Source organism: Pyxicephalus adspersus, chromosome 7 (genome assembly GCF_032062135.1).
Source record: "Pyxicephalus adspersus chromosome 7, UCB_Pads_2.0, whole genome shotgun sequence".
Lineage (NCBI taxonomy): Eukaryota > Metazoa > Chordata > Amphibia > Anura > Pyxicephalidae > Pyxicephalus > Pyxicephalus adspersus.
Window position 1 is genome coordinate 55181148 of NC_092864.1, and position 71425 is coordinate 55252572.

The 71425-nt window shown below is 38.0% G+C and overlaps 1 protein-coding gene across 6 annotated transcripts; it reads right to left on the reverse strand.

The window, feature by feature from the left end:
- Positions 1 to 3621: 3621 nt before the first annotated feature.
- FN1 (fibronectin 1) lies at positions 3622 to 49966 on the reverse strand. Of its 6 annotated transcripts, none has more exons than XM_072418535.1 (46): positions 49651 to 49966; positions 43233 to 43361; positions 42382 to 42519; positions 41728 to 41859; positions 41229 to 41366; positions 39860 to 40006; positions 39498 to 39686; positions 39233 to 39412; positions 38776 to 38952; positions 38264 to 38416; positions 36367 to 36495; positions 34879 to 35019; positions 33837 to 33958; positions 32374 to 32548; positions 31425 to 31601; positions 31065 to 31193; positions 30462 to 30551; positions 30178 to 30372; positions 29186 to 29458; positions 26679 to 26945; positions 24792 to 24886; positions 24108 to 24276; positions 23065 to 23151; positions 22547 to 22738; positions 20527 to 20799; positions 19421 to 19603; positions 18711 to 18800; positions 17659 to 17928; positions 17074 to 17190; positions 16817 to 16981; positions 16541 to 16696; positions 15936 to 16049; positions 14594 to 14863; positions 12937 to 13124; positions 12126 to 12213; positions 11836 to 12012; positions 11646 to 11735; positions 11340 to 11519; positions 10666 to 10755; positions 8158 to 8348; positions 7270 to 7408; positions 6455 to 6622; positions 6155 to 6280; positions 5920 to 6026; positions 5267 to 5368; positions 3622 to 4378 (listed from the first exon to the last, which is right to left on the reverse strand). In XM_072418535.1, the coding sequence occupies exons 1-46, from the start codon at positions 49790 to 49792 to the stop codon at positions 4298 to 4300; spliced, it is 7131 nt and encodes a 2376-aa protein (XP_072274636.1). In that variant the 5' UTR covers positions 49793 to 49966; the 3' UTR covers positions 3622 to 4297. The 6 variants fall into 6 exon arrangements, with proteins under 6 accessions (XP_072274636.1, XP_072274635.1, XP_072274634.1 ...); XM_072418534.1 differs by having other exon boundaries at positions 8158 to 8477; XM_072418533.1 differs by having other exon boundaries at positions 8158 to 8612.
- Between the last annotated feature and the right edge of the window lie 21459 nt (positions 49967 to 71425).

Sequence of the window (71425 nt, forward strand, 5' to 3'; positions counted from 1 at the left end):
TGGCTTTGTGGATATATAGCAAGTGCTATCACAGTTAAATATCTGTATTTTTTGGAGAGAAAGACAGAGAGGTTTCTGGCTTTGTGGATATATAGCAAGTGCTATCACAGTTAAATATCTGTATTTTTTTTAGAGAAATACAGACATTTTTATGGATTTTTGGATAGCTTGCAAGAGGTTACGGACTGAAATATGTGTGTTTTTTGTACAGTAGGACAGAAATGTTTTTGTCTTTTTTGAAAAATAGCAAGAGGTAGCACCTTTACTTGCACAATCTGTATATTTCAAGATATACAGAAGGCTCCTAACCTGCCCTGTCACAATAGACAGATTTTTTTGTGATAAATATGTGATAGATTACAAGTGGTATCAGATTGAAATACCTCTTTTTGTAGAGTAGCACAGAAATGTTTCTGCCTTTTTTGAAAAATAGCAAGAGGTAGCAACTTTAACTGCACAATCCGTATATTTCAAGATATACAGAGGGCTTCTAACCTGTCCCTATCGCTTCTCTTCCTCACACAGAACACAAGATACCCTGCCCTGTCACAATGCACAATGGCTTTTGTGATAGATTGCAGGAGGTATCAGACTGAAATATCTCTTTTTGTAGAGTAGCTCAGAAATGTTTTTGGCTTTTTGGATAAATAGCAATAGGTAAAAAAGAAAAAAACTGCACAATCTGTATATTTCTACATATACAGAAGGCTTCTAACCTGTCCCTGTCACTATTCACTTCTCTCCCTGCTTCTCTCCCACACACAGAACACAAAAATGGAGTGACTAAGCCCTCCCCCCTTCTGTGTATATATACCTATTTTGAGATCTCTGCTAATTGGTGCTGCTGGGCCTTGCTGTGCATCCCGGGAGCAAATGATTCGCTCCCAGCCGTGCCATTCCTGCCGTATATAGTGGGTGTTCCCGCCCCTGCATTTCCCCTTGTTTGTTCAGCGAGAACACAACCTCATGGTAAATCACAAGGCCGTTCTCGCTTAAATGTCCGGTAAGCACAAACGGCCCGATTCGCTGCGAGATCGAACTTAATAATCTCACTCCATCATCCCCAGTATTTATAGCCTAGCTCAGCTATTCTCCTCTGACATCTGGCATCAACAAGGCATTTTCAGGCACAAAACTGTTGCACTGTGGATATTTTCCCTTTATGGAACCATTCTTTGTAAACCCCTAGAGATGGTTGTGCTGGCTGTCACACTTACCTCTTCCTCACAAAAGCACAGGCATCTCTCTTCTGCGCATGGGGGCAGTTCTGGTACTGGGCATGCCTCTGCTCCCAAGCTTTATCAGTTTCACCAAATCTGCTGGCCAATCAGAAAATAGCCTCTTGATCATCCCTGGCTATTTAGCTAGCTCAGACACAGCACTCAGTGTTCATGCAACGTGTCTCCACTAGTGCCGAGCCCCTAGCTTCTGAGCTAGTTCTTGTTCACCTGTTGCTTGATTCACCATTTCCTCTGTCCACCTCCTGTTTTGACCCCTTGTTGCCCGGTCTGTTGTTTCCAGACAAGTTTGTCTCTTGTGCTGTTTCAGTGTTCCTCTCTGTCTGTGGATATTCCCGTGTAACCTGTGCCTCCTGTTGCTTCCACTGTCTTCTGTGTTTCCTGTGTGTTCAGTGGCCTGTGTGTCTCTTGTGTCTATTTCCTGGTATTAGACCCCTGGCTTGTGACCTGACCTCTCTTGTTTGCTGCCTGCCTTGACCATGGCCTACCTTAACAATTCCTCTGTCTTCTGAATTGGTACCGTGTATCCTCCCACCCACCCTGTTGTGCCCATAGACCGCAACCAGGCGGTAACCAGCAGTGCAACATCCTTACCACTAGAGGGTCTGGAGAAGACCTGGTTGCTGCTTAGACTCTGCTCCTTGGCCCTTTTCAGGTCTCACACTCTTTCTGTGCAAGCCGTAGTGCCCCCTAGTTGGTCCTGAGGAAGGCAAAAAAAACTCACAGTTTGGTTACAATTTGATCGAACAGGGGGAAACATTTCCTTCCTGATTCAATGAGGCAATTGGATGTTCCGTGAATCAACAGTCTGTAATCTTTCCTCAAAATATTTTTTTTCCAGGTATGTTCTGTGCTTCTAGAAAAGCATCCAGCATTTTCTTAAAGCAATCTATAGTACTTGCTAAAACTACTTCCTGTGGGAGCCGATTCCAAATTTTCGCAGACCTTACAGTGAAAAATCCCTTTCTTATCCGGAGCTTAAAATTATTTTCCTTCAGGCTCTTGTCCTTTGTAATGATCTTGAGATGAATAATTGGGAAGAGAGTTCTCTATATTGACCATTTATATTTATACAAAGTGATCATATCCCCCCTTAAAAAAATCTTTTCCCAAGGGAGAATAAATTCAGTTTAGCTGATCTCGCCTCACAGCTGAGTTCCTCTATTCCTTTTATTAGTTTAGTTGCCTTTCTCTTTACTCTCTCTATTTCCACATTATCCTTTTTGTGAACTGGTGCTGAAAACTGAACTGCATATTCCGATGTGATCTGAGCTTTTTTTACAGGGGCAGGATTATGACTCGATCTCTGCAGTCTATTCCTCTTTTAGGCCATTGGGCCTTAGGAACTACCGGAGTCGGAGCTGCCGGAGCTGCCTCCTTGCTGTTGCCCCCCTCTGCTGTTGCCGGTACTTGATTCTTCCGCCGGCGTGGTAAATAGAGAAGGCTTCCTGAAGAGAAATCCCTCTCCTCTGCAAAGCAGAGACCATTTCCACCCCGGAAATGGCCTATTGACCATGAAATTTTGCTGACCCCTGTCCTAGACTGTATGAAGCACACATGTTGTTAGCCCCCAAGTGCCTAACTTTCTCACGATTAAATATCATTTGCCGCTTGCCCAATCAAACAGTACATCCAGGTGTGCTTAGATTATAGACATCCTGTATCGACTTAATTCTGTTGCATAGTTTGGTGTCATCTGCAATCACAAAAATGGTACTTTTATTCTCAAACTCTATATAATTTATTAAGATGTTTAAAAATAAAGGTTAATAAAGTAAACCCTGGGGTACACTGCTAATAACCCTAGACCAGGGGTCAGCAACCTTTACTATCAAAAGAGCCATTTTGCCTCCTCTTCCACTAAAGAAAAATAGTCTGGAGCCGCAAAACATAACACCAGAGATCTCCCCGCGGCAGCCGAAGGGAGCCACAACAAGGAGGCTGAAGAGCCGCATGTGGCTCCAGAGCCGCAGGTTGCAGACCCCTGCCCTAGACCATTCAGAGTATAAATTCTTTTGTTCTATTTTTTGTTAGCCAAGTACTCTGCATTTTTACAGCACCAGCATCAAAACAGATCATATAATAAATGAAATTAAGATATCCTTCCCACAATCCTCCTTCCCTAGAAGATGGCACTGGTGTGTAAAGAAAAGAAAGGAGTTTTAGAGACATGTAAGTACACAATGGCCTCAATTCTCAGCCCGATTCTAGGAGGAGAGAGAGTCTGATAAGTTCACATGGCTCCTGCTTTACATCTACAAATTGTATTTTCGTGTCATTTCTATTGGAACATGTCAGCAGTGATAAAACAACCACACCAAAAGTGTCCTTTTAAAATTCATCCAGTGTGTGCAACATTAAAAAAAAAAGCTCTGGCACAAAATTTCTAAGATCTTTTTATTAAAAGAAGAGTTATCTTTCCACAGTAGTAAAAGCTTTTGCATGTACAGTATAAAAAAAAATAAAATCAATCATAATCATAATACATCAGATTCAACAACCATCACTTGTTAAATTTCAAAATTTACTTTTGCATGGTAAAGTAGAAGGAATCTTTTGAAGATGCAGCAGACATTGATAAATAACACTGAAGGAAGGTCTGTATTAGTAAGGATTGTGCGGGAAAAAAAAATTAAAATTGTGCATACGGTAAAGACATTTGTGCCAGAAGCAGCAAGTTCAGTGCTGCATTGGTAATATAATATAGCTCAATTGGTCCCATTGCCATTCGGCTTCTATATTAATCCCAGTGATGGCAAAGCACCCCTGCAGTTCATTAACCAGTGTGGAGATACACTGCAGAGTTCCCAAGCAACACTTCCACACAATATTTATTCCTAAAAGGCTGCATTTTGTTAAAAACAAAAATAAAACCTTTCCCTTTTGTTTCCCAGATGAGTTGAAGCAAAATAAAAAAATACAATCATTGAATACTGAATGGCATGAAGTAGTACTTCAGATGAATATTGAAGCATTATCTTTCATCTGCCAGTCAGGAGGCCTCTACCCTCCTCCCACTTAAGTTAGCTCAAGAAGCTCTGCTCCCTTGACAAGATGAATTAGTTTTTAGTCTGTTCAGTATGATGTGAATCTGCTTGTAGGCCCAAGGGAAGGAAGCACTCAATTGGACATTTCACATTCTGCAAGGGAAAAACAAAACAAAAAAAACAAAAGAGGAAACATTAGGAGTTTTCACAACTTTATTACTTTTATAAATATTAATAATGTTTATTTAGGCTTATAAAGATATAGATTTTACAATGCGTCTTGTTTTGCAACATGCATGTTTTCAGAGTTCATACGCCAACTATTTTCAACTCTAGAAATGAATTGGATTTATTTAGACCATTTATGCCAATTTACTCAATCAAAAAAAAGTGTCTCAAGTTTTATTTTTGAAGTCCTTTGAGCGACACGTCAAGGCTATACTGTCACCACCAGGAGGACTGCACTCTAGAACAAGACACTGCCTGTATCTCAAAGGGTCTCCTGAACAACCTTTTGCCCATAAAGCATCTTAAAACCTAAGCCTAAATGTTTGCATTTAGATTTGAACTAAATGGTGGAAATCGAGCCTGATTTACAGTTATGGCTTTTTGAGAACCTTTTTGAGGTCTGTTTCTGACTTTTGCTGGAATGTTCACAACTAGGTTCACTCTTGTGTACCATTTACTCCTTATCTCTGCAATTGTCAGTCATTGCTTCATTTACTCATATGAACCTGGACCCTGCATGCTCCTGAGCTGGCCATCAGTCTGCCAACAGCTTGTGTCTGTCATTTGCACTTAAAATTTATCTGAGGATTTATATTGCCATGGCATCTGGAAGTCATGCCTCTTCTGAATATATTACATTTTCCCCACTTACATTGCTGCACTCTGTACCCAATATCAACACTGTTTATGTCCTTAAAAGGGACAAGCAGCGAAGATGATCCTGCTGTACTCTCTCACTTCATTCACCCTGCAACTAGTACACTAATGCTAAAATGACAGATACAAGTTTAAAAAAAACAAAAAAAAACTTACAAAGTTTGTGTTGAATCTCTGTGCGTACTGGGAGACTGTGTGTCCGGTGGCATCTGGAGTAACAGCAGATCCTGGCCTTCGGCAGTTATCACAACGCCAACCCTGCCAGAACAAACAAGAATCTAAATATCTGGAAATTCTTTTCACAAAGATTTGGTAAACGTTAAAAAACACTACATTCACATCATCACTGCTCATCAATTCAAATACTACTGTGTGGCTTTTTAACTGCATTAGGTAGTATTTAGGGTTGCCAACAAAGGCTTTAGCTTTTAGTAGACAAGTATGGCTACATTCCATACCACTACTATAGCTTTCAGCTAGTTTTGTGGTTCTGGTGACATTGCAGTGTTGTGGTACTTTTAACTATTTTTTGTGAAACCAAATTTTTGATATTATATTGAAGTAACAGGTGAGTGCAAATTCCATTTTTTCCATTCTGTTTTTTTTCCCTTGTGGTAAATTTATATATATATATATATATATATATATATATATATATATATATATATATACACACACATACATACACACACATACACACATTTGTGATATTAAATTGATTAACTAGCAACTAGTGTGAATGAACTGCTTTGGCTGTCAGCATATGCCCTGTGTGCACATTTTACAGGATTAGTGAGTTGTTATCTCACCTGTTGACCTCCATAGCATGTGCAAGAACAGATCGCTCCCAGGTACTCTTTCTGCCACTGCTCCCCAACATTGTACAGTTTGCCTTCATCATAACAGGTCGCCTCATCTGGAAAAGAAGACAGACATTGAATAAATGATACCTCACAGAACGCAGCATCTACTCTTCTTAATTGTTGACTTTCACAGCAGACCTAGAAGAGATACTTGGGAGATACTAAGAGATACTGTACTTACGTGGTTCACACTTGAATTCTCCCTTTCCATTTCCAAGACAAGTACAGCTCATCATCTGCCCATTTTCCCCCCGACGATCCCACTTCTCGCCAATTCTGTGGTTTACTCCATTGTCATGGCACCATTCTACAAACATCAACAAGTTAGATCACAACATATAGCCCATTATCAGGGGGATTTTATTACTTTTAAAAGTAGCTACTTTTACTTATTATTTACTGTGTGGATAACTCTGCAACATTTAACTGAAACCCAATATTGTTCTTTCTAGCATGTTGACAAGAAACCGTTCACACTCACTTGATGAGTCACATTTAAAGTGGCCACTGCCGTATCCAAGACATTTGCACCAAAGTTTGAATCCAGACTCCGACATCCGCTCCCACTCCTGTCCAACTGTGTAATGTGCGCCAGTAAAAGTGTCATAACAGGTGTCCTCAACTGGCTGCAGACCCCCATCAGGAACAACTATTTGAAAGAAAATCCAGTTAACAGGACAAACCCCTATGTAACATTTGTTTTATTCATTGACCTGTGTTTTTACTTTTTAATGTACCTATAGTAAGACCAATTGTAGTAAACTCAATTGTAGTTGTTGCCTGCACATGGACTGAGTAATATTTTAGTGCACCCAGAAGCAATGAAACTTCCAGTGTTATAATATGCAAGTATTGACTTCATCTAGACCATGCCCCAAAACAACCCCTATATTCGTCATTGAGGTTTCCCATGATACATAGACATATACTGAGGCATTGGCAATAGGCATGATAACTGAATACACAAGAGACATAACAGATTTTAAACCAAAAGTTGAATAAAACTGATCTGACACTTGTGTCTGCAAATATTTACCGATTTTACAGCTACACTGCAAATAACTCTTAATGCAATGGTGCCATTTATGAAGGCACATTCTTTTTTGTTTATTAGAAGGCATATAGCATTCCTCAGAAATACTAAAAACAGTAGATACTTATGCAGGCACATGGAGATGCCTTATGCCAGCATAATGTTACAGGTCAGTTTTAAAATAAAGTCTGGCCAGGCCGGGATGAAAAAAAATGCATGTGTATACTTTTGTCAGGTACTCTTTTGACAAGCTATACTCTTACCAGCATTGCTGACTGTCACAAGCTCCTCTAGGATTTTGTGCCTATTTACTCCTTTCAGGGCTTCCACAATGATATTATATGTGGCTCCACGGGTAAGGCCATTAAGAGTAGCACTGGTAGAAGTGCCAGGTACCCTGAACTGTTAAAAGAATAGGATAAAACACTAAAATTACATTTATAAATATAAAAATCTTACAAGATATTATTAAATATATACATTTATATAGTGGAAAGTTTACAATATAAATACACACACAAACTTCCATACTAAAACTGACTTGAATGGTGTGCCTATGGCCGAAAGGGCAAGGCTGGGGATAATATGTACATGTACATATGTGTGTGTGATAGTGGGCATTACGTGCAGGGAAAGTAATAATATTAAGGTATGACAGAGTACCCAATGTTTGGGTTGGTGGGGCTGTAGGAAGAGACAGACGGGACAGAGTACACCATGTACAGACAAGGTCTTTAAGTCAATGAAAAAAGTGGAATGTGAGGGGAGCAAGGGTTATGTGTACTAATTAACTTAGAATTTTGGATTTTAGAATTTCCTTTTTTCTATAGTGACAGGTACAGCTTATGAAGGCATCAGAAGTCATTTAGGCCTAGTCTCCACTGGCTTTAAGAAACCTTCAAGCTTGGTTAACAAGGAAAAGCAGTGTGCTTTAGCTTTGCACCATATACATTTTCAGAAACACATAGGACAATGTGGCTTTGACACGAAGCAAAGCATGTTGCATTAAAACTGAGGCAAAGCAACTCAAAAGCCAGAGTCTGCCCGAGTATGTCCAATGGAAAATATACTATTTTGGATTTTAACTACCACTGGCAAATAGTTCACTAGCTGATCAAGACAATTGAGTACAATAACAATTGCCAACTTACTTCAAGAGGGGCTTCTTCATGACCCACAGGGTGGCAAGAGATGACGTATTCGGTGGTCTCCAAAAGGGGTCTCCATGAAATGGTAGTTTGAGATGCCACTTCCTGTACACCAGTATCATTGAGTTGTGGCCCAAATCCATGAGGGTAAGGTCCTTCGAAATCTCCTTTGGGCTCATGAAAACTGGTATCCACTGTAACAACATGACCAGGAGTGAATTGCCCAGGTCTCACAGGTACAGCAGTGGTGGGCAAAACAGGACTTCTGAAGTATTCCTCAACAAACTGTCCTTCATGGCCAGTACTAGGGTGTCCCGCAGAGCCTGGAAGTTTGATACCATTACCATTGTCAAATGTGGTCTCAGAGATGAAGGGTGTTTTCTCTACATCCGAAGGGACGTCAAGGATTTCAGGGCCAGGGATGGGGTGAGGGAATGTTACCAGTTGGGGAACCTCGTCTGGCCAAAGAAATGATTAGAAGCAATAAAAGCAAAGCATTAGTTAAAGCAGGCAGAAGCAATGGTCCTTGGCACCAGATCATGGTTCATGGTCATGGTACACAAACAGTAGGTACTCTGTATAAATTTACCCTTTAAAGCCACATGCAAAGTTGATTTTTTTTTTCAATAGAATTTCTACTAAGGCAGAGGTGTGCAACCTATAATCCAAGGCATCAAAAATTATTCAAAGTCCTATTTTAACAGTAAAAACTGTTTTTTTATTAAATGCAAACAAAGTAATAGGTTGAGCACGCCTGCAGTGGATTACAGTAAATAAAAATTTGTAACATATTGTGTTTCCTAGACCGACACACAAACAAGGTTTATACATACAAAAAAATTTCAACATTAATCCTGTAGCTTCTTTCAGACATGCCATCAGAATCTGTGTGGTTTGAGATGCCTGTGCACATTGTAAACTGATACTTAGTACTCAGGAGCAGCAAACCATAGCACAGGTCAACGAGCTGCAGTGATTTCCTTCCTCAAGAAGAGAAAAGGCAACTGTGCATCCAGAAGCTACATGTCGTGGCCAGCAACCCTACCACAACTTTAGGTGACTTGGCAACAAAATACAAATGCAATTTTACATGTGGCCATAAAAAGAGTAATACACTGATTTAAAATTAAAATCACATTATTATTGGGTTGGTACATCAAAAGGCTATTTTTAATAGGTAACATTTTTTGGTTTCCTAAATGTCATAGTTCTTGGCTCTGCTTCCCACACAGACTTTGGCATCAGGATATCCATGATGGGGATATTCCCCATTCTGTGAAGTAAAAGAGCACACTGATTCCCTTATAAATTGTAAGGCAGATGTGTACACCTGGGAACTCAAATACAGAATTGTATAATAAAATCCCATTTGGATGGGCCGATACCTGTAAATGTTATTTGGTTATCTCAGGTTAATGCATCTCTGTCTGATCTAACCACATCCCCCAGCTTTCGTCTTTTTTTTAAATCAGTGTTTATTTCTCACTGCTGTCTGTGAGGGTATTGAAGGATTCTGATCAAATCATGACTAAAAATTTCAGGCGACATTACCAGTGAGTGCAAGGCAACAGGAGGACATCATAGGAAAGTATAATTATAGATGGCCTACTCATCTGTAGTGAAAACAGTGGTGGGGAACTACTTTTGTTTTTTGTGTTAACAAGTATTTAACCTATTCCTTAAACTGGGAAAAAGGCATCAAATGAATAAGGCTATATTGATATAGATACCTTAAATATCGTACCCACTGTTAAGACCTTTTAAAATGCATCAATGCTTCAAGCCAATATTGTCTATCGTATTGTATTTATTTGATTGTTGTGATTTTCAATGTAGAAATGCAATATGCTTCAATATGAGAGACATTTAACATCGCAAATATTAATTTTTTTAAAACACTTAAATCAGAAAAGACCAAAAAAGAACCAAGCGCTCTTTTGCTTGAAGAACACTTCCAAGCATGCAGAATTAAAAGGAAAATGGTCTTCAAAAGGGTCAGACTAATAGCTCCAAATTTTATATTGTTGGAGTCATATTGAGTTTTCCAATAATATTTTTAATGTATACATCTCATGTGGAAGAAATGCATTTATTAGAACGTTCCTTGAAAATTAATTATTTGAAATTAAGCAACGGAACACCATATCTAGATTTGCTAGTCGATCTATAAAAACGGAGAAAGTTATTGGTTTTTATTTTCAATCCATTTTTTTTATATTAAATCAAGGAATATTGGTGTCTGCATCCAGAGATGTGCAGTACATCAGACAAAAAATTAAATCACTATATGCTACAGCAAAGGGTATGCAACTGCAGCACTGCACAGACAGACAATGAAAAGCAACATTACTTTTTGTTTTTGCAAAGTGTCACAAGCCAGTAAATGTAAACATGTAAAAACAATGCATTAAATATTCAATTTCTACACAGATAAACCATGTTTGGCACATTCCTGCAATATAAAAGTTGTTTAGGTTAAAATATTTAGCTTCAATAAATTGCTGGTAATACCTGTCTTTTTGCGACCAATCAAAGGCTCACTCTTTTGGTTATTCTTCACAGCAATTACATATACTATGTATTCTACACCAGGCTCTAGATCTGCAGAAGAAAGAAAATACAACTCATTGTCAGTATAATATTATATATATATCTATATATATATATATATCTCTCTCTCTCTCTCAAGTAAAATCTTGAGCAGCCTCTTGCTACAGGGTAATTTATTTGGATCTTCTCTACTGGATCCACACTTGGCACATAGATACTGTTCTACGCTGTACATTAAGAAAATGCACAATCTCTGTGTTTTAATGCAGATTACGGCACACATGCAATGGTAGACAGAGAAGGAGGCTGTACAGTAGAAATGTCACTGAACCTAACACCTGCACACAAAATAGACTGACCAAGGGTAGCAGGCTTTCGACTATGCAACTCCACTAAATGTGCTTATACATTTTTTAAATAATTTGTTTAAAAAGAAAAAAAACATGCTAGTTATTTGTATATACACAATAGGAAAAAGTAATCCAAATAATTTACAAAACTAGCAAAGTTAAGGGATCTTTATTTTAGTCATATGAATGTAATTTCAGGAACTTTCAGACTTAACTTAAAAGAAATAAAATAAAAAAATAAAAGTTCCCTGTGAAAAAAGTGGCAGGATCAGTCAGGACACTCACTAGTTATGGTGGCCTCAGTGGTTCCTGCTGGAAGGCGGGGAAGATGTTCCTTAGGTACTCCTCCAACCCTCTCATATCTAATGATATAGCCTGTGATACGAGAGCGAGGAGGCTGCCAGGAGAAGAGCAGCGAGTTGGGTGTACTGGTCAGGAATCGCAAGTTGGATGGACTATCCACAGCTATAAAAAACAAAAAAAAAAAACAAAAAACACACAACATGAAATATACACTACATTACAATGAACATAGAATTAAGGCAAACCAACAATCTAACCAGGACACGCAGTCCATTTGCTTTATTTTACCTGTTGACACATCTAGTGTGACAGGAGAGCTGCGGGCATTGTCATTTAAAGTGTACAGAGAGATCTTGTAGTCTGTTCCAGGCTGAAGACCTAAAACAGGATATTTAATGGTTAATGAGACAACAAGGATACCAGGCCTCACGAATAATGAGCTCACTCTGAACACCCATAGATTAAATAAAACTCTAACCTGTGACAGTGAAGGTTCTCACATCTGGTTTGATCACTCTTTGAATGGGAGTCTGACCACCAACAGGAAGAGCTTCAATCAAGAAGCCAGTGATTGTCTCAGTCTTTGTGCGCCAGGTAACGGTGACTGTTGTTTCTGTAACATCTGTGACACGTGGGCGGCGAGGGGGGCTAACATCTGGAAAAAAGAAAAAAGATTTTTTATTATGCCAAGAACAAGAAAATGTCTATCATCCATAACAAAGCAGATTGGTACTAATTTCATAATATGCTTAAATGTATTTTACTTACTGTCCAGGGTAGAAATGATGCCTTGCAGTGGTGGACTCATTAGACCATCCTTAACAGCATATACATTAACTTCATACTTGGTAGCAACCTTAAAAAAACAAGAAAGAGTGTTTGGAGACCCACTTTACTAATTAAGAAATTGCTTTGGACAGATAAATTATACGTTACCTGATTAGACTTTACTATACATGAGGGGAAAAAAATTCCACAACCCAAAAGGCAAGAAGGTGGAGTGTAGAATACTGCAAACAAATGCAGATGCTTCAAAATGACCCACTGTACAAAAATGCCCCCCAAAAAATGGAATTTTCCAAATACGAGGACCAATACTTTGATGGATTAAGGTGTAACTTTTCCGGAAAAGTGTGGTGGCGTTTTTTTTGCTCCTGGCCATTAACAGAGAAACTATTGTTTCTTTTAACAGGACACATGACACCAGGTAGAAGTTGTGACATGTTTAGGTCTGAGCATCTTAAACAACCATTTTCACCGAAAACACCCCCAAGTACAAGAAGTCTTTATTGCAGTCATAACAGGTTCAGACACTCCCATCCTATGTGCCCATTAAGCAGATTGGGAAAATATTGGCAGCATAACACTTTCTGTGAAAATGAATAGCAATTTGGTGCACCGTGTACCAATATGAAATACAGCTAGACGTATCTTACTGAGTTGCCATCATTGCCATCTGTATTAGCATACATAGGGGGAATGCAAAAAAGTGTAGCTTTAGAAGACTGGGTATATCCTGGTTCAAGAAATTATGTACACAGTTCCAAATGTTATTACGTTATTTCTAGCCATTACTTACCATCAGACCCTTAATAGTAGTGGCAGTCATACCAGGTAACAGGTCTAGTTCTTGTGTTGGTCCAGTTGTCTCCTTGGGATTCACACGTACGCGGTATCCAGTGAGCTGTACATTAGGTGCGTGCCAGCTAAGTGTGAGGCCAGTTGGAGTAACTTGGGAGAACTGAAGGTTTGTTGGGGCAGGGATAGCTGAAATGATAGAATTTTATATTTAAATATTAAGAAAGGTTTACAACACAGGATATGCTGTACAGTATGATGGCATGCATAAAAAAAAAATATACAAAAACATGCCATGCAACGTCACTTGTCTTGTACAAGCATTATCATGAAATTCCCCCAGAAAAGAGTCAAGAATCAAAAGCAATGCAGCCTATTCTCCAAAGTATCTTTCTCATCAGATGGAGAGGATTATTTAATAAGACTTCAGAAAATTGTCAAGACAAACTACTGAAAAGTTAACACACTAACACCAACAGTCTAATCACTATTGACTGACATTCAGTTAAGACATGTTAAAGGACCGCTAAACAAGTCACATCCTTTTTAGAAGCCAATACAATAGTGTTTATCTATATGAAATACATTTTTCAAAATATAATAAACATGTCAGTAATGTAAAAGTAGTAGTCCATAGTAATACCTTAAAAACCTAAAAGCCAAAGCTGAACGAGGCCAACTCTCAAAGCAATTATGGTGATTAGGTTATTGCCCAAGCATTATTAATATACTAAACTTTTAGCTGCAGGACCTCTCATGCCTTTCACTTTCTCAGCACCTATTTCCTGTGACTACAAGTCTTGCTTCCTCATGAAGACACATGGTTTCTACTATAATGAAGGGATGCTGAAACAGTGCTACATCTATTATTCTTCCTACTTTAAAGCTAGGTACACACATCCAACAAATATTGTTAGTAAACGAACAATTACGACCAAGCAACGATTATGCACGATTATATTTGAACGATCGTCTTGTGTGCAATTCTGTACATGCTGTAATGATACGATCAAAAATAATCCACCAATAGTGTACACACGCTAGATACAATTGTTTGAACAATGCAGAGAGTGACATGTAAAGGAGAAAGTTTATTGCAGATACATGCACGATCACTGAACTACCGTACACACGATAGATAGCGAACGATCGTCGGCCAATCAGATCGTTCAGTCGTTCATTTCCAACGTCAATCCTTGCTCCTCGGCGTCGTTGGTCACCTTTTTTATGAACGATTTTCGGCTGATCCATCGTTCGTTTCCAACCATAATAATTGGAAGTGTGTAACCAGCTTAAATGTCACTTGATTACACATTATTGACCCTCCCACCAGCTAAATTCAGGGATACGATTTGGTGCAGTGTCCAAGCATATTTGGTACATATATATGACTGTATTTGCTGCTCAATCTAAGACTATCTCAGTCTATTGCTGTTAGAATTTGTTGTGTGCTATTGTGCTTAGGCTTTATGTCTTTCTTTGCTTTTCTTTAAGTTTAGCCATCCTTTAATATGTATCAGAGTGTATGTGAAGAATGGATAATGAAAAGGGTGAATGACCACATCAGACAAGTACAACAACGGCAATAAAGTGAAAACAGTTTGCTGGCAGATGCCACCTGCAGGGCAACAAAAGACGAACCAACACAATCCGGATACCTGTACGCTGGACTCCAATCACAGGCTTGCTTTCCATATCATCGTGCAAAGCCACGATGCTTACAGTGTACTCTGTGCCCGGCCTGAGACCGTGCAATTCAGCAGTGTCGTCATCTCCTTCTGGAGCTGGAAACAGCTCTCTGACTCCATCCTCAGGGCTTGAGTAGGTCACTCTGTAACCGGTAACCTGCCCTTCTGGGATTTCCCAGGATAGTCTAATTGAATCAACATTCACTTCTGGAAATGCCAGTCCCTTGGGTTGATCAATGTCTGTCAGGCAAATTAATTATGAAAGCAATTAACAGCAGAGACAAGCAGCAAAAGCAGCAACAGGAAAGAGAAAAAAGTTGCCCCGAGTATTTCTACTCTCCCGGCAGTGGAAAGTTATATCATGTGTTACAATTTGTTAGATATATAAGCAGCATTTGGAGAGGTCTATACATCCACAAAAGCATTACTATATAATCAAAATATGTTAATTTTGAGTAGACTGTTCATCTCAGCATATAAAATGTTTAACCATTTTAACCAAGATAATTATGCAAAATCATGCTAAAAATTCATGTTAAATTATTGCAGGCAAAATTTTTGGGAGCACAAAGCTCTGATTCAAATAAAATCTGAATTAATGCAAAGTATTCCAATGATTGGAGGTTACAGAAAGAAAAGCTGGAAAAATATTTGTACAAGTTTTCAAAAAGACTGCATGTTCCCACATGCAAGCCATTGATGAGCACCAACCTCATAAAAAATTATAAGTCAGCAAACATAAATGTACTAAACTATGCACAAATTATTGACCAATTTCAGCTCTGCAACCTTAATAGCTATTGCAATAGCTTAATATGCAAGATGCTTGATGCTGCAGTGGTACTATACGCAATAACTATCGTGTCAACCAAGCACACTAGCAATTAGTCTCTAAAAAGCAATAGAAAGCAATATTTAGAATTTTTCTCCAATTGGATGGGACCCACCAACAATGCATGTATTACACAATTCCATTTAGAAGTACATAGACTAGAAAAAGAAGAGGACATTTTACACAGACAATTCTTTTAAGAGAACTGAAAAATATTCACCAGTCAGAGCTAGTCAGAAAGCTGGGTATTCTGCCTCGACAGAAATACAACATTTTTAATTTTATACATGCAAGTGCATGCTTCCCCCTTACAGATGAAGTAAGGTTTTGAAACGGTCTTCAACTAATATTATTTGAGGACACTGTCAGTTATAATGGTATAATATGTGACAACTTTCAGGTAAGATTTCCTTTTAGGGAGAGAAAATAAAGGGAGTGTAAATTAAATAACTCGCAATCATTGCAATGTGTAATACGTACTTGTGACAGCTGTTTCAACCAGGGGTTCACTCTCTCCACTAACCCCAAGGGCATACACGCTCACCACATACTCAACAGTTGGTTGCAAACCTACAATAGTCATTTCTGTTTGATCTGCAAAATAAAACAAGTGCCAAAATTTAAAAAAGCACAAGTATAAATTAAAATATCATTTATTACAAAAAGGTATGACATGAGCAAAGCAATTTTATTTTCTAAAAATGTTAAATCATGGAGGTATTTTTCCACAATAGCAGTTTGCCCTAACTCTTGAGGGAAAGTCTGTTGTATGCGTTTTTTTAGCATCTCCATCCTAAATGGCAGTTTGCTTTCCAAGGTTGTAAATGGTCAGGCAGGCAATAGGGAAAATGTAAACAGTAGTGTATTTTTGTAGCAAAATAAAAGCTAATTTTTAGGAAAACAAAAACAAGGATTTTTGCAGAAAAAAAAGGTAGCCTTAAATTTATTTTTTCTTATTTCAAATATAGTGGTTGAAACACTAGCATTTCAATAGCTGCATTATTGGGTGTATGATAAACTCAAAAATGTTGTTTTATTAATCTCCTGTATACACGTCCAACACACATGAATCAAAAATAAATTACCAGATGGTACAACTTGGGAAACTGTCTCTCCATGACCACCTTTGGGTACACTAGTAACTCTATAACCAGTAACTGGGCCAGCAGATGGTGTCCATCTAACATGAATGCTTTCATCTTGAACATCAGTCACTTGCATCTCTGTTGGTTGCTCCACAGCTGTAAAATACCAGTTATACCATTAAACAGCATACTCCATACATAAAACATTCAAAGAAAGTATAATAGCTTTTAATATGTTGAATCTTTATAAGACAAGATGAGGTCTACTTGGTATACCTGTTGAATAAACAATAGAGATTGGCTTGCTTGTGGCTGGACTGTCCCCTCGGCCAGTGACGGCATACACTGTAATAGTGTAGCTTATGCCTGGTTTTAGGTCTCTGATAGTTGCAGTGTTGTGAGTGCCAGGCACTGTGAATTCCTGAGCTGGACCTTGGCCTCCTGTGTGCATATAAGTTATACGTTAAGTATTTACTTAAAATGGGCACAGTGAAACATTTTAATATTTTAGTCAAACAATGTGTTAAACATACCAGTCTCTGATGAAGTAATCCTATAGTATCGAACATTGACTGCAGGTGCATCCCAACCAATTGTAATAGTATTGGGAGTAGCAGAAGTAACTTGTAGATCAGTTGGAACATCAGACACTACAAATAAAAAATATGATACTAGGTTTAATACCCTAAAGTGCATATCTGTGTTTTGGAAGGAGGACATTGGGATTCATTATCCAGCAGATTCCTTCATCTAAAATTTCAAACTAATACAGGTTAATGCAAATACTGCTACATATTATGGCATAAAGCAATAAGGCTCCTTCTGACAGCAGGTAGGTAAATTAGGGAATCGAGATGCAGATTTTAACTGGTCTAACAAAGACAAACAGGGAAAGATTTAGGATACAGACATCTGTTCAAAACTTGAAATTTGGACTGACTCACTGAAGGCAAATCAAAACATTTTTGCCAACAGAAGGTTTTTGGCACAATCATTTGCTTCCAGTAAGTGGTAATATCGATTGGGAAAGAGAAGTTTGGCCGGAAAACTGATTGATCAAGTGTAAAAAATATACCAAAAGCTTTTTCTAGATTTTGGCGTTTTTAGCCACTACATACCTGTAGCTTGTTGTCCTACAAGTGGCAAGCTCTCCTGGGCACTGTTGACCGCAATAATGCTGACAACATACTCAGAACCTGGAACAAGGTTGGTAAGAGTGATGGAGTTTCGTGATGGAGGAATCCTCTCTTCCTTTGGACGCATATTTCCATTTTCCAGTTGATAGCGAACTTTATACCCAGTGATGGTAGCACGGGGGGCATTCCAGTGCACAGTAAAGGAGTTTGTGGTGATTTCAGAAAAGTCAATACCAGTTGGTGAATCAAGGGCTATGGTAAAAGTAAAAATAAATTATAAAAAAATAGCCAAGAAACCCATTACTATCTGAAGTTTAAAAACCTAAAAAGATGCATACAAGTGGTGTGTTTTGCAACAGACACGCAGACTGTGACTCTTTGCCCAGGCATTCTTTACACGTATTTTATTATGACAGTTATATTGTTCTGGAATTTACTTTGTATACAAAGTCAATCTTTAATGTAGACAGGGTTCTTTATCTCACAAGTCTGCTGGTTGAAATGCAGGAATCTACAGCTTGAGGGAATAAAACAAGCAGCAATGAGCCAACATTTGTCCATTCTACAACAAAATGCCTCACAATGAACCTGTTGGTATGGAACATGCTAGCCAAGCTAACGCTTACAGCAGGTTTCAAAGAAAACAGACTGTATCTAGATCAAAGCACATTCTTGGGAATTTGGCCTATATCTTGGTACAATTTAAAATTTGTATTTTCCATAAATGTTTTTAATATCTGCCTTTATTGCTATTTTTAGAGCATGTCACTGCAAATACACCAAACATTTTTAATGTTTTTAATCCTCTTTTTGTGAAGTTTCTCTATCAAAGAGCATACATTTTTGTTTTGTTTACCTAACTTTTAGCACATACCAACTACAGAATAACTGTTCCCATTTTGCCTGGAAGTGTCATCCTTTTAATAGCCATAGGTTAAGAATAAAACTTATTCAGACATAGATAACAAGCATTTTTTTATACAGTAATGTGATACTCTTTAGGCAACTGCCTAAAATACCACACAAATACTCACTTGTTCTATGTACTCCAGTAAGTTCAGTACTTTCCCTTTCTTCATAAACTGAATGAACATTTACCCGATATTCAGTAAATGGAAGAAGATCTACAAAATCAACAATAAACAGTGAGTATATATCCACCACTACACCTGACCATGTGTCATTGTGAGCAAGCTGAAATCTAATAACAAAATTAACACACAGCTTACTAAAGTACTAGAGCCCTAAAACAAACCATTTTTTTATCCAAACAGGTGCAACATAGAATAGAGCTGCAAATAAGACTAGGAAGGTATCTAAATCTTGTGAAATATTCCATTTAAGCAAGCAGCATAAATTTTCACTCATGGCGGTCAGAATCAATACAACATGATACTCACCATACATCACCAAAAAGAAACCTAAACAGAATTGCTTTGTTGTTGTACCTCTGGCTACCATTGTAAAACAAATTTAGTTAAAAGGATATGATCCTTGGTATCCCAGAACTATGAAAACTGGCTCCTTGCTTCTCACCTAGAAACCATGACATATTTTCTTAAAACAATATATATATATATATATATATATATATATATATATATATATATATATATATATATCACACTTTAACTGCCATCTAAGCCATATTTTCTGCCCTAATTAGGAGCAGATTCTTGAAGGCCTCCCCTCCCCAAGACTAAAAACTTTCTAAGCAGAGATAAAGAACAAGTTGTATTCTTACTTGTTAGCATAATCATGTTATCGGTTTGGGAAATAGATAACTCTGTAACATCCTCGGGTCTCTTGATCGGGAAATAGCGTACAAGGAAGTTTGACAACTCAATGGAAGTTGGAGGAGACCAAGTAACACGCATGGTGTCTGGACCAGTATTTGTAAAGCGCAAATGTGTTGGGGGTGGAACAGCTAAAAAAACAAGAAAAAAAAAACACATAAATAAATAAAAAGTCAGCCAATACATGGAGTAATCATATACAAAACAATATTCATGCACAAGACATGCAAATAAAACATAAAAATCTTTACCACAAATTTTAATAAAACACTATAATCTTGTTTGTCTAAATTATGCATTTCAAAAAATGTTTTTTTTTTTTACAATGGAAAATATGGTGCCAAACTATTAGGTTTATTTCAGTAGCAGATATAAACTCCTTTTATAATAAATAAGTGTGGAACAGCAACAATTTAAAAAAAAAAAACATTCAAGATGGGGAAGGCTTATTATAACCTCTGTTGAGCTTTTAATGCTACATTATTTCACATAAAACAACAATTTTCTGGTCATGTAAAATCCTAAACGTTTAGGAAGATATGCCCCTGCCCCCCAATATTGGAACATAAAGGACAAATATAAAATACTTTTTGAAGGACATGAACATGCATGCAGCAACAACCATCAAAGAGTTACATGCAATGCAGAAGGTAGACACTGTAGTATGTGATTCACTTGCATAACTGATTTCTGAAGCATAATGCAAACAATATGCACATCAGAGTTGTATTTTATGCCTAGCCTATGGTACATTTTTGTATCTTGTCTTGGGATATAGAGAACATCCCTCTAAATTTAGATTCATAAGGCCCATTTAAAAGCCAGTTCTATAATGGATGAAAATATTTAAGTTCACTGCATCAAGCAAAATTAATCTGCCATGCCTACATATTAAGTTATAAGGAACAAACTACTGGAGAAAGATAACCTCTAAGAAACCCTATCAAATCTATTCTTGAGGGCCCCCCCCCGAAAAAAAAAATCTTTCCTAATATGCAAGTGAACACACACAACAGAACCTTCCCCTGCAAAGTGGCCATGTTTGTACAATCACCCGTTTGTTGTACGATTGTGGTCGGGGCACTCTCTCCGCCGTTAATGAGTGTTATCACGCTGATCTCATAATCAATGCCGGGCTCCAGTCCTGAGACCTTGTAATACCCCTGTGAAGGGTGCACAAACTCCTCGTAGACAGGGACTGACTCTCCTGCAGCAACCACCGTGATTCGGTAGCCAATAATGGTGGAGGAGTTAAGGGGTGTCCATCTCAGGTCAATGCTTGTATCGGTTACATCGACAAACTTTAGGTCAGTGAGCTGGGGGATCTCTGGCAGGGTGACGCAGGGAGAAAGCAAAGGGAATGGAGGCAGGGGGAGGAAGCAAAGCATGTCAATCAAGAACTGCAAAATTACAAGTAATTATTAAAGCAATACAAAAATTAGAAAAAGCAACTGATACTCAAAGTGTGTCTGTTTAAAGAAAACAAAGATTGGGATTGATGCTTTACTGCATTGAAGTTTGCAAAGCTTGTTCAAGTAGTACTTTCAGGCAGATTGGTTTGCATATGTAAAGTACATGAGCAAAATATGCTTTGAAAATTCCAAGAGGTTAGGGTATAGCAGTTTCAGATTCTGGTTTAATACATAGAAGACTTCAAACCAGTAGGACAGTTGTGTAACTTTTTTTTTACACGTGCCTGTCCCCTACAAACACTGTAGGTAGCCATTATGTGGGAAACAGCAATGCTAATTCTTGCAAATGTGCCTAATAACAGGATTTTGTGCTTTGTGTCCCCATAGGGGAGATTCAACCCTCTGTTTGTCCCAACTATTATCATTGCATCAATAAAATAATGGAAAATGCAAAAAGTTATATCTGTCACCAGAACAAGAGATGGAAAACCATCCAATAGTGTCAAATACTACAGTGACAGCTTGGATAAGAAATCAGCACAAAACATTCCCTTTGATAATTTAGTTGTCTCTCTATGTCAGAAAGTGAAAACAATTAGAAGTTTCACTATACAAACTTTAACAGGGTCAGTTAAACTAGGTATGAAGAACAATGTCCAGACACACATTGGCACATTTCCAAAGGAACATTAGGCATAATCAGCATTGCATCAAGCAGATATTAGTCCACTACACATTTTACTGCAATAAAGATATAAAAGATAAAGTTACAAAGATAAAGCTGTTTTTGGGTGGTTACTGAAGCATTTTCTCACAATACAGGTGCTGCCACCCACCTACAATTTCTTCCCACCCGGCTTAAAAAAATTTCTGGGTTGAGCACTGCAAGGCCTACCATGTCAAAGATATCTTACATCTGGGGAGTAAACTTTATTCTCTGCACAGTGATATTGTTTCACATCAGCAAACTAAGCCCAACAGGGAATAGCAGACTTTCTTAACAAGATCTGCCTATCCCCAGAGCAACTGCTCATTTGCACCACTAGCCTGTATAAAGTGACTCCAGTCAATCAGGTCTGTATACAATGGAAATGAATATTCTTTCCCATGGAAAACAAAACTTCTATTCTGAGTATTCCAATGTTCTTGACTGGTCATGAGAGATCACATACAAAATAGCATGGTCATGATTATGGCTATGCTACAGCACAAATGTGTGGCTTATAATTAAAGAAACATTAAGCCACACTGAAATACAATTCATACAACTAAGAGAAAACATTGCTAGTGGTAGTATTTACCATTTTACCAAGTTTCTTCTACATGAACACAAATATGCATTAGAAAGCAATATGTATAATTTTATGTTTGAAGAAAGTGGTCATAATTCATTAAGGATGGTTCCATATACTTGTGTGATCTTAAAAGTGCTTACATGAATATGCAGAACTGCATTAGGTCAAAATATTTAAGCAAAGCATTGCATAAAAAGCATTGGAGGCATAAGTGAGTAGGTCATGTAAATAGGGGGCATGGTAACATTTATCACAACCTCTAAAATTCTAGTTAAAAGCTGCAGCAATACAGTAGACCCATCAATACCAGGGTTGTTTTCCAAGGAGGTAAACAAAGATGAATGGACACAGAATAATCTGTCCTTACCTTGTGTAATTATTTTAGATAGGGGTTCACTTTCCTCATCTCCTTTAACTGCATAGACACTAATATTATATTCCACTCCAGGACTAAGACCTTCAAATGTAAAGGAGGTCTGGCTTGCATCAACATCTTCCTCTGTTGGATAACCAAGCTGCCTGTCCGTGGGAGAGGAAGATATTCTGTACCCAGTAATTCCTGTTGGTAGAAATTTGAGCAAATTTATAGCACTACATAACCAACGGCAGTCTCCGTAAATCAGTTCTATTAAACCCATCCATAAAACTACAATAATTTATACAAATAGAAAATAAATAAAAACACTACAAATATTTTTATAATGCATGTTTTGATTTATTCAAACTAGATATTAAATAGGTACCTAGGAAAACTAGCCCACATGTCATTTTCTATGGTATTGGTCAAGCAACTGCTAACCTGAAAATAAAGGGGTTATCGCAAATCCCCAAATCATCACCTAGTTTTATATTAAGTAACTTTGCACGTGAAACTAAATCCGTTACCTGGGGAGGTACTTCTATCCCAGTAGATGATCAGAGTTACAGAATCTTGACTTGGCAGGAAGCGAAGGTTGGTTGGTGGTGAAATTGCTGCAAGTTCAATAAAAACATTCGTTTGTTGACAATCATGGTTGCATCCTCACTCAAATGGATAATAATAAAAGACATGGGAACAGAAAAGTAACTGCAGGAAATTGCTGCCAACAGAATTTTTCCCTACATGATCAACAGATCTACAACTATGCATCAAGAGTCTGAGGGTAAAAATACTTTACAAAGCTCAGCTGACTAATCACCATCTCTATCCATTTGACCATTTTGTTAATATACAATTATAAATCTAAATTATCTGAATGACCAGTAGCAGTCCATAGAACGTTTTTAGCATTGCAAGTGTCATGTCAGTATCTGGTGCTATGTATTGTATGTATCTGTTGCAAGAAACATTTTGTCATATAAAGAACTATGTATCAAACAATAGTAATGCTTTTTGCCCCCATAACTTGAGCAATTCCATGCTACTAATCCCTAGCTACTCTCCTTCTACAGTGCATTCTGTCCATCCTTTTTTCAGGCTGGTTTCCTTATATTGATATCAATGGATCATGCCTGTGTAAGGTGTTTTAATTTAATTATTGCCTCTAGTCTCCATTGGGAGAGGGTGCGACAGGGTGGACAATTGAGGTAAATAACTTGACGACAGGGGAGAATGTGGTCAACAGGAGAAAAAAGGACCAAGGAATTTCAGTGTGGGTTTACAAGGTATTATACATAAAGCTTCAGCTTTTGAACTAATGAAAATTTTCTTTATAACATATATAGATATCATAAAGCTTATTTGTGATTTATGATTGGGTTTACATATACTTATGTCTTCCGTATATGATCAGGTATGGTCATATGGAAAAACAACAGTTTCATGATCTGACTGTCTGTATGGGAGGGATCATATGCCATTGTGTATGAACATCTCAATTTCTTTATGAAGCTACAAAAGTTGAAGGTTTTGCATGAAGTGTATTAATAAAACATGGATTTATTCTTACGAGTCACAACGGTCTTGGTGATGGGTGATTCGCTTTCTTCACCCTCCTTGAGAACAGAAATGCTGTAGGTATACTCAACACCTGGTGTAAGGCCAGAGATCACAATACTGCCAGACTCAGAGATAACTTCTCTTGGTGCTTCACCACCTTGGCTGGGACGTACATCCAACTAGATACAACGAGACAAAGGTGACCACTGGTTATATCGTGGAGTCTTTACATGAAAGCAAAACCAAATACCTGCAGTTTAATTGGAAGATATACTACTCACCACCTTCCTGGATCAGAAAGCATGTTACAAAAAGAAATTAATAGTATAATTTAAAAAATATATACATCTCACCCTTTTATTGAATAATTTACAAGGGGAAAATTGTATTTTGTAAACTATGAATATAAAACCGATTACCCTTAACCTGTCACAGGGAGAAGAAAAAAAAAACTAAGTTTATTGATGTTATTTCATAAGAAACAGCTTGTTTAATTGGCTGCCATCCTAAAACAATAATTTCAAAATCTCACAGGTCTGGGATCAGGATTTCAGACATGGCTGTATATTGGTTCCAGACAGCAATGACATGAGGGAAAGTCACAAAGCTTTTTTTTCACCAAATGACAGCAATAGCTGCTCCAGTATCCATTTTAGGAAATTATTTCTTTAAACAAGGTACAGGGTGGGTTTACCTTAAATCCGATTCTTGGCACAGGGGTCCAAGTAACAATTATAGTGGTCTCAGTGACTTCTGTGTTATACGGAGGAATAGATCCAACAGGCTCCACTAAAAAGAAAAATATATATATTAAAAGGCAAGACTGTAGGAAGAATACAATAGAACCAAAAAGATACAATTATTTTTTTTTTTCGTAACAGAGTTTATACTGTAGCAACAGGAGGGAGGAAAAACAGCCTATTTAGATGGGCTTAAACTAGTTTTCTGTTGATCCATATTTACAGTGCACAGCGGCTCAAAATCTAGAACTCCTACAGCATTTTGCATGGGTTTCCTCCAGGCATACGCATTTCCTCCCACATCTCAAAAACACAGAGCTATGCACTCTAAGGTGCTAGGTAATGAATTGGCACTATATAAATATATCAAAGCCAAAATGAACTAATATTAGTGTGGAGGTTGTAAAATATATTTTTTAAAAATACTCATGCAATGCTCATTGCATGGTGTCACATTCATGATTATATGTTTGTTCACATCAGAAGTCAGCTTATAGTACACATCTGTCGCCAAAGAAGCACAGTATGAAAAACGCCACTGTTTACCTGAGGGAAGTGTGGGGGGATGTTTACTACAGTCTGTTCTTAGAACCTTATTCCAGGGTTTGTGCTCAGATGTTTTCCCATGAGGTTAGTTCAGCAAGACAGCATTTGCCTAAACCTACATCCTGCAGACTGCTTGAAGTGGTCAGGCCTCCATAGCCAAGATCACAAAATATTCCGCTAAGGTTTTAATGTCCAACAGACGCTGCAAACCTACAACCCACTTGACTATTTGATGTTTTCTGCGTACATATTTAAATACAACTCAAGTGATCTTCAAACTACAAATTAACAAACTGAAAATGAAAAGCATAAGAAGAGAGTCTAGTTTGAAAACCTAGGAAAGGGCTAGAGAATTCCTAGCTGGACAGTGAGACATTCCTAGAATACTGTCTGGTTTAACCAGTTCATTGACAATACACTAAAATAGAAGGGTAATGGGAGAAGTCTGTAACTAATTTATAGCCTTGGCACAGGAGAGGTTTTGTGGCTGCCCAGAAAGGATTATCTGATTAATGCATACACAGCAAGAATCCGTTAGATCCCAACAGTCAGGCTTATTTTATGAAGTGTTATTTAGATGCTTAAAAAAATCTTTACGCATTTTCCTGGAACTTTATTGTAGTATTTACACAGGCAGACATCTGTACACAAATAAACATTTACCCCCCATTTAAAGTGGAACTAAACCCATGTGACTCACCTATCCATGTTTCATAGCAGGGTGCCGCCATCTTATCAAAGACCATCATCAGCCATCTTGATTGACCATGCCGGGATGATGTAACTCCCATCTAGGAGTTAATTAGTTCCGGCACACACAGGAAGGTTTCCCCAGCAACCAAAGCCAACTACACATTTGCAGGTGAACATTGCCGCCAAGAAACCTGGACCGATCAGGCAGGTAGGCCACCTTTTTGCAAAAAGGACAAGGTATGTCCCTTTCGGCAATAATGGTCTACCTGAATAAACATTTGTGAAACGGGAACTTTAAATTCAATTCCTAAAAATGAATGAGCACCTTAATCTGACACTTTTGTTTTTTGGAATAGGTCATCTTACACTACACAACTGTACAAAAAAAATCAGATGGGCAGAAAAGAAAACTAAACATGGCCATTCAGTGGTCGGGTTTCTACACCGTGTTTCATCTGCAGGAAGAGCTACTGACAATATGAAAGTACAGCTCTGCTGCCTTGAAGAAAGTGGTGCTGGTGGTAATGATAGGTGCTAAGACCTCCAAAAATTGGAGAAACAAAAACATTATTACAGAAAACATTAGAAATTTTTATACTTACAGGTTGAGAAGATTCCTGTAGAGGGCTGGCTCTGCTGATTTCCTTTTTGTGCAACCAGAGAAACTGTATACTCTGTTCCAGGCTGCAGGTTCTTCAGTTTATAGCTTGTAGTAGTAGTGGGCACATCAAACTGGTGAGGCTGTCCACCACGGGTCTGACTCAGTGACAGGACATAGCGGTCAATCTTGGCACGTGATGGGGTCCAAACAATAAGGACTGAGGATTCAGTCAAGTCTTCAAACTTCAAGTCAGTTGGAGAATCCAATTCTAAGGAAAAGAGGTTATCATTTTATAGGAAATCTCATATGAAGGACAAAAGTAATACTTAATTGTGTGATTGTACACAAATACATAATGGTATAAACTGTCTCCACAAACTGACAGAAAGCATATAAAAGACTTGCTGGCCATATTTTTGTAAAAGTCTTGAAAAGTAACTGCTTGTGTTTTGTCTACATTCACGGATACAATCATTTTTTAGAATGGTTACTAAAGAAAGTTCATGGTTTAAAAGTGTTACATGGAAAAGGATATGAATCATTAACTAATACAAGTAATTATGAATATCCCTTTCTACTGGTAAATACCCCTCAGCTTTTAAACATGCCATAATTCTCCCTATCCTAAAGAAACCCTCACTGGACCCCTCCCTACCCTCCAACTACCACCCTATCTCCCTTCTCTCATATATCTCCAAACTCCTTGAACGCCTTGTCTACAAAAGAGTCACCCATTACCTGAACACCAACTCTCTCCTTGACCCCCTCCAGTCTGGTTTTAGAGCTGCCCACTCCACTGAAACAGCCCTTACTAAAGTGGCCAATGACCTCATCAGAGCTAAGTCTCAAGGCAACTTTTCCCTGCTCCTTCTCCTTGATCTTTCCTCTGCTTTTGACACTGTTGATCATCCCCTTCTAATACAAATCATGCTCTCCATTGGTATCTGTGACACAGCTCTCTCTTGGTTTGCTTCCTATCTGTCTGACCGCTCCTTTCAAGTTTCTTTCAATGGTAACTCCTCCTCACCCACTCTCCTCCCTGTTGGTGTCCCCCAAGGGTCAGTCCTTGGTCCGGTCCTCTTTTCTCTGTACACCTCCTCTCTCGGTAGTCTCATATCCTCCTTTGGCATACAGTACCATCTGTATGCTGATGACACCCAAATTTATCTGTCCACCCCTGACCTGTCTCCCTCAGTCCTGGATAAGGTCTCATGCTGCCTGTCGGCCATCTCATCATGGATGTCTGACCGATTCCTGAAACTCAACCTGGATAAAACAGAACTCATCATCATCCCCCCCTCAAATTCCAAATCCCCCCCTGACATATATCTAACTGTTAACAACACTGTTATTCGGCCCTCCCCTCAGGCACGTTGTCTTGGTGTCACCTTTGACTCGGCCCTCTCATTCACCCCCCATATTCAGAACATTTCCAGGTCCTGTCACTTTCACCTACGCAACATCTCCAAAATCCTCCCCTACCTGTCCCCTGAGACCACCAAACTCCTTGTACATGCTCTTATCATTTCTCGTCTGGACTACTGTAACCTCCTCCTCTCTGGTATTCCACTAACCCGACTCTCCCCTCTACAATCTATTATGAATGCTGCAGCCAGACGCATCCATCCTTACCACCGCTCCTCTTCCGCTACATCTCTTTGTAGTTCTCTCCATTGGCTTCCTTTTCACCTTAGAATCAAATTTAAGCTCCTGTGCTTTGCCTTCAAATCCCTACACAGTTGTTGTCCCACTTACATCTCTGACATGGTTAAAAAATACTCCCCTTGCCGCTCTCTCCGCTCCTCCAATGACCTACTAATGACTTCCTCACTCATAACCTCATCACACGCACTAATACAAGACTTTTCTAGAGCTGCTCCAACTCTCTGGAATGGTCTTCCTCGTCCTATTCGGCTTGCTCCTACTTTCTGCTCATTTAAAAGAGCACTCAAAACCCATTTTTTCAAACTTGCCTACCCGGCTTCTTCTGTCATTTGAAATCATCACTACTTCCCACACTACATATCTCACATCCTTTGTGTGTGAAATTCCCCCACCTACTAGATTGTAAGCTCTTCGGGGCAGGGTCCTCTCCTCCTGTATCACTGTCTGTATTAGTCTGTCATTTGCAATCCCTATTTAATGTACAGCGCTGCGTAATATGTTGGCACTATATAAATCCTGTTTAATAATAATAATAATAATAATAATAATATGCAAAAAAAAAAAACCTTTAGAACTAAAGATCCCACCTAGTCTTTATTTCTCAGACAAAACTGAAATGTTGCAACTACAGAAAATGACAAAGTCAGGTACAAAATTAGGACAAATTTACTATACTTAATACAGCTTGTTCTTAAGCTTCAACACTCCCATTAGTTTATAGTTTTAAAGAAAATATACAAATAGAGTAAGTGGTCTGCATTTGAACTGAAACATTTTTTTTTACTTCTAGCTTACATAAGACACCTTCATGAACTTAGGCAGCTACAGAAGATGTGAACTTACTGGTTGAGAAATCTCCTACAAGAGGTTGGCTCTCTTGTCCACGGCTGACTGTATAGACTTCAAATCTGTAGGTGGTACCGGGGCGCAAGTTAACAACCTCTGCAAAAGTGCTTCGGCTCACTGGGAGGTTCTGAATATCACGGCCTGATGGCCTAACTGGTGTCACCACAACACGGTATCCAGACACATCACTTGCTGGAGCATTCCAAGAAACAGTTATCTTCATGTCCGTTGCATCAAGTAATTGCAGATCAGTGGGTGATGGGACAATCACTGCACAAAAAACATCAAATTAATAATTAAAATGCTATATTTGGAAATCAAGGGCAAAGATGTTTCTATTTATATATATTTAAATAAAGGAGTATACAAATGCATACAGAGACAATTTGTTTTCAGGTTTTAAATTGTAACACAGGAGACAATTTACAAACCTCTACACAAGGAGGTTTTTTATCCTATAGGTGTTTATGCTTTGGAAAATGAGCTTAGCTTTGGGGTTTTGAAACTAGGGCTACCTTTTTGCCTTTTTGGTTTATTGACAGTATACTGACAAACAAAAAAAATAATAATGCAGAATTTCTTGGTTAGGCTTTACTCAAGCCAAGTTCCTAAAGTCATCTTTTAGTTTCTATCCAGTTTCAAGAGAACTTTTACACTAGATTAATTAGACATGGAGCCCAAGATATACACTCCAAATTTCTTTCCACCTCACCATCCACCAATAAACATACAAAGTACCCACATTTTCAACATATAAATAGGCATGCAAAAAAGTGCGAATGCAAAGGTTAAAAAAATGTTCAGCCACTACAAACAACACCTTTAAATCCTGGCTTTGAGTCATACATAATTAAAAAAAAATGAACTTTTTGATATCCTCATCTATCAATCCAAACATATCACAATTGAGTGCCAAAACAAGGATGCAAATTTTTGTATGAAAAAAGCTTTGACAAAGCTTTGACTAATATCTTGTTGCCAATATCTACCTTGTTGTGGTGTTCCAGTGGTTTCCTTCTGCAGGACAATTGGAATACTCTCCTGACTGTCCTCTACTGCATAGATTGTTATGTTGTATTCAACACCTGGAAAAAGGTCAGTGAGGGTCACCGAAGTAGCAGTGTCTGGGAGGATAAGTTCTGTGCTGGCTCCTTCCACAGTTGGAGCATAGACAATTCTGTAGCCTAAGGTAAAAAAATGAATATCCGTTTTATTCTATGATAAGCAAGAGAGTATAATATAAAGGCCAAGCACCATGCGTGTAAGCTCTTACCAGTAATAGGAGCTTGAGGTTTGGTCCAACTGATCAAAATAGATGTATCATCAACATGTTCAACATTGTATTGAGGAGGGCTGTCAGGTGCTGGAAATAAAACAAAAATAATAATAAAAGTTAAGCTGCTGTCGAAACCATAGACTAGTTTAAATAACAGCTAGTGGCCCATGAATGACCGATTTGCAGGTAAACACACATCCAATAATTATCGTTTGAAAATGAACGATCCACGATTGTTCCCGATTGTTTTGAACAACTGTATTTGCACAATTCTGTACACACTGTAACCATAGGACCATTCAAATATAACCCACCAATAATTTACACACTAGGAACGATCTTTCAAACGATGCAGGAAGCGACTTGTACTGGAAAAAGTGTATCACAGAACAATCCACATACAATAGATTACGAACGTTCGTCGACCCAATAACATCCGCCGGAACAGTCATTTGTTTCCAGCAAGATTCCTCGTTTGTCGGCTTCGTTGTGCACTTTTTTGTTAACAATTATCGAACAATGTTTCATGGATCGTTAGTTTCCAACGACAATTATTGCACGTGTGTACGCAGCCTTAGCAATAAGAATGAACATACTCACCAGTTGTCTGGGAAGTGGATAAGATTAAGCTCTTATCGCCCTCTTCACTAATCTCATACACATTGACTATGTATTTACGGCCTGGTAGAAGGTCTGGAATACTGACAGAAGTGGCGGTGTTGGGAAGATCTAAAGGAGCAAAAAATTTAGGGATCATTACCTCATAAATAAAATTAGAATGTCAAACAAATATTAGAAATATGGGCATTACACCCAATGAGTTAGACTTGGAAACTCAATAAAAAGAAGCTCTAAAAAAAGAAGCTCATTTGTTAAAGCCCACAGACACAATGTGATAACAGGTCAGGATTCATGCACTACAATAGGTAACTATATTTCTAAAACTTTGTGGACATTTACCCAAGTAACGCTTTTCTTCTCCCTCTTCACTAAGCTCATATTCCACACGGAATCCAGAGACAGTATCAGATGCAGAGACCCAGGACACCACAAAGCTGCTTGATGTGATTTCTGTTACAGACTCTGAAGTTGCCACCAATGGTGGAAGAGGTACAGTGTCCCCAGACTGAGTTGCACCTGTATAAAAAAAATTTAAACAAAAAGGTAGATTTTGGACAAGTCATTCTAAACCAACCATATAACCATCGCAGAAGAATATTAAAAAAAAAAAAAAAAAAAAAAAAAAAAAAAAAACAAACACATTAAACACATTTACTCTCCCCATCATTTACAACATAGAAGAGATAGTCCTTTGTTCTGCAATGTTAGCTTAGCCTTTTTTATCTACAAGGCAAACAAACAGAACTAGACAGATTACTGAAACAAAATTCCTTGAAGGAAAGCTATAAATCACTTGACCCTTCTAGTAACTCTACAGCCAAGTGTCAAACAAGCACAACATAAGCCATTATTAGATGATTTATATACAATTTTTTATATATCAAATCTTCAAAACACATTTTTTATGTAAATTAATGATCACTCTAAACTGCATACTGAAGTCAGACCAATCTCTTGCTGACCATGCCCATAAAACAAATTTGGCACAGCAGGATCCTCCATCTACCCCAAAGCTCAGTCAGTCACACACAAAGAGTCTGCTAATTAGATAAAGGAGCACAAATGGCATCAGCCCAATGAGATCCACTGCTGCCCATTACAGAAAAACCATGGGTTTTGTTTTTTTGTTTTTTTTGTTTTTTTTTTAAATCCTGGAAGAGAAGCCTGCAAGATGGTATTACACTTTTCAAAAAGCCATACTAAATTACTACAACAAAACTTGTCACATCATTTATCAATTACTCTTGTATAACTGTAAATAAATTAATCTAAACATGGAAGTACTTACTTCCCAATGTTGTGGAGGTGGTTGTAAAATCAAACCGTGTGACTTCCTTCTGTCCATACTGTAATACACTTACAAGTTGTCCCTCATATACTATTCCAGGCTTCAGACCAGAAATTGTATAGGAATTCAGATGTCCTGGAATGGTGGCTTGTTTCCAAGAACCTTGCTTGTTTTTCTAGAAAAAAAAAACAAACATTAAAAGGGCAAACTAAGAATTTAAAATGGGTACTTGGTGTCCTTTTTTTGCATAAATGTTTTTTCTCTTGTAGTTTCCCTTTAAAATGTTAACTCTTTGAAATACTGTAAGTAAATTCCTCTTCCCCCATGTACATATTTTAGCCTTCTTTTTGGATTGTCTGCTTATGGTCTCTGCTGGTCCTTTGTCCCTCACCTCACTACAGTTCTATAGCTACTGGAAGAGGAGTGAAGGCAAATATTGTAGAATATTGAGCAACAGCTATAAATCTGTTGTGGCTGATAAAATCACATCTATGATGTCCCAGGTCTTTTAGATGTATGCTAATTGGACTGCTAGTAATACTTTATTTATTTTGTGTTCTGTTTGTGTAGGTCATAAACATAAATACTCTTTACTCCTTGCACTTCCATGAGGTACGCTAATCATTTTTATATCCAATATGATATTTGAAATAGTTTCCACTAATTCCATTTCGAATAGTAACAGCCTAATTTACTTTACCATATGCTAGGTTTAGTCACTATAAAAGGGACAGTATATAAAAACACAATAATATATTCTTTCTAGGAACAAAGACAGGAAAATGTTCAGCCATCCGGTTCTCCAGTACAGACAAACACCTGCTGTTTTATTTTAACTGCCAAACAATAAAATACTAAATAAATGTGGTAGGGAAGCAATGCAAAGAGATAACTTCGAGCCAGGCATAATTCCAGGACATTGCTTTTACATCACAAAATCTTAAGATTTGCAAACTAAGAATGATAGGTGGTCTATTTTCCCACAGCAACTTGAGTTTTTTTGACCACAAAGCAGAAAGGTTACAGCCAAGAACTTTTGTTATCAAACTCTCAAGGCAGGAATATTCAAACAGATCCAAATACTTGAGGATGCCAAAGGAGCTTTCCAAGAATTTCATCAATTTGACTATTTTATCTTTGTTTGCCAAAGAATATTTAAACCACTTGTACTTCTTGTGACCTTGCTAAGACTGTAAGCTGGGGGGGGGGGGCTCTCTACACTAAAGAAACATTTGTTGTTTTACAATTAAGGCTTGGTAAGAGTTTTGCCACTACTCATTACAATGGATGGAGAGAGTGTGACTTGCTTTTAAATGTATTCAGAAATAAGCAGAACCCAAGCATGGGACTGCAACACCGACGTCTATAAAAGAGACAATATAACTTTCTAGTGCATACAAAAAAAAAAAAAAAAATACACATTGAATACAATAAAAGCAGTAAGGAAGCTAGAGTTGACTTACAGGTTTCCAGCGCAGGATGTATTGCTTGATGTGAGATGTCTGAGGAGCAGTCCATTGAATAGGGTGGGAGTTGGGATGGTTGGAACTCTCAGTGATTATTACCTGGACTGGGCCAGTTCCAGCTATCACAAAAGTAAAGAACACATTTAAGTTTCATTCAAGTCAGACTTTACATTTTAAAAGAACAGACTAATATAACATGGTAATAAACTATTGGGAACATTCTACAGAGCATAAAATAGCCATATGCAACAACACTTGAATCAGATTTAACTGGAGAGATACAGGTGTGTGTATGGACAGCTTAAACTCCAAAAGATGACTGCTAAATTCTAACACATTTATATGCCTTTAATCTATTTTAAAGCTAACATTCTTGGTTTACCTTGCTACAGCATGTAAAAAGCCCAAGTTATCACTTTCAGGTGTTTTTAAAATATGTAGTAAGATCTGGGCTACACAAATATACATACATACATAAACATATCATATAATATGAGGAAGACTTCTGTACCCCAATATTACCATTTCTTATACCAAGGAAATCGTTACATTTTGGAGATTCCAAAAAGAAAAAAAAAAAAACAGTTTAATGTTAAGACCATCAGAATATTTAGAAAACACAGGGGGATGACTTTAAATATAGTAGCAGACATGTCAACTCTAGGTTTATAATATCCACATTAGTTTAAATAAGAAATGATCAGATGTGCAAAGAGGTGAAGGCCGTTTGCAGCCAGTATCACTGCTATGTGGAAAGTACACATTAATAGTTTACTTATTGTACCAGAGTATACATGTGGGCAGCTGAAGGTTTTCAGGTTCCTGGAACCATTGGCGATTGCAGTATTGGTCAAAGAAGGACAATAACCTGACCTTTAGCCTTCACTGCAGAGTCATTAAGTTCCAATTTAGTGCGTCCCTGTCTGATTTAGAGTATGAAGACTAGTTTTCTATAGTTTACTGGCTAAAATATTCACATTAACTGGAGAAAGCATAAAATAACCAAGAAACAGGATTATGCAGAATGAAAATGTATTACCTGGGTAGGAGCGAGGTTGGCAATGCCATTCACCAATTCCTTTTCCATAGCAGTAACACTGGTAACTGACACCATTTACAACCTTCTCCCAGGATTCACCAATTTGGTAGAATTTTCGTGTTTCGGTTTCGTGGCATTGATCTGAAGCATTTAAGATTGGATTTATTATATATAACTAATGAAAGCTCAGTTATACATATTATATAAAACAGACAAGCAAGCCCAAAAAAAATTTTAAAGGCATAGGCGATATGTTTGCACCCTAAAAATAAAACTTTTTTTTGCTCTCTATTTTAGATTACATCTAACAACAATTTTAAAAAATGTGGACATACCCCAACCACAAGTATCAAATTTACCTCAAAGACCACACATGCCTTGTAATTGGTATGCCCTGATATTTACACTGTATTTTTGAGCTTTTATGACCAGTCCATGAGGCCACTATGTAGTTACATTTCTGTTACAATTATATAAACTGGTACTTTTTCTGTCTGTCTAAAGAGGATCCTTTCCCACCCACCTACCCTGCCTCATTGCCCTGAACAGGAATACTTGCGATCATATTTTCTGTTACGATACAAAACCACCAAAAAGACATGGTGAAATGGCATACTATATCTTGCATGTATCATTCACTATATATAAAAAGCATTCTCATTGGTACAAAGCAGTGCACAGACCAAATACTCATTTGCATGTAGTTACCAAAGAGACCCCTCAGAGACCTGCAGTTGCACCTACATTAAATAGTTGCTGTGTTAAAACTGCCTGTATAAAACTAGAATTAACTTGGATAAGGATTTCAGATAGCTGTGATAGATTTTACTGCAACACATGTACTAGACATTTCTCTGAGAGAAAGAAGGACCAACTGGATCTTTTTGCATGCAAAGCATGTACATGTTTACTTAAACAATCACCTTCACAGCTTCAGTTTGCTTTTTGTACTGTGCCCCAAATGAAATCAGCTTATTGAATGCTAGCCAAGGCAAACAGATGGAAATCCAAAGTTTAGCAACCATTGATTGAACAAACAGATTGGAGGTTGTCATATGATTTGCCCTCATCCACCCCAACTAGTGCAGGGCCTCACCACCTCATTTAAGCATTCCAGACAGTATGCTTCTTGGAAAAACTCATAAAAATACTAGATAAGAAGACCCCTTATGAATAGAGCATGCAAAAAATTAATGTATGAGTTGCTATATATGAAAATGCATGTTAAAGTGGAACTAAAATATTTACTAAAATCTTGTTACCTCCAATTTTTGGCAACGAGACAAACTTTTTATATTTTTACTGTTGAAAACTTTACATTTGGTCACTTGGCCTCCGCTGAATGCTGGGAAAGTGCTTTATAATGGTCAGATTTATTACTGTACATGACATTGCTTTTTGTCCTATTTACCAAAACAGAAACCCTGACAAATACTCCTTAAATATACTCCCTGCGCCTCAAAAAATAACAGTGAATGATTTGCATACCAACAGCATCGCACTTCCATCTGCCACGTCCCTGACCAAAGCATGTGCAGTTCATCAAGTGTCCCTCCTCGTGATATTTGTGAAAAGATTGATGTATATCATAGGTAACACCATCAACGATGCACTGATCTGTTCCAGAAAGAAGCAAAAGAAAAAACAGACATTAGGTTTTATAGGCAATTTACAGTTTTAATCAAGTTTAGAGCACATCCTTTGAGAATTTTGCTTGGCATGAAGTGGGGAGTTTCAGCGTACAGGATTTCTGTAACTTATCCAATGATGGCCTTGCAAATATAGATGTTATTTGAAATTGCTTAACATCAGGCCTAAGTGTTACATGCCAAACCCAGTCTCTTTTTGTTTTCTTCTACATGAAAACATGCAAAATGGCAACAAGAGATGTTTATACAAAATGCTATCAAGATGAAATCTCAGATGTTCCAGTCAAACATCCGAGTTATTAACATTGAAAAGCCAAGCCCATAACTACATCATTTACAAACTGTACAAGTTGGCAGATACAGAATCAAACCTTTCAGTGCAGCTACAAGTGTTAAATGGAGAACAAGATACTAATCCAACACAGTTCATGTTTATAGTTGGATAGATTTGAAGGTCCTCCACGCATTCCACGCAATGGGCAGCACGGTGGCTCAGGGGTTAGCACTCTGGCCTTTGCAGCGCTAGGTCCTAGGTTCAAATCCCAGCCAGGACACTATCTGCATGGAGTTTGCAGGTTCTCCCCGTGTCTGCGTGGGTTTCCTCCGGGTTCTCCGGTTTCCTCCCACATCCCAAAAACATGCAGTTAGGTTCATTGGCTTCCCCCTAAATTGACCTAGACTACATTAATGACATATGACTATAGTAGGGACATTAGATTGTGAGCTCCTTTGAGGGACAGTTAGTGACACAACTATGGACTCTGTACAGCGCTGCGTAATATGATGGCGCTATATAAATACTGTATAATAATAATAATAATTCCTACTCTGTGTATATGGCCATTTCAGAAAACCTCCAGATCAGGCAAAGCCAGTAAAAGTAAGTGTACAATAACTGAATATATGGAATAGCATAATCATCACCTCAAACAATGGAAGCCCACTTATCTAGTATTTGGGTAAATGTGATATGGATTAAAAAACCTAATAGGTTTGATAACGCTTGTGAGCTGGTACCTTTAAGAAAGCCCAAAATGAGGGCAAAATGCAAGAAATAGCTACATAATCCAGTTTACCAATGTTTAGATGTGGTGGCCATTCTTAGTAATATTTTTGTGGCTAGCATTTTTTAACAAGAACATTAAAAATAAAAATCTGTTGATCTTAAGAGAATTCAAGTCCTTGTCACTTGAGCTGTAATGAAATAATGAAACTGAAAAAGCCTGGCTACTGTACATGTGCTACATGAAGGGACCCTTGCTTTGTGACAAAGTAGAGGATTTTTGCCCATTCCTGGTATAGCCTCTGCTGAGTCAGAGCTAGATCTCCCCAATCAGCTGGGACCATGAGCATTGCCACTGCATTTTAGGCAAGGTTCCAAAAAGACCAGGAGCAAAGGTTTTCCCCATTTCTAAAGCATGCCAACAGGGAATAGGATTTTCTACTCAGGCTGTAGCTACTTTCAAAAGTCTTTAAGTGCCTTTTGTTTTGATGCACCTGGAATGTATGCAACTCATTAAAACTGAAACTGTCAATTTAGCTATAGGAATATTTATGTTCAAAAATAGTTACAAGTAACATTTATTTAAATCTTTCACTTAATAAAAATATTTTTACATGCATACTTCCAGTTCTTATTATCCAATTTCTTGTTTGCAAATTTCCATATAACAAGGCACACAACTAAATATCTTTAATTTCAGATCCACACCGAATAGTGAAAATCTTAGATTAACCTTTGAGCTGGGAGTAAGCAATGCAGTTCCATTCACCGCGTCCATTGCCAACACAAGTACACCTCATCATGTGACCTTGATCATGCATTTTGTCCCACTGATCTCCAACACGGTACATGACACCATCATTGGTTGTGCAGATTTCTTCATGAGCTATGGTTGAAAGAGAAACTACAATTTAACAAACTGATGGATTGAATATACTGGACATATGCTCTTAACATATTTCCACATTTAGGTCATTCTTCTAAAAGAAGAAAAACAAAATATAGCACCACATAGGTCTGTGTGTGAATACATTACTCATTTAAACATCACATACACTCAAAAGAAAAAAAAATGTTTACTGTCATAATGCCAACACAGTTATTTTTTTTTTTTAAACATACCTAATCAGTTTGGTAATTAAATGAAAGTCATATTTGAAAGAAATGAGAACATACACAAAAAGCATAAACATTAAAACACTAACAGGCCAAAGAACAACATTTAGAATTATAGAGGTTTCTCACCTGCCATAGGACAGAAGCCAAATTTCTGGTCCACATCATAGTTCAAGGTAGTGCCGCACCACTTCATATTGTCACGACGGCCCTCTGATGTGCAGTCAGTGTAATTACGGTTGTTGTACAAGAATGGGAAGTGGCACAGAGCGCCATTGGAATTACCACCCCGTGTCTGGACCAGTGCTAAAAAAAAAAAAAAAAAAAAAAAAAAAAAAAAAAAAAATAATATTTATAGTAAATAATTGTGCTGTTACTATAAAGTTAATTGATCTGCCACTTAAATGATACACATTTCCATTTATTTTTTGCAGACTGTGTACTGGATTACAGAACTGTTAGGGTTATAAGGAGATATATTACTGGAATAAAATATTTGCTTGTTCAATAATGCAGCAAGACATACATTAAAAGATGAAAAATTCTTAAGACTACTAATAAGTAGTTCAACTGTAAAGAAACTTACCACGCTGCTCAGTACAGAAAGAATACTTCTTGTCCTCATCATAGTTAGAGGTGGTTGAGCACCAAAGTTCTCCATCTTGGCGACCTTCTGTTGTGCAATAATAGTAGGTTTTGCCATTATGAATGAAGGGGAAGACGCATGGGTCATTGTTGGAATTGCCTCCATAAGTCCCAACTGCAACTGTTTAAAGAGCAAAAACACATTTTGTAAAAGAAATGCAAGCTAGCTTTAACGAATATTGACAGAATAAAGGAGCTCGACTTACTGCTTTCTTCACAGCTGACCCCATTGCCCAGACAGGTGCAAAGCATCTGCTGACTTCCCTGAGTTTTGAGCCATTTCATGCCCACGGTATAGAGGACTCCACTATCAGTCACACAGTGCTCAATATCACGGACAGCAGGGTAGATATTTATTTGGGCACCAGTTCCAACACCAACACCAACGCCTACTCCTATATTAAGAAAAAATACATGCTTAATAGGTTCATGCCTAATGCACAACTCTGCACATGGAGTAAATCAGCATCTTGCTGGTGGCATCCAGGAATAGTTGAAACAGGCAGAAAAATTACCTCCAAAAGCTTATTAGGCTCTTTCATACAAAACAGAGCCTGCTAGAACTTACCAGTAGCAGAAGAATGACGCTCACACTTCCATTCACCACGTCCATTGCCTGTGCAGATACATTGCAGCAAGTTCCCCCTGGAATCAGTCTTGCTCCAGGTATCACCAATTCTGTAGGATGTCCTTGTGTCCTGGTCATTACAACGGTCTGCGTTTTAAAAGAGATGAAAAAAAACAAATTAGAACTGGTTTTACCAAGACACAGACATATATATTTTAAAATAGTTCAGTAGACAGTCTTTTATAATTGTCCTAATTAGATGTTAAGGGGATAAATGTTTTTTATAATCTATTCCAGAATAGCATTAGTCATGATGAGAAAGTTAAAATTTAAATTTGTGGCTCAAAGACGAATATCATTTGACTGTTTAAAAGACAAAAATGGTCCATTATATTCTGTTTAGTAGAGGGGAATTAGGATAAAATTCAATAAAATCATCACTGGTGTGTGACAGCAATTCTCTGAGGACATGTTGTAAATTCTTAGTGCAGTCAAATATTTGGAAAACAGCCAACATGTTTTCTCTCATCTAAAATCCTGAAAAATACTGCAGAGCGAGGAATACGGACGAGAGCTCCCCAATGACCATATGTACAGAAGCAGCAGACAGAAACCTATGTGACTGTACTCGATTAGAAGGTCATTTACATTCCAGGAAAACAATCTGCTCTGCAAATTGTTTCCAAATGGTATAGAGAAACTTCTAGATAAAATGTAATTTACAACATTTCAGCTGATGCAGTGTGCACAGTCATGTTTCCTTACAGATATTTTCAGGAATCTGGATAACTGTTAAAATATTTTACAGCTGGTAAATACAATTTACCACAATAAAAAGTGTTTAAATTGAAAAGTCTCAGTTTCTCATAAATCACTTGCCATGGCTACTTTTAAATATAATGATCTTCAGGACAGTTTTTGGTTTTATTTAATTAAAAGTTATAGCTTGAATACGGCAGCTAAAACTTTTAGAAATTTTAAAATAAAACAAAGTTAGCAAATAACTCATACTAATTAAATAATACATAGTTTATGTTTTAGTTGAAGGAAGGGAAATGCCTATGCTTAACACCAGACATCACTTGTCTACTCTTCTATATAAAGAAATCTTAATCCTTTTCTACACTCATACTTTTTCACTGCAATAATATATAAGATACACACAGTTCTTTTTTTCAGTCACTGCTGTTCAATAGTAAAAGGTCGCAGTTTGAAATTATTTCATTCAGGTTGCTGTAAATCTATATTCTTTTTTAGTAAACACTAATGTTCTCTATAAATATTGGTTTACATGATTTAAATTGTATAAAACAAAACATACTAAAGAAGGAAATAACCACTAATTACATGTACTACAAGATGAACTTACTTCTAGATGTACATGTGATACGTCCACTGCCTTCTCCCAGGCATGTACAATCCACCATCATCCATCCCTGATAAGGCTTTTCCCAAGTTTGTCCAACCACATAGGATGTACCAGCTGTGTTGTCATAACATCTCTCCGCTATGAGAAAGTAAAGGAACGATATAACGTCCGTAATTAACAGAAGATCAGTCAGCAGAGCATTTGTCTTATATAAACTGCAAAGTTGTCTAGTCTGAGGTCAGTATGCCAATATCAAAAAATTATAACAATATAGGGCCAAGCAAAATCAAACAAGCCATGAACCCTTAACAGAATTAAGTGCAATCAATCAGTATACACCTTGTAGTTGTTTTAATACAAGCATAAATTGTAATGTGCCATTAAACTTATTTAGGAGAAAGAGCTCTTAACTGAATAAGGTTGATAAAATTTACGTGCAAAAAAAGAATGCACCTGGGACGGTGAAAACTAAAGAAATCTATGCATTAGAAACACCTACCCACAGGTTTGCAAGTCCATTCTCCTTTGCTGTTACCAAGACATACACACTCCAACATATAACCACCAGTTTCATGGGGCCTGCGCCAAGTGTCTCCAATCTTATAGGATTGTCCACCCTCATGGCAGCGATCTGTAAGAGGAAAAAAAAAACCAAAAATAAATAATCTATATCTACTATCCCAAAAATATCTGTAGGATATCATAATATTTCAAATGATAAAATTTGATATTTCTAATATGTCAAAAGTTAGACTCAGTTTATGGTTACATTAAATGTATGGAAAACAACGGGTGTATTATCAAACCAACGCTTATGCAAATGTTGAGAATATAAATACCTTCTGCACCCTTTCAAAGAGTATAACTTGGCCCGGGGTAAATTAGGAAACAGGATAACTGTATAAGTTTTAAAAAAGAAACCCTACCCTACAGACAGCAACATCTGGTTTCACACCTTTAACTGGCTTATTAACACTTGTGTCTTTGCTTACACAGTGGGACACTATTTGCATGTGATGGTGGAATATACTGACAAGAGTAAACATGTAAAGTGGGGAAACAGCAACAAATGGCTAATTGCATACCAAAAAAAGAAAGTTATCTATGAAAACACACACACAAACACTTTAAATTAACTTTTATAGGCCATTACTTGCAATGGTGCAGCTGATGCGTCCTCTTCCAGCTCCAATGCAGGTACAATCCCAGATCATGCCATCTTTAGGACGCTCATAAGTTTCTCCAACCCGGTACGTGGCGCTTGTGTACTTGTCAAAACAGGTTTCTTCAGCTATTCAAGGATTTCAAAAACATAGTTTATTGGATTTGTTTTTCACCATATAAGCAATAAAAACGTAGAACAGAAGTTTGTTTTATTCTTTTGATGTCAGCGCTTCCCAAAACACAAGTCTAGTCTAAAGAAATATAGTTGTGTTTATCACTTTTCCATACTCTCCAGGGACTACTGCCAAATTCAAATACACTATGAACCAGAGCATAGCCTGGCAACCCTAAACCCCAATTTGTCAGAAATATTAATATCTGGGAAAGAAACAACAGTCCTTTAGACTACAGAATCCATTTCCAGCTGTCCTGGTACTTTTAAGTTTGAACTAAAGTTTTTTTTTTCATTTTAGAGGAGCGAGAAGCCTCAGGGTTTTGTCACTGATGCACTATGATATGACTGCATGATGTGACGATTCATAAAATACTAAGCTGCCAAAAATACTATATAAGGGAGCCACCATCAAATAGTAAACATCCCTGTCTGGTGGTCGATTTTATACCAAGAATGCTTTTGTTCCCCAACCCAAGACAGACTAAACTATGGTGCCCCCAGTTTGGAGGTTTATGGATTAATTCTAATGGCAGTTACCTTGAAAACTGAACATTCCTTTGGAAGACAAATATAAAAAAAAGTCCACTGACATTCTTCAAAATACATTTTGATTTACTGAAGGTAATATTCTTAGTTAAAAACTAAAGCTCTACTTGCATACCCACCCTCAGGTTTACTTTCACAGTTGAAGCCTCTGATTCCACCATAGCAGGTACAGACCAGTGTATTGCCCAAATAAGTCCTTTCCCATTGCTGCCCAATATTATAGGTTTTTCCATTGTCAAAGCAGCCTCCTGTTAAGAGCAATTGGGATTTAGTTACTATACCTAAATATCTGCAGAATGTTTTTTTAGCAATTATATATATATATTAGGTCAAAAACTGCATGACCCCTTAAAAGCATATGACCACAGCTCAAACACACACCTAAGATGTATATTTTTACCTAAAATTTAGTTCCATGATTTCCTTTGGAAATCTAAGAACACAAATGTTTGCAGTCCCACTTCTAAGAATTGTTAAACTGCAGATTTATTAGTACACTTAAAAATATTTTTTAATCCTGCCAGAAACCTTGTGTCCTAAATCTCAATTAAAGTTATCGTATTTCTCATCTATATTCTGAAAAAAAAGGTCACAGCCTTTCTATGCAATGGTGGCAACGCTGCTCCTCCACAAAAACAGTGGAGACAGTGAACATTGTAACCTTAAAACAAAAATACACAAACAAGTTATTTAATACAAAAAACTAAACCAGACACCATCTAAGGATTATTGGGCTGCAAGTATTACATTTTTGGTTTTAGGTTTAGAGTTGTGTTATTAATTAAATGATAGAGCTGTATACTAAACCCCATTTAGTAACTATATGTTACCCTATGCATACACATACTAGATTGCCCTTAGCCCATCTATACAAATTAAGGCAAAGTATGAGGTCTTAGATGACCCACAACCCATATACAATATCAGAACATACAGGCATGATTCAATTACCAGGAGATGTTAATGCCAAAAGTTTGATGTAGAATACATACACAACAGGACAAAACCTGGATATTTAGGTCTATTGAGAAGGTACTGAGTGAATGTTTTCCAAATCGTTTTCTCCTACAAATGTAGTGGATTATAAGACAATTGGCAAGCCTTAAAGCATTATTTTGCCTTGTCTATGGCACACATGCAAGTATATGGACACTTCCCCTGAAAAAAAACAACGTACAAAACGATTCAAATACTTAATTTGAGGACACAAAAAATGAAAAAAAAATACAACCTAGTCTTTGTATAAATATACAAAAACAAAAAGAACATATTATTTGGGTGCCAGGATAAGTGATTTCTTACCAAGTAAACTACAATAGTATGATTATTTTTAAAAACAGGTATTTCATTCTGGCAGGGCTTACCTTTGCCAAGAATAAAACATCTGCATTCTATTACCAGTTTAAGCTTTTCATTACTTGTAACGGCAATGACTCCATTGGTCACAAATCATTCTCAAACTAAACATTAGTTTTAATTGGCAAAGCAGTGATATCATAGACTAGTAAATATTAAATTATAGAATGTACCAAATATTGGAACAATCATACAAATTTATAGCTCGAATAAAAGGTGGTGTACGGCTATATACATTTTTTGCCAACATCTACAAATGTCTGCTTCAAAAATGTATTTTACCAGCCACAGTAAAAACTATTAGACAAAACTATGTCATAGCTTCTGGAAGTTTTCAACATTGGCAAGGTTTGTAAAAACGCCAAACGCGTTTCCCGACAACATGAGAAGAAAAAGGGCAGTTTGATTTGCCAACAAGCTGCTGGAGCTAGAAAGTTGGGACATCCCCTAGGGCACAGGACCAATTCCAAAGAACCTACATAAAAAAAATCATGGACTGACGTCAATGGTCAATATATTTTTCACTTAATTTTTCTATAATTCTACTTTGGGCCAGTAGCAGCCAGCCCCTGTTTTTCCAATAAATGGAGTGTTTAGCCTTCTATGAATATTTATATCTGACGAGAATATTGACATTACTAATATGAAAAAGTGAAAACAGATTGACTACATAACGGAAAAGCTGGTCAAAGACCTCAGACGAAAGTTGGATGCGCAAATACGATCCAGACTTAAGTAGAGGCCTTTATGTACAGATGCGAGCATAAACATAAATGCCCAAGTGTTCGGTAAATGCCTGTGGTGGAGGAAGGAGCTGCCAAGAGACCCTACTAGGCAATTTGCATGGGAACAACAACAAGAACTATCGGTTGGCAGGATCTGATGGTGTCAGACACAAGACAGAAGATGAACACAAAAAACTGTGCTGGATTCCTCCATTTCTGAACAGTTCAACACCTGTATCAGCATAACTGTTCATAAAAAAAAACTATGTAGCCGATTTGTACTCTTAAACAGTCACACACATGGTAAAATCAATACAGAGTACCATCCGCAGAAAACATTACTAAAGCTGGCTATACTGGAGTACAGATGCATAGAAATCTCATACATTTTGTATGTAGAGGACAGTAGTGTCATAAGCAAAGCAAACACCCCAGAAAACACATTGTAATGAAACCCAAGTTATGGTTTTAAAAACAATGGAAACAAGCAGTCATTTTGACCACATTATTCACCCTGCATTCCAGAAGAACAGAGACCTACTGGATACAAAAGCAATTTTTCCTACATACATGAACCATGGAGAGCACCTTTTCAAAATTAGATAAAAATGGTTCAGGTGTGGGTAGCCTGACACTGCCATGATCCTGAACAAATTAAGAAAAACCTAATGGTGAACTGGCGGCATAGCTTCATGACCAATATGCTAATTGATCTTTATGTAAAAATGAAAGTTTGCCTTTTGTAAACTTAACTGCACTTATGGGGAGCAATACTCAAAGGAAACTGTGCCAGGAGTGCTACAGATCCTGCAATTACTGACATACCTATAAAATAATACTCATTGCCTCAGATGTCATGCTTCCCAAAAGCCTGGTCTGTTTGCTTGTTCCTGTAAGAAGTCAGAACTTCTAATCTGCCTACGTAGAATGTACTAAAGATGCTAGATTGACAAGGCAGCTAGGGAACTAGTATTCACAGAATGAAAAAAAAAACGTAGTTCTTAACCGTATTAAAAATCATTTTAATATCTTTAACTCTTATTTTATTAGGGCAAAGAAGTTTTAGGTGCTATTACCCCCAACAAACTAGAAGGACATTGGGAGGGGCTGGGCAAAGAACAAAGACATATTCACTGAATTCACACTTGCCTTGTAATTGCATTTAAGCATGGTGTGTAAAGTGACAAAAGGTGAAAGAAGTAACTCACTTTAAAGCCAGAGGCTATATGGAGCAAATGACAGGACAGAAGACAAAGGGGCTTATGATGTTTAGCACTGTTGGCATGTTCACACCCATTGTTCTCTTCAATCACCAACAAAACACCTAATGATTTTCTAGGATTTCTGTAGCCTACAGCCTTCTGTTCCTCCTTTCCCTCTAGTTACCAATTTCCTTCATGGATAAAAGTCATTCTAAGACTGCTAGTTTTACAAGAGGAAACACAATAAAAGCCCTATAATTTATATTTTTTGGCACACCATTAAATATTCTAGAATATATAATCTATTTAGCCACTCTGCGTGGCTACAGATCAAACAGCTTGGATATCAAATGACTGCCCACTGGTGTCTGTTATGACAAGAAAACCACATGGGATACAGAAATTATTCTGTGCTGGACTGATAAAGCCATGCATTAGTAGTTAATATCTATTTATAGCTAGTTATGTTCCTATACAGAAAAACAAAACGCTCCATAAAAATAACAACGATAATGATTTGGACAGCATGCAAAATATTACCACTCCCCGTGATATCATTACACAGTGAACTACATCTTAAAATTTATAACACAGAGATACAAAGAAAAAAATAAGCCAGACGTCAGCCAATATTCTTTAAAAGCATTGAACAAGCCAAGGAAGGGTTACAACATCAGAAAAGTTTTTATTGCTGCAACTCCACCCGCATTATCTTCACTGTATGGTGCATCTAAGTCACAAGATATTATGAGAAGGGGGTTACTGGAATCGAAAAATACAGGGCATAATAAAAAACTTAGCAGGGGCCATTGTTCTATGCCCTTCAAACTCAACCCTTGGCTGTGTCTACATTGGAGAGATTTTTCCCATCATATTCTACCCTTTGACTCCTATGTTTAGAGAAGGGAAATGCCCACCAAAGGAATACTGGCAACAAATAAACCCAACACAAGTTAGAACCCTTCTAAACAGTAGCTAAAATTTTGGAAGATATTTGGCTATAGTTGGGTAAAAAATTTAGGCAATACAATTTACTGGCTAACAGGGATCAACATTTTCTAGAATATTGTGTCTTTCTAAATCGTTCATGATACCACAACCAATAAGAATTAAGGCCACATCTGGCTTGAGGCATCCTGTACCACATGCTACAGGTATGTCAAGGGCAACCTTATAACTGGCATAGACGCAAGATAAAAAGCCCCTCGTAGAGGGCACATAATTCTTAAAAAGTTAAAGACCACCATGGGACCCATGATAACTGTATGTGTTCCCCAGGGAAGGGGCTTTGGCAATCCTTTACTATGGGTCTGCATTATGGAACACAAGTAGTCCTAGAAGAAGTTTGAACGTTATAGTAAAAAATCATGGTAAAGTTTTTATTACTTTTTTATCTTTCTTCCTCAAACTATCAAATAATAAATTGTGAGAAGCATTTCTATAACATTTACAGTAAACATTCTATAACAATAAATAGACCACAATAAATATTATTGCATTCTAATCTGGGTGTAGCACACATCTGGAGCAAACCTCCTCAGAGATGGGTGTGCAAATAGAATCATGCAGTACTGAACCACCTAACAAAAGAAACTTCTTGGTAAGCAAACTTTTCCTGGTTAAATGGATGTTATTTCAAGAGACAAATATTAAAGACCCCCCCCCCCCCCCAAAAAAAGGTGTTGTTGAATATAGATTTTGATTGTATTAAGAATAATTTTCCCTAATAAATTTATGTATTTTGTTATCAAAAAAAAAAATTAAATATAAAAAAGATGTGAAGGAAGAGAGGAGGATGCAAATAATAATCAATTGGAGTCTTTGTTTCTTCAAGAGAGAATAAACATGAAATCTGATTGTCACCATGAGTAACAACACATTTGTTCTCTCTTCTGTCCCTTTACAAATACTTCTTTTATCATACAATGCTAGAATTCAGAATAAGTAATAAAATGACATAACTAATATGCAGAACACAAAGTAATGTCTTCTTTCATAAGAGAGAACAAAGGATAGCTCACGTTTAGATGAGGACACAGGGAACAAAATTATGAAAGAGTTGGAAACAAACATTACTTTTTGGAAGTATTACAATGGGGAATGTAAGCAGTTACATTACATAAAAATGGTTATTATCATCAAAAGAAGCAAATATTAGGGTGTAACCAGTTCCACAAGTATATCTAAACTGATAAACTGTCCAAACATATCTATGAAAGGGGCATCAGGGGTGACTATTGTAGGAGTTATGGTCTGACCCAATGAGAACCAGGGGAACTGAAGGCTATCAAAAAGAACAATGAGACCAACATGTGTCTATAAATGGCAAATACTTCTATAACATGATGCAGAAAGCCAAACCAGATGTAGATTGCTTTCTAACCCCCCAAAAAGTCTTGCAGTCACTCAGTCAGGTCCACAAAGGTCTGTGGGAAAAGACATGATTAGGAGCCCAAAATAAGTTCTACTCTGTCCTCCACAAAAGTGAACAGACAGGATAAAACTTGAGGAAAATGTATGAAAAGAAGAAATCTGGATAGAGCATGGCAACAAATTAGAACTCCCCCCTCTATGAACAAAAACAAGAGTGATGCAGCTGCCCATAGAAAACATGTGTTTCATTAAAAAGTTCTACCCAAAGAATATGGAACTTTAGAATGCAGTTTGGTTGTTATAGACACTGGCCCCATATACACCAATCTTGGACCCTCCTAAAATACTACATTAATGTTCCTACAAGCCTACTGGCAGGTTAAACAAAATAAGGCTAAAAAAGTATTTTTCCTTCCCAATAGAATTAATCATCATTCAGAAAGTTTAAACTGTGCCATTGCCCATCTACTTCTGGATTGGAAGATCTGCTCGAGAGTTAGGTAACCTGTGGCTCATCAGGTATTGTAGGGGTAAAACTTTGGTGTAGACCCACATCTACCAGAAAACCACAGGTTGCCCCAATATCACCCCTTGGCTGCATGCACCCCAATACTACCCCATCCAAACCCCAACACCCCCCAAGTATGCCTGCACCCAAACACCACCCCATCCACACCAAACCCCAACACTACCCCATCCAAACCAAACCCCACCCCATTATGCCTGCACCCCCATCACCACCCCAATATGCCTGCACCCCCATCACCACCCCAATATGCCTGCACCCCCATCACCACCCCAATATGCCTGCACCCCCATCACCACCCCAATATGCCTGCATCCCCATCACCACCCCAAACCCCAGAACACAGACTCCTTACTCTGCGAGGAATCTGCAGCTACCACTGGTTGCACTGTATGCTGCGCCTGTCTGCGAGTCTTGGTCCTGTCAGATGGGGCAGCTTGCACCGCAGCGCTAACGCACAGGGTGAGAAGCAGCCCGGTCAGGGGCCCCCGGGGCATCTTGACAGCGTTGGGGAGCAATTGATTAATACAAGCGTGTTTAATGGCCACCGGTCACTGGCTCATTTCCCAGAGAGCAGAGAGAAGCAAGAAGCGAGCTTCACCAGAAATAGGGGAGCAAAGCAGATAAAGTGTTAGAAGATAAAGCGGCTCCGTGCCGAGCTGTGGATAGAGAGCCCGCTCCGGGCGCGCATTATATATATACACACACTCCGGAGACCGGCCGGGGGTCTCACGCTGACTGCTCGCCTCATTCTGCCATTGGCTGCTCTCTGTCTGTGACGTCACCGGGGGCAGATTTCACTTGGTGTATATAAGATGTGGGAGGCGCACGGAGCAGGGCAGAGCGCTGGGTGCGGGATAGAGGTGCGGAGTATCATGGCAAAATACACTGAACATTTCTGAAAACTTAAATATTTTGGATTTCCTTCCTTAAATAAATAACTTTTTCTCTCTGATGCGATGAAATAGAAATCGAATTACTGAAATCTTATATAGGAGTCGATTCTAATATTTCTGATATATAACCTGGTGATCCTGATGTTTCTTCTTTGTTTTTTTTCTGTTTAGAATATAATATGACAATGCTCTTTATTTATGTACAAATTGTGTTCCTGTGTTGTCAGCCTTGTCACCCCAGTTTTACAGATCAGTATAAGAAAATCTTTTAATCTCAAAGTATGCAGACAGAACACATTTGCTGTGTCCGCATATTTTTGGAATTAAAAAACTAGTAAAAAAATTTTGTTTAGTTCTTTTTATAACTTTGTTTATTAGTGGTACCAAGAATCATTTAGAGCAGGGGTCAGCAAACTTTTTGCACTACTTTTTCAGGAGGTCAAGAAAGGTTTTTTTATTTAAAAATACCATATGACCAATGGGAAACATGATGGTGCATGTTCTTAGAGACAGATACAATATCAGGCTCTAATGATGAGTTCAAATAGAAATAAATAAATAAAATAATATATAAATAAAAAATCAATTAACAAAAAAAGTTATTCGAAAATGTTCAAAGCATTTTTTTCTTAACATGTTACTGTATAGGTGCTTTGTGCAATAATATAGTTAATGACAATACTAATTTTGGTTAAAAGAAAATGTTTCTTTTAGAAAAATTCACTGTGGTCATGATCAAATAATCCAATTCATATATTAATATACTTATTTATTTAAATGTATGTTTATTACAGTTCATTATCCCAAAATCAATGGCTCAGGCGTTACCACTCTGGCCTTTGCAGCGCTGGGTCCCAAGTTTGAATCCCGGCCAGGACGCTATATGTGTCCTGGCCAGGGCTGCGTCCTGTCCTGTGCTTATGGCTCCGCTCCTACCAGAAATGCCCCTGAAGGGAAATCCCTCTCCTCCGTATGCATTGCACATAAGTGTCCTCTTACCCAAGAGACGGTAAGTGTAAATAGGGAAGGGAAGCCACAACAAGAAGGTGCCAACCCCTGCCGTCCGGCATTGGGCTGGATCAACCAATAAAAAACTAGGGGGGTTAGGCTGGAACGGACTACTGGCTAGGCCATATCTGGCCTAAAGGCTGGAGTTTGCCGACCTCTGATTTAGAGTCTGGATGTAAGGGATAGTGAAAAAAAACAATAGGAGAATCAAACATTTAAAATAAAACTTGCATATAACTACCCAAAAAGAAAGACAAGCGGAGGAAAGAGGGATCAGGTCTGTCCCCTCTGCAACAAAAACACACTTATGCATAAAGGAAGGCAAAGGAGAGGCTCCTACAATCCTTAAAAGGGTTATATGCTGACCCCTAAATTTCTAAAATACAAAGGACAAAACCTTATACCAGGTGTTGTGGATGGGTTTGAAATGACAGAGGTTTTTTGGCACAAGTGTGTGAAATACCATGCAATTTTAATTGGGTGATTACAATAAAAGCATACTAAAGTTATGTTATATATTATTTCTATTGGGTATAGGGATTTAAATGAGTTCATGTATAAAGAGGTAAACGGTCTTGTCACCCGACACGTTTCACCTATATAAGGCTTCTTCAGGAGAGGTTACAAAAAGAGACACATCATACATGCACTCACATTGAAGGTGCTTTAAAATGCATAGGTTTGAGAGTTTTCATCAAACATCTAGATAAAGAGCTGAGAAGTTGATATGGAAAATTGTCCAGCTATTTACACTGTTGTCAGTGTGGGATGACATGCAGCAAGGATAAAACAGCCCTGATTGTAAGACAGCTGTGAAAAGGGGTTAGAGAATTCCTGGTTGTGGAAATTCCTCTGCTGGGGTTCAAGTTCCATAAAATCCACTGGCACATCCCAACCGCATACGTTGAGCTGCACATGCACAGCTCAGCATTTTCTTTGTCCCCAGCATTTTCTATTGTCCCCATAAGGTAACTTCTTGTATCTATCACAGTAGTTCATTTGGAAAGGGAGAGGCTGCAGAGGAAGTATATATATATATATATATATATATATATATATATGACTGTTCCTTGGACCTTGTCAGCCATTTGGGTCAGCATTCTTCTGTCACATCACCAGCAGTGATGTATTTCAGGGCCATAGGAGCCACACAGCCCAGGCACTTGTCCCTTCCTTCTGGTCACATGATAGACAATGATAGGGAGGAGGACTTTCATTAGTCATATCTATGGCTACTAGATTAGGCCCCACCATGAGCCAGAGAGGGATGGGACAGGACAGAGTAAAGGAAGTTTAGCCAGGGCCAGAGGTGCAGGAGAGAGATTTGCTGGTGTTTATGCTCCGTGCTCAGACAAGTAAAACTACTGAGTGTCAGTTCTAGAGGGGTTACCATATTAGGGGTTACCCTTGGAGGCAGTAACATTGCAAGGTTTATTGCTGTGGGTAATCATGATACCTACAATTGACCACACTCACTGTTTTAAAGACACTATTATTTGGCTTCCATTTTAAATCTCCTTGGTCCACACATTTTGTTCAGACACCCCTGCTTCTGGCACACCTGTCATGTCATCATTATAATATTAGGTATTAGTTTCTTCCAACATGACCTGCTTCTGTTCTTTAAAGAAATGTGTCCCCCCCCCCCCCAAAGAATTTGTTTGTGGATACTACATAGTGACATAGGAAAAGACAAGCCTGATCCCGTGAGGCGATTGGATGTTACCTGGATCAACAGTCTCTGGTGTTGTTTCTTTTAAACTTCTTTTAAACTTAAATACTCAGTTATAATCTGTGCTTCCAGAAAGCATCCAGCATTTTCTTAAAACAATCTATATAACGTGCTAACATTTTTTCTTGCTCATGCTGTTATCAGCTTTAATGGCCTACAGAATGTCCCAAGAGCAAGTTGAAGTGGCCACAAAGGAAGTGTGTAGGCTTTTATTGTCCTATCACATGATAGGCTTCAACCAATATTTTTGGGAAAATTGGCAACTTCTTATTTATTTGTTGTCCTAGTCTGGACCACACCAATGAGTATGTTACTAATGTGGAAATTCTGAATTCAGATCCTGCTGGCTGCTATCAGTGACTTTCAGGGTAGTAAAGCTGGATCTGGAAGAGACCCTGTACAAAGACCATTCATTTCAAGAACTTTCTTCCCTTAACATATGTGCATTTAACATATTTTATACATGGTATTGACCCATAAAATCCTCACTTGTGTAAACATTCAAAGTGCCTGAAACTACTGCTGGGGTAAGGGGTCAGCATTCTACCTCCCAAACTTGGGAACCAGGAGGGACTAACACTTTTTAGATTAAAGTATGTAATAAAATGACACAACTGTGCCATGCTCACATTTTGTGGACCATAAAAAATAAAGGTGTAATGATTGGTGAAACAATTTTTGCTTTACATTACTTACATATCCACCAGAAAGAGGCACTAAGGGACTTTGCAATTCAAGGACAATTGGAGATTTGGGAGCAACCCCTGAAAACCCAGAGTTGTCATTTAAAATGGAACTTAACTAAAAAATAAACAATTGTGAAAAAACAGGTTAGGCAATGTCCTTTCTCCATAAAAGCAAACTTATCTGCCTGTTCGCAATCCTCTTTATATCAGATCAGTGCACAATACTGGTATAGCTAGATGCCAAAAACAAATTTATTCCTGTATGCACATGCATGGGAGTTACATCATTCCGGCCTGGTCAATCAAGATGGCCAAAGTCCCAAACCTGGAAGAGTAACGGGTGAAATGTTGCAACCAGCAATAAAGCACAGAGTGGTGAATTTATTTTCACTTTAAGCAGCACTGTATTATTCCCCATATTTCATTTTATCCTTTACAAAAAGATAAAAGCTGCAAAATAGGTTTTAAAATATTAGATTGTTTGTTCTTGGTGTGTTATAAAAACCTAGAGAAGAATGATGGGTCCCAGTAACTCCCATATTTGCAATTGACACGTGTGGCATTGCTTCCAAGTACTCACTTTATGTAGCCATCCCAATATATTCTTAGTCTTTTTAAGCCAATGTCATTTAAATATTTTACAGTTTTCTATTTTTATTTGGCAAAAAAGTCATTTTTTCATGGCTGTTAATAAACGTTATATTTATCAGCAAACTCACCACCCACATGGTTATGTAACGTGTCTCTTGGGGTGTCAGAAATAAATTCCAGTTCTATTTGCTGCCAATAACCCTTAAAAATAATTGTTAATGTACTGCCTCCTTGGCAAAAAGGTTGTGTAAAAGTATTCATTTTCATAATGGTATAATAGTAAAACATCGGTGCCAAATGTATTACCTCACAGAACAACTAAAGTCATGGCATGCTGAAAAAATCCCAAAGTAGGAAAGGGATACCACAGAAATATGGCTGTATAGTCATTGTTGAAAAGTGCTGATTCTGTGGGCCATGCAGAATAATAAGGTAGCAGCAATATTTGTGTGGTCTCAGCATATTTAAAATAAATAGGGACTACAGTAATGGTTGAGTTAATGCAATAGATATTATTCATGTGGATGGAAACTGTGCTGAGACGCTGAGTTTTTTGTTTTATTTTTAGGTGTATCTTAAGCCAAAGGATAGGGACAATGTGGATAGGTGTTTCTTTTTTATTAAATTTTTTTGGTTCATTAGGCTAACTTAGTAGTAAGTATAGGAAAATGAAGAAGAAAGTAACAGACCTATCATGTGATACCCATATCAAAAAGCTCCTGGCTGCTGTTCTATCTGCCACCACCTGATATTTTCCCAAACTTTAAACTTTCTTCTGCATACAGATTTTTACTCATATTAGTTGGTTCTTTTGACTGGGAAAGCCTAAAAAAGGCAAAATGAGTCGGGACCTGAGACGATACTCTCTATTCTTCTCTCTATTTCAGTTCCTTTCCTATTTTTGAACCTTTTTATATTGATTTCAGGAGAAACCTGCCTAGAATAGGAACTGTTTACCCACTTTGAAAACATTGGGTTTAAACAACACTGTAGTGCAGTGGTCCCCAACCTTTTGATTGTGACCGATCACTAAATTTGCGGACTTCGGACCGTGCATGCGCGGGGAGCCGTGTGTCAATCAAAGGGTAAGAAAGTTCCCCCAGAGTGACGTCATGATGCCAGAACCCGGCAAAACTCTTTTGCCACAAAGCCACTTCTATCACTTTCTTCTTCATTTTCCTATCTTAAAGCAAACCTACTTTTTTTTAAATTTTGGATAGAGTAGTTAGCCGTTGAAGTACATTCAGGTTCCTGCTGTATGTCTCTGTTAGCAACAATAATTCTTCCTATTGTCTTGGAGACTCAGAGGGTGAGGAAAAATAAAATATTTTTTACTGTCACCTGAACAGTAATAGAACGTACATTTGCCAAATAGGGACCATGGTCAAAGGGTGGATTTTCCTCTTTGGGTAATTTTTCCCTCAAATTGCTAGGGGTTCCTTGAGCAATGATCTATTTATACCCCCGGGTTAGATACTGCCGACACCAATGATCTATTTGGCTTTCTGTAGGGGTGATATTCTTTCTTCTGGACAGCAAAATAAGAAGCATTCTTCTCAGCGACCAAGTTAATCTACTGTGAACTGTGGATAAAGTGAATACAGCAGGGGTTCCCTGAAGACTTGAAAATTATTTCAAGGGTTTCCCCCATGTTAAAAAGGTTGCAAAATGCTGTTATAGAAATTGTAAATAAGTACCTAATCTTCAGCAGCTTGGAAAGCTGTGAAAAATCTTCAACATTACAAGAACAATTCCACTTGAATGTGACTACCTACAACTGATTGTATTATAATCTTTAGTGGTAGACTGGCCACCAATGTTAATGATTATTGTTAGCGTGCATTAAGCTCCACTTGTCTATAGGTTTATTTGTTGTTTTTTTATATAGACCACTACATACCATTGTTCATGGGGGCTCAAAATATTGTCACTAGCCAGCAATGAAAAATGCTGGGTGCTGTAGAGAAAAGTTCATACATTTAGGTGCACCATAAACATTTTAGTAAGAGGGACCTGATTGGACTATACCAAAATATTTCCTATATATAAGGCACATGCACTAGCAGTTGAATATCATTAAGACATATTATATAAAATGCTTCAGTGAATAGTATTCAATAGTATTCAAGCTTGACTAACTGATTATTTGCCCCGCTTTAATAAAATACAGATTTCCTTTACTGATAATCATTTCTATTGGTATGCCATTTATCATAGTGTGTGGACTTAAGTTTTCCCATTCATTTAATACATAAAACACCTGTACAGTAAAAATTCATAATACATGTTTTAGTAGGCAAACTGATTCATCGCCATGTCCTGAAAAAATGTACACTTTATGCCATAAATCCCATATGATTCTGCCTGGAAATATTATAAGGATTAGTAGGATAATGTGTGTGACGGGAGTACAGTAGGGGAATATAAAATTACATTCCAGATGCAGCTAAGCATCTGTGCACACCAATTGGTCTTCTTCATGCTGAGTCACGGACAGTGTAAGTATTGCCTGTAGAGGATAAAGTATTACCAGGAGTGTACATTGATGGACTGCTTCTTACAATCACCACAATCCCCTTGTTTTTAAAGACCTTTAATAAATAGAAACTTTACAGGAGACTCGTTGAAGGCTTAACCCATTCTGACTTTGTTTGTTCTCTCCAGACAATACCATCTATTGTGTACCCCACTTTGTAGTGTTCTGCTATTGACTCCATACTGCTAAAAGAGATTGCTGGACTGTACTAACTGGTGACAGACGAACAAGGAAGGAGAAGGAGGGTGTGGTGGTTCAAATCTATGACTTAAATTGGGGGCCACATGTGGCCCTGCACATATAGTTTATATGCCCCATATTATTCCTCCGATTACTCAGATTACTACGAACAGGCAGATAACAATGGCATGTACATAGCAAACACATGCAGATGATACCAACAGGCAGATATCATGGCATGCACTACCATCTATCATGCAGATAATATTACTGACAGGTAGATATCAATATTAGACAGATTGCTCCAAAAGGCAGGTACCCCACTGACTGGTTCTCCACTAGATAAATTCTCCACTAATGGGAACCCTAGGGACAGGCAGGTATATTCTAGTGACTGGCAAAATACGTAGCAAGTAAATTCTAGTGATCAGCAGGTTCCAGTGGTCAGATTCTAGAGATAGGTAGTAAATGACAGGCAAAAAAAGTGGTAGGCAAGTAACTATGTAATATGTGGTGAATAATAGGTAGATAAGTGACAGGCAGGGGAGTGACATGCAGTAAGCGTTACACAGAAAAGTAAGAAGCAAATAAGGGGCAGAAAGATACAATGGGTATAGAAAAGAAGAACCCCCTTCAAAACATGATTTACATGATGTTGCTTGGCAGCCTAAAATAGAAACAGGCACAAAATATACATTTTCCAGCTGTATTTACTAAATGCAACTTGTAACATATAGGTGAAAGATACAGGTGATGGAGTTTATAAAGGATCACCCCCTTTGTTTGTACTTTGTGGAATACCTTTATGCCTTACTTACAGCTTTGAGTCAAATGGAATACCTCTCTACCAACTTTGCACATCTTGATATTTTTTTGTCACACAATGACCACTTTTTGCCGTAAGTTCCTGTAAATTCCTCAAAGTTGTCACAGGCCTGTAGTTTCTCTGACCAGTATCCTCCTTGCTCCCCCACCTTTTTTTGGATGAACAGCCTATGAGGGTCATAGCAGTATTAGTCACTTTCCACTTCCTAAAGTGGAACTAAACCCTGTTATACTCACCTGTCCCTGTTCCATTGATAGGTGCCACAATCTTCTTCTCTGTTATCTTCGGCCACTTTGTTTGGCCGTGCCGAGATGATGTAACCGCTACACAGCCATGTGGGGGTTTATTTAATGCTGGGAGCCGCAATGGAAGCCAGACATTCTAGCAACTATTGCTGAGCTGCACATGCGCAGCTCAAAGATTTTGACAGCTCAAGCAATCAGGTAGGTAAGAATGCTTAATATAGATAAGAAATCACCAATGCTATTCTGCAATGAAGTCCTGCCTGGTTGCAATTATTTAAGGTTGGATTGTAGGTACACTTTAACTATAGACCTTCCTGTGCTCCTAGGGAGTGATAAAACTTTTGACGTTTTTTGGTGTCCATTACCTGACCTTTGCCTGTTCACAACTTGATCACTTTTAACAGTGCCCTGCCACCCATAGTTATTTGTTTGCTCTTAGTTGCATTACCAAGCATGGGATGCTCCAAGAATGGCTGTTTTTATGCTTAACCAATCAAAATGATTATAATGGATCACAAAAGCCAATTACCTAGCTTGGTGTGCAATTGAGTAGGTGGTAAATTACACCTTTATTGAGTTTACAAGTATTTTTTTTTAGAAGGGAGGTGATTATTTTCTTTTTGAACAGTGTTTTATAATATTATATCATTTAATTGGATGTATATAATAATATTATACCAGTAACAATTACAGTAAATACAGTTGGAAAAAATATTATCTGTATGTTTGATTTCTATTCAGGCTGCAAAGCAACAATATGTCTATCTTTTGAAGGGTGGTAATCCCTTTATTGTAAGGGGCTTGAGAAAGGGCAAGGCAGTCCAAAATATTTTGCCTAACAGTTGCTACCCCCAAGCTGGAAGTTGTGCTGTGTTTTACTGTGCTGCTGAGCCATTTGAGTGCACCACATTTTATTTATTGTTGCTGCAGTAGACAATTCCCATTTGTTGCTTGAACGGAAGGACCCAATAATTAGCCACCAGTTGCTTTTAATTGACTGTACAGCTTTAGAATATTTTGCCACCTTTTAGGACTTTCATTAGACTGTGTACACAGTGATTTAATTTACTTTTATTTAACTTCTGGTTACAGCATTCATCTTATTCAAATGCAGAATTAGTATTCATGTAGGATTGTTCAATGATCAAATGATTTTTCACTTGATGACTAAGGATACCAATATACATGAAATTATTTATACAACTGTGCAGAGTTGAAAGGCCAGTAATTTCAAATACAATAAGACAAAGGCTGACAACAAATGGCAAGAATCCAATAAAAACATTAAAATTTTAGAGAGTACAAAGGGTGGATTCAGCAGACTGAAAATACAGCTATTGAATCTGATCTACAGTAATTAAATTATTTATTAAAAAAACGAGGATAGTGAAAGGAGGGAGATACAATAAAACACAGGGTCAAAATAAAAGACAAGAAAAAAAGTTAAAAGAGAGAATGCTTTAGTTTTTAATATTGGTAGGGGTATTGTAGTTAGAACAACAGAGATAGCCTAATTTATGTAAATAAAATAGGTCTGCTGTAAATAACAGCAACAAAAGGACTTTGTCCAAAGCTCATTGACAAACTATCCATGGTCATACTCCTAGAAAGTTATTATAAATATACTGAGAACTGTGGGACCTTTTTTTTTAAATGTAATATTATACTATTTGATAAAAAATCAAAATGGAGCTTTTCCAGGTCAAGTTATAATTTGGTTGATGAGCCAATATACATTTTTAAGGCAAATATTAGTAATATTAGTGTGCTTATAAAGGTTTTCAAAGAGGTTTATAATAATGATATCATAGACTACCATATGGTAGTTGTGTGGTAGTAGAATATGGTTCTCGTGTGACACATCTCTTGAAAACAAACTACAGCTCCACCTTCAATAAATAGTACAATTTGAGAAGTTTGGTATGACAATAATAGTTTTACAATTATAGGTCAACAATAGAGCTTTTTGCCATAGTGATCCAAATATCCAAGCATCCCTCAGACAAAAATATCCTGGATTGTTCATTTTTTTAAAGGAGACTTCCAGTTAAATAACAGAAAATTTAATAATTACTACTATGTGGATTTTTTTGTGTGGATTTTGGGTGTGTAAATACTTTTCCTTAATATGTTAGCAGGAAATTAAGCATATCTCTTAGGACTTTCTACTTATGCTTTATGCCAACAAGCATTACATACCATGGTACCTCCTCACTACCAAAGCAGTGATGTCGCTAGAAACTTCTTATGTAGCCAACACTGTTTATATAATATGTATTAGATTATAAAATACAGAATATAGATCAATATTTGGAAAACACGGGATGTACAAACCCAAATCAATCTCCTTCATAAAGTCTACACAAATAATATAAAATAATAATAAATCTAAATCAAGTATTTACAGTCTTATAATCTCATTTAAAATTTAATACAAATGTAAATAGATAGTCTAAGTCAAAACTGTGGTTCATAAAACTCTCAGTTTTTTTTTTCATTCATTCTCAAGCGGTGAGTCTTGCAGAACAGCAATATTCCCTGTGGTGTGAATAAAGCTCCTGAAGAAAAAACAGCTAAGCTATAGGCGTTTAAGCATATAGATCTTGTAACTGAGGTCACAGAGGTCTGTAATAAAATAACACATTTAAACAGCAGGCTGACTATATATTCGAATCTTCCAGGATTCCAACATATAAATCTCTCCAGATCACTACAAATTGTGACATCATCTCCCTTACCAAAATATTTATCTGTCCCAAGCAGCCGTTACCATTATACAGTATATGTATATTTGAAATAGGCTATATTTTAAAAATAAACTGTAATAATGCAATGCTAGCAACCCCCTACTTAAAAAGTACAGTGTATCATGTCATAAAATATATTGTACTAAATCTGCGACTCAGTGATAATAGGATGTCACAGATTTTATATATATATATATATATATATATATATACAGTATATGTGTGTGTAAAAACATTACAATATTATGTTTAAGTATAAATATATTCCTGTGTCAGAGCATCAGCATCAGTAAGAAGGAACCTGGATTCTAGTTGTATTGGTTTCAATGCAGCCATAAGCTGTCAGGGGTAAATTCCCAACTATTTAAGGCAAGACGTTGGCATCTCTGCATGCAAACAGCACATATGTGTATTCTTGCTTCCTACCTTCTTTGGTTACCCCCAAAAATTTTTTGGAACCCTACATACCACATATACTTTATCATTTCCAATATCAGCTAAACGCGTTCCACGTAAATTACACCTGAGGAAGCCAAAAGGCAAAACGCATCAGTCAAACTAAAGAATAATTTTGTTTAATTTCGATAACACTGATATGCTAGGAAACATGTTGTATAGTTTTTGGTCAACACCCCGATTTGGTTGGACCAATTTATTGTAGTTGTGGAACCAATGTCTATGTGTTATTGCTTTGCACTGAACCTTTGTTATTCCTTAACATGTATGAAATTAATACATAATAAGTGCCAACCTAAAAAACACATTTCTCGATGCGCAATCAACAAGTCGCAGAAAAGATATCTTGGATGGAAATTGGGGAGACACACACAGAGAAATAAAAGATATCTTTCTTGCAAGTACTGTTAAAAAACAGATCCATAAATTCCCTTCAAGGTTAGAGGAGGGCTGATTTAAAGTGAGGCATCATTCTCATAGTTACACTCTGGCACCTGTAAATGTATTTAGTTCTGAATAATAAGTAAAGGAAATGTCACCCTACAGTTTAAAGTAGACGACCACATTAAAGTCATTAACAATTTACTTTAAACACGTCTTTAGTACCTGCATGTTGAGTTTTGAGCTTTTTGTCATTAGGCTGGAGTCAGGAACATAGACCGATCTAACAATTCTCAGTTAAACACAGACAGAGCTGGAGTTACCAAAATCCCAGGTGTGTGCGTGTGGCCTTAAAAAAACGCTCCTTTCTTTTTCAGACATTGGACTCTTATTTTCCACCACATGCTAGAATCATCCAGATTATTACAAAGAAGCTAACTCACCTTTAGTGATGTTGGCCCCTTTATAGGCGGAAATCTCTCCTGTGGGATGGAAAAGTAATTATTTCTGCTGGCTGTGGGGCACATGTTATGTGTGGATTATTATTGTAGAACTGCGATCTAACTTTCTTCAAAAGAAATATGAATCTCTAATGTCCATCATCTATTAGTATAACCAGGTCAACACCCCTTTCAAGGCCTCTCTGAAATATTTCAAAGTTTTCATCATATATTTCTTTTGTTGGTAGTAGAAAAAACAACCTCATGGAAGAATGGAAGAAAAGTATCTGAGAATAGAACAAGTGTTTCACCCAAACATTATTTAATATCGATTTAAATATGTATATACTGTAAATATATATGTACTAAGTTTTAGCAATTATTTTCTTTCAAACACTTTGTAAAGGGAACTTGCTTAGACAAACTTCCATAGTTGACTTCCTTAAATTGTTAGTTGCTTGGTTGTCATAGTCATCCTCTGCTCCAAACACTTTATATGTCAGAAACACAGAACATAATTTCATTTTGCAAAGGTTCAAAGATATTTGATTTTCCGAAGGTTTAATTATTGCTCGGGCAAGATAACTGCATCATTGAAAGAGGTCCTATGCTCCCCCATATCTGGTAGTATTGGAAGCAAGGAAGATGGCTCAGGTCAGTTTAGGTGGATCTGTGGGTGTGCAACATTTCCTTGAAATCAGCAAAGTAACCAAGAATATTTAAAATCATTGTGGACTTTAGAAAACACAACTGATGAGATTATTTTAAAATACATAGGTTACCTGATAACCCTATATAAATCCTGTTTAATAATAATAATAATAATAATAATAATAATAATAATAACCCAACCTGAATTAAATAATTTTGTGAACAGTGGTCTGTAAGTACCTATAGACATGCAGCAAAGGTGTAATAGGTAAAGGTTCTGTCAGTAAGGACCATGTGATATGGGCAATTTATTCCTTCTCTCTAAGAAAATCTTAGTTATTTTTTTAGAGGATCGCTGATTTACTACTTTTACAGCAATTTTTAGTTCATTTGGTCACCGGTGATTTATAGCATTATGAAAACACAGCTTGTCTGACATGGACCGAAGGGTCCTGAGATGCAAACGTACCCACTGATGACTTATTCATTACTCTAGCCTTCCAAAATCTCAACACTGAATGAAAAGCATTTGGTATTTATAGCACCATGACAGTCTTTCCTATAATATATATATATGGTATTGATCATGTTGTATTTGCATCTATTATCCAGTAAAGACTGCTTCATAGCTTGTATTGATGAATTTGGAGAATGTGCTGAACATGTCACATGACTTCACTTGTTTTTCACTTTAAAGCCTTGTGTGAAATATTTTGTTCGAGCTACACTGGTGGAACTGTAATTCCTTGGCGGCTCTAGGTCATGTAATTTGTGAAATATAACAATGCTGTGATATGCAGCCTACTAGGGGTTCAGCATTTTATGTTGTTGTATAGCGAGTTAAACCAGAGATCAGGAGCATTGCAACCCACAACCCAAAAAATAACACAAGAGAAGTATTTCTAAATAATAAAAAAAAATGTGCAGCTCAATGTACATTGTAAACAGTGGGTAAGATTCATTGGAGCAGAAGAGGCATAGCATGCCTGCCAGTAACAAATTAAAGTTTCAGTTAAGGAACCCACTTGGTACATTGATATTCAGACTAGATTTGTTTTTACAGGCAAGATTTCACAGTAGTGTAACACCTGCATCCTGCTAACACTCACTTTAAGTCAGTTCCAGTCAGACATCTGTCCCATTTGTTAAAACAAAGGATTTTAAATCCATTAAAATGTAAATGCTATTAGACAGTAAAACATCTCATTTAAGTTCAGCACATAAGGAGCCACTGAAAAGCATTTTACCGGCTCCACAATCCTACATATTTGCTCCTCCAAATGGCTAATCCTTTGAATCTCATGACAACTCTTAACCAAAAGCTGTTATCACAGTCTTACCCTCATCCACTGGAGAACTAATGGGTTTATTTAAACACAAATTTCCTCACATTTATGCTGACCAACATTGTAGCTGCATCTTGTTCCAGTGTCCTAATTGGAGCCCATTTCCACTCTAGTCATTCTTGTTACATTTTTTTTAAATGTTTTAATGCTTCTGCCAGTATTTCTATTGGCCATTGTGTTTGTGAATGAGCTTGTTTTAGTACCAAGAATGTTTGGAGAGTGAAAACAGAAGGGACTGTAGTATGGTAATTATTATTACACAGTATTTATATAGCGCCATCATATTAAGCAGTACTGCACAAAGTCCATAGTCATGTCACTGACTGTCCCTCAAAGGAGTTCACAATCTAAAGTGGCTACCTCTTGGTATTATGATTGCCTGGCAGCATCTATTATTGTGGTAAACCTTATTAAGAAAAAATGTTTTACTTTGTCGATAGTTACTTTTATACTATTATTCAGTACCTTTGCAAAACTCATGAAATGATAAGTCAACTTTTCCACCAAAAAGCAAAATGTAAATTTTCGGGAGATGCTAGTAAATAATTAAATCAGCATCTTTCTACTTTTTTTAGTCCATGGGTAATATTTCAGGGCCAAAATTCCCACATCTTTGTCAAAGCCATTACCCAGCAGGAATCAACACTCCCTTGTATCTTTCACTTATTTTTACATTACAGATAAAACAGCAGGAGAAGTGACATTCAGTGGCAGAAGGAGACAGATTCAGGAACTATAAAAAAGAACAATAATTGCTGGAGGAATCTATAAGGGATGAAAGCGGGCAGTTGGTAAGGTAACCTAGCAGTTGGTGAGGTTACCCTTTTGACCTTTAAAAAATGAAATGTTTATTATGACGGATACTCTAGTACTTTGAATATCAATGCTGCCAGTCTGCTAGAGATTTTAATTTAATTTTGACTACCTTGGTAAGTGGAAACTTACATATTACTGTGCACAATTCCTTATGCCCACATGTAGCAGTACTGGCAATTGTGCAATCAGAGAAATGAAAAGGGCAGAGGAGAGAAGGAGAGCAGAGCAAAAAATTCTGCTTGCTGTACAGGTAAAGGCTACAATAGATCTCTCTTTGGTGAGTTAATACCTAGCACCTACCCTCTCTGTCACAGTACTTCCATGTCATCTACTTTTCCTCTTGAGTCACAGCACCCACCAGACATTTTTCCTCTGCCACCCACCTCGTCCCTTTGTCAAAGAACCTCCCTGAATCCCGCACCACCTCTCGATCATAGCATCTCCCTGACAGCCATATCATGTCTAAAGATATGTACACATTAATCTCGGGCAAAAGTCTGATATGTGTACAGCAGTGTCAGCTTTCAGAAGGAGGAGCTCTGTTGTGAGGGCATATTGATGGTGATTGATCGGGAGGTCACACACATGCAATCTGATCGTAAATGATGCATTCGATAACAGGTAATTGTCCTTTAGCTTTATTTGCAGACAAACAGTGATGATCAATGTCCGATAGCTTTGCAGACAAACAATGATGATCAATGTCCAAAAGCTTTGCAGACATACAGCGATGATCAATGCACAGTAGCTTTGCAGACAAACAATGATGATCAATGTCAAATAGCTTTGCAGCCTTACAGCGATGATCAATGTCCAATAGCTTTGCATACAAACAGTGATGATCAATGTCAAATAGCTTTGCAGACTTACAGCGATGAACAATGTCCAATAGCTTTGCAGACAAACAGCAATGAACAATGTCCAATAGCTTTGCAGACAAACAGATGAACAATGTCCAATAGCTTTGCAGACAAACAGCAATGAACAATGTCCAATAGCTTTGCAGACAAACAGTGAAGATCAATAAACAGGTAATGAGGTGGAGAGCGGAGGATACATGAGTAGCAAGAAGCAGGAACCAGAAGTCAGGAGCAGGAACCAGAGGTCAGGAGCAGGAACCAGAAGTCAGGAGCAGGCACCAGGAAACAGGAACAGAAAACAGGTAGGTGTCATGATCAATCTGCCCTGGACGGATAACGGGCACGTCATATAGTCCTGCCCTAGTCTCTTATTGGAGCTCGCACTGGGCATGTGCAGAGTAAGGATGCACACTGAGCATGTGCGAAGTGGATCATTTGGACATAGGTTTGTGAAAGAACCCCCCCTGCCTCCGGGCGCCTTCTGGACTTTTGGACTTCTGGTCATTCACTAACTGGGTGGCATGTATCGATGTCGCAGGCTCCCATGAGCTTTCTTCTAATAAAAAACCCTTTCCACTTGATAAGGTATTGTATGCCTTTACCTCTTTTTCGAGAGTCCAGTATTCTCTCCACCTCAAATTCCTCTTTTTTGTCCCTGAAAATGGGTAGAGGCTCTGCCGTCTGGACTCTGTCCGGGTTCACCCAACGTGAAAAACAGAATGCACTTTCATGGTGTGTGGAAGGAGTAATTGATAGGCCACTGGGTTGATCTACTTCGTAATAGAAAAAAGACCCATGAACTTGGGACCCAGTTTCTTGGAGGTGCAATGTAAACGGAGGTGGGCACTAGGGCGCCAGACTTTATCCCCGATCTTGAAATTGTGGTGAGGTCGCCGATGTCTGTCTGCATTCTTCTTGTGTGATTCTTGTGCCAGTTTTAGGTTCTGCTGAAGTTCCTGATAAGCATGCTTCAGTTCTGAGGTTAACTCCTGCACTGCCAGAACAGATAGGTTAGGTGTTAGGTCAGGAAACATGTTCAAGTGATCCCCGAAACTGGCGAAAAAGACGAAAAAGTGAGACATCTTGGTAGAAGTATGCATTGCATTATTAATAGCAAATTCAGCTAAAGGTAGCAGAAGCACCCAATTGTCTTGAATAAATGAGCAGTAACAACAAAGGTACCGCTCCAGCTACCTTGAAAGCTACCGGACCTGATTATTGTGCTCCGTCTGGCCATTAGTTTAAGGATGGTAGGCCGATGAGAATGCCACATCGATCTGGAGACTTTTACACAGTTGAACCCAGAACTTAGCCGTAAATTGTGACCCTCGATCTGACACAATCTGCTGTGGGAAGCCATGAAGACAAAAAATCTCCCTGATGAAAATCCTGGCGAGATCAGGAGCCAAGGGTAAACCCTTGAGGGGAATACAGTGACTCTGTTTTGTGAAACGATCAACCACCACCAAGATGGTGGTAAATCCTTCTGACGGGGGAAATTCTACTATGAAGTCCGTGGAGATGTTATCCCATGGCTGATCAGGTATTGGTAGAGGTCTCAGGGGCCCCATGGGAAGCGCAGTCTGTCCTTTGCTTCTAGCACATACAATGACTATCTGGAAGTATCAGTTTTCCACGTTCAGGTGACTCAACCCTGGAATGAATCTAAGACAAGGCGTCTGGCTTCCCATTCTTTGAGCCTGGTTGATATAATATGTGAAAATTGAACCATGTGAAGAAGAGGGACCAACAGGCCTGACGAGGCTGGAGAAGCTTGGCAGCCCGTAAGTACTCCAGATTCTTGTGGTCTGTCTATATCTCAATTGGGTGAAGAGCCCCCTCTAGAAGATATCTCCACTCTTCCAGGGCTAACTTAATCGCAAGTAACTCTCTGTCCTCCACATCATAATTGCACTTGGAAGATGATAATTTCTAGGCTAGAGGACGCAGTATTTTCTTTTGACCTTGTCTTTCAGACAGAATGGCACCAACAGCTTGCTCAGACGCATCCACTTCCAACACATAAGGCAAGTTAGGGTCTGGATGTGCCAACACAGGAGCGGTGGTAAAATGTGTCTTCAGATGCTGAAATGCCTGCTGGGCATTATCGTTCCATTGGAAAACCTTCTGTTTCCAAGGTAAATCGGTCAGCGGTCGGACGATGAGAGAAAAATCTCAAATGAATTTCCCATAAAAATTTGAAAAGCCTAGGAATCTCTGGACCTCCTTGCGAGATGTCGGGACGGGCCAGTGGAGGACAGCCGAAACCTTACTTTGGTCTATGGCGATGCCCGTATTACATCCGTAGGGTATGTTCGTGGCTGTAAGTCAAAAAGCAATAAGCAACAACTCTTGAAAGATCGAAAGTTCTTTCGTTCTCCGTCAAAGTACTCTGGTAAAGGGACCTTGGGTTCGCGGTCCGGGGGTGCAGGGGCCTGAGACCCTGGGGAAGAGGACTTCGCAGCAGATGCCACTTCAGAGCTGATTGGTTCTGGTCAGCAGACCGGTCATCAGACAACTCTGGAGGGTATCCAGATGGTTCTTGAGTTGCGAGTAACCCCCATGCAGATTCTTTACCGCTTGAGTAAGGCTGGAAAGTTGCTGGGCCATTGCTGCAAGGGGGGAGGGTTTCCCACCTGAGCTCATAGTGGCGGATTGATACTGTCAGCTTTCAGAAGGAGGAGCTCTGTTGTGAGGGAATATTGATGGTGATTGACAGGGAGGTCACACACATGCAATCTGATCGTAAGTGATGCAATCGATAACAGGGGTATTTGTCCTTTAGCTTTTTTTTGCAGACAAACAGTGTTGATCAATGTCCAATAGGCAGTCCCCCAATGTCCTTCATCAATTTGCCCTGGTAGATTATTGAATAACCAACCAGGAATGATCCCTGTGCTTTTCTACAGAGCAGAGAACATTTGGATGCAGCTTGCTCATCCTCCTCTTTCTCCTCGCCATAGAATGGAAGAGTGCTGTGAAAGATCCATGAACAACATTGGGCGACCACTGTACATATGTCAGATTCTTGTTTGAGATGAGAACAGCCGTACACTATATGGGAGCTGTGCGTATAGTGCAAATTCAGTCATCTGTCAATAGAAACAATCATTTCCAGCAGAAAATATTGTGTGCATGCAGCCTAAATTCCTGAGTGTGACGTTCTATCAGCTTCTTGCATTCTCTGATCAGCAGGGATTAGGTGTGAGAGGAAGAAGCTGCAAAAGGAACCAATCAGCTCAAGTACTGACAATGGCAAGAAAAAGTAGAATGACAAAGAGATGACCTTATCACTATACTGCATCTTTAACCCCATTTACAGTCTAAGGCTACGTACACACTTGCAGTGGTTCTTGTTTGTTAATCGGCTCAGGGCCGATAGCGGAGGAGAATCTGGCATGTGTACAGTGCCAGTCCTCCATCATCTGAACGACAGTCCTGGCGGATCCACGGACGACGAACAATCTTAATGAAAGTGAAGGGGGAGAGAGCGCAGCAGGGTGTCACTCCGACATTTTCCCCCTCCCCTCTCTATGGAGCAGAACGGTGATGGAGGTACAGCACTCGTTCATGCATCATGCAGTCATTAGTAACTGGAAAGGATCATGAAAGATCCTCTCCAACGACAATATTGCACATGTGTACCCAGCTTAAGCCTGAACCTATATGGCCAGGGTTTAGAGGAAATAGGTTGCGTGATGCTGCACATCAGACTGATGACATAATCTCTGCAATAATGTGTAATATATGTTAGTTTTGTTTTGACTGTTAGTAACTACACTATGTGCGTGTTACTGATGTATGCCAGCTATTTTGCCAGGATAACTTAGTAACAGTTAATGCTGTGTTTGTAATAAGTCAGTTCCACTTTATAGATGTTATTATGTGCATGTTAGAAGCCTTTGTACATCCCAGACATCACATTCATATCTCAAACAGACATACACTAAATGCATGTGGGTCTATGATGCTGTAACTTCTGCTGGTGGAAGTAGAACAAGAGTAGAGACAAAGACAAATAGTGTCTGAGCCCTATAAACTCAAACTCAATTCAGAGTGCTGGCTCATTCCTGACAAGGTGTGGAGTGAGACGTCTCTCTGGCCCATGGGTACACAGCCCTAAATGTGTTATATGGTGACAGTGCTGACAAGGGCCAGTTTATGTGACACTTGTTTATTGCTTTCCAGTCCCTCAGATTTTAAGAGCTTTGCTGCTGGAACTATTTCACTTGGATTATGTTCTGAAGAAGCCTGAAGTCTGTGTTCTGGATAACTGTTAGAGGTGTACCTTCTGTGGCTGGAGTATAATAATTTAACAATATTATGATGTTATGAACAGGAAAATGTATAAAGTAACATGGCGCTCCAATAAAACTAGAGCCAAACCCATGGCTGGACTAGACATTCCCACGTGGCTGAAACTTTGCCAGCCACCTGGCCACCTGCACTGCATTGCTGGTTCTAACATTTGCGGAATTGACAGCAGGTGGCAGTAAACAGTACTGGACCACTCACTGCTGCCCCCATTCATTCTATAGAGCTGCAACAGGTAGATGCTACATGTAACCTCAGCCAGCGGCCCTTTGGTCTGTTGTAACCACACTGCAAGAGATGCATTGAAAAACACTCAATAAGGTATGAAGGGACTAAACCTGTTGGGTGGATGAGCAAAGTGCATTCAATGAGCTTGTGGATTTAATCAATCAGAATAGAGCCAACGTTGGCATCATTGGTTTTTATGAGTATTCCTCAGGTATATCCCCTTTTAAATGTGAGGTTTTATTAACAGTCCCATCAATGTTCTGAAAGTAAACATTGTACATGAACACATAACAGACTGTTTCTTTCTTTATTTATAAAAAATTAAAAAAGCCAAGATGACAAATTCTTGCATGAAAAACTAGACAAATAGTTTGAAAAAAATGATTAGCCCAATTAACTTGGAAAAAGTGTTTATTCAACCTAAAACAGTTCTTCTGTTCAAATGTATGAGCAGTCACATACTGAACAACAACCTCAGTGTAAAAAGTAATAATTCATATCAGTGAAGCTTTGGAAAAATCCAGTAGGCTGAACATTTTTTGACCAATGCTCACATTGCCATGTTTTTTGGTTCACCCGATAAACGCTAAAAATGAATGTGAATGGAGGATTAAAATGGTCTGACTGTCTGAAAATAAATATCAGCGATGTCCAGTTAAATGGCATAAACAAGACCATACCAAATCTATGACACATTAATCACTATTAATACAAACATACACAGACCTGTTGTTGATTTAGTTATGTCCTAAAAGACAGAGTCATTTGTTTATATTTTACATTAAGGATGGCAGAAACTAAGAATGTCTGTCCAGCAACTGCAGCCAAAGGATTTTTCTTTGTATTGAGCTAGGAACTCCCTTTTAAAGACTCACACAGCAGCCACATGCAAACCCCACGTGAGGCTTAACAATACATAAGCATTCGCTTGTCAAAATCAAACGGCTTAGTCCTTGGATCATCATTATGAACTTCTATAAACAATTCTAAGCCCAAGTACTTTCCAGGAGGAACTCATAACTATCTGTGAATGTGATTCATAAAGGAAAAGAATATTCACACAATATTTAGCAGTATGACTTATGCAGTGGGGAAAAAAAGAATAAGGAAAAAGTAAGCATAGGCTGATTTTGTAGGTTATGAATGTTGCTAGATAATAACTAGTTAAAAAATCATAAATTTGTAGAGGTG

What these genes read in the sequence shown, in the direction of transcription:
- FN1 (XM_072418533.1), bottom strand. Translation starts at nt 49,792, where the DNA reads ATGCCCCGGGGGCCCCTGACCGGGCTGCTTCTCACCCTGTGCGTTAGC. An exon ending in CACCAAGACCGTTGTGACTC is followed by an intron (nt 23,152 to 24,107) that starts GTAAGAATAAAT and finishes TTGAACTTGCAG; the next exon opens with CAATTTCACCACCAACCAAC. An exon ending in GGATAGAAGTACCTCCCCAG is followed by an intron (nt 22,739 to 23,064) that starts GTAACGGATTTA and finishes TTCTACCAACAG; the next exon opens with GAATTACTGGGTACAGAATA.